Source organism: Aythya fuligula, chromosome 1 (genome assembly GCF_009819795.1).
Source record: "Aythya fuligula isolate bAytFul2 chromosome 1, bAytFul2.pri, whole genome shotgun sequence".
Classification (NCBI taxonomy): Eukaryota; Metazoa; Chordata; class Aves; order Anseriformes; family Anatidae; genus Aythya; species Aythya fuligula.
This window is the reverse complement of record NC_045559.1, coordinates 71,428,910-71,500,998: the sequence shown is the minus strand read 5'-3', so window position 1 is coordinate 71,500,998 and position 72,089 is coordinate 71,428,910. Positions and strand designations below refer to the sequence as shown.

The 72,089-nt window shown below is 36.9% G+C and overlaps 1 protein-coding gene across 3 annotated transcripts; it reads left to right on the top strand.

The window, feature by feature from the left end:
- Positions 1 to 27,569: 27,569 nt before the first annotated feature.
- PPARA (peroxisome proliferator activated receptor alpha) lies at positions 27,570 to 62,789 on the top strand. Of its 3 annotated transcripts, XM_032182630.1 has the most exons (8): positions 27,570 to 27,618; positions 30,829 to 30,952; positions 50,580 to 50,824; positions 53,421 to 53,581; positions 55,001 to 55,139; positions 57,866 to 58,068; positions 61,113 to 61,560; positions 62,153 to 62,789. In XM_032182630.1, the coding sequence occupies exons 3-8, from the start codon at positions 50,617 to 50,619 to the stop codon at positions 62,398 to 62,400; spliced, it is 1,407 nt and encodes a 468-aa protein (XP_032038521.1). In that variant the 5' UTR covers positions 27,570 to 27,618; positions 30,829 to 30,952; positions 50,580 to 50,616; the 3' UTR covers positions 62,401 to 62,789. The 3 variants fall into 3 exon arrangements, with proteins under 3 accessions (XP_032038521.1, XP_032038529.1, XP_032038539.1); XM_032182638.1 differs by lacking the exons at positions 27,570 to 27,618; positions 30,829 to 30,952 and adding an exon at positions 43,894 to 44,104; XM_032182648.1 differs by lacking the exons at positions 27,570 to 27,618; positions 30,829 to 30,952; positions 53,421 to 53,581 and having other exon boundaries at positions 50,765 to 50,824; positions 55,001 to 55,143.
- The last annotated feature ends 9,300 nt before the right edge of the window (positions 62,790 to 72,089 follow it).

The following is a 72,089-nucleotide window of genomic DNA, read 5'->3' as shown; positions in this document are numbered from 1 at the left end:
GGGAATGCCAGGTTCAAAATGATCAAAAAGAGATGATTCTTCCCAGCCTGTTGAGGTTAAGCAGTGGAGATCTTTTCTATTAAGTGTACCATGGTGCCCTTGGCAGGCCTACAGCAGCAGCTCAAAGAACAGTATGAGTGAGAGAAGTATGTGGATGACCACAGCAGATGTAGCACTCCTGTCTCAGCTTGGGATAGATCCTTGGAGGGGCAGAGCCTAATTTTGTGAAATGGCTTTTTCACTTTAGTTAAAAGTTGTCAAAGGTGTCTCTCATGGTAGGAGCAGTAGCTCAAATGAGCTTCCTCAAGAAGCAGTATTGAACTTGCTTTTGTTTAGATGGCTTTCCCTTTGACATGCTTGCTTTGCAATAGAGAGTTGGCTTGAAAAGAAGATTCTAAAGATGAACATGGTGAAGATAAATCTTAAAGCTACTGCAACTGTGGGGGCATTCCCACTTTGGACAGGAAGTAGACTTACAGTTCAAAACCATCTCAACTTCATAGCAGATTTTGTGAGGGGTGAAAGTTAGTTACTTTTGCATTAAGCTTCAGTACTTTAAAAAATAAGATGCTCAGTTTATGCAAGAGTCATGAGGCAGTTCCTCTGATTCTGTTCTTTCTGTCAGGAGCCTCTTGTCCTTGCACTTGATTTGTGTGCTCAATTATAGCTGTTCCAGTGGGATACATAACTTAGATTTTATAATAGACTGGAAGTACAAAGCCATAGCTTAAACTATATTGCAGTAGCACTTCTTGCTGGCCTGTTATGCATATTTCAATAAAGAAAGGTCAAAATACTGCACCACCACAGAAAGGGGCTGATGATGTCTTTATATGTAGTATAGGGAAAATATTCTTTGCTTATGTGCCAAAACTTGCTGTAAATTTAGAGACACAAAACCTGAAGTTTTTTTAGTATGGCTAAAATACATTGTGACAACTGCCAGATACAGGTTAATTACCAGTGATTAGGGGAGTGGTGGAAGATGAGGGGGAGTGTGTGAACCTCTTATTCCTGGTATTGCTGATCACTTAAAAGTTTCAAATGAATGCAGCGTTTTGTTTGCTGGGGGGGGGGGGGGGGGGTAGATTATAATATAGACCATGCTGCTGCTGAAGTAATGAAATAAATTACTGGTTAGTTCTGAACTTTGAAAATGATCATTTTTCTTTTGGTGGCAGTTCTAGATCAGGCTTCTATATGTGGAAAACAACAACAACAACAAAAACCCATCTCCTAAATATAGCTTTAGTTTTCTACTTCAGAGCTACAAGCAGAAAATACCCATGAATCAATAATGGAGGCCTGTAAACACTCTTCTGGCTCTATAGTGTACTTAATGTCAACCAGGGGCTGTAGTAAACCACAATTTCCCAGCTGCAATAAATGCTGCAAGCTCCAGAGCTGAGCACAAAGTTTAATTAAAAGCAAACAGATATATATAAATCTGCTGACGCAATCTCTCACTCTTGCATCTGAAATATATAGAGGCCTCATCCTGGAGACATTGGATGATTTAGAATTCAATTTCACTTAAGAAGCCTCTCAAATATACTATCCAGCGAGTCTCTGCACATTACATAAAGACATCCTGTTATCTAAGTGCATTGATCTCCCATTGGTTTACATGCCTAGTGTATCAGCTGTTGAGTTATTTGGCTTAAATTAGCCAAATGGCTTAAATTAGACAAACAGAGACTCAGCAACATTTTCCTGTGCTCTAAATAGCCAGACATCCTTGAACTTTCAGGAGGAACTACGTTTGGCAATTAATGGGTATGACAGCACTAGTGCAGTATATTATATTTTAGCTATAAGTAAGCTTAGCAGTTTTGAGGAAATGTCCCACTGATGCTTAGCTCCAAACAAGCTCTGCTTGTATTAGCCATGTTTGACAAGCTATAAATGTTCTATAAATGTTTAATGACATGCAGTTTCTTGTTGATTCGTGTCCTAAGTCCTTCCTAGCTCTGCACACACTTTGGCCTGAGCTTACCCCTTCTCCTCCTCCCCGTGTGCTCTGGTTGTTTGCTGGATGTGGCACTGCAGATCCCATGTCTGCTTTGCAGATTGATGGGGAAATCTGAGTTACATGGGACCTCTGGACCTGTTACAAACTGCTGTTGAAAACAGAGACTTAGATTAGGTTATCCAGGGCACTGTCAAGCAGTCTTGAATATTTTCAGTGAGAAAGGACCCACAGCCTCTCTGGGAAGCATGTTATGATGTTCAGTTGTTCTCAGGCTGAAAAGTTACTATTTTTCTTATATTGAATGAGTTTCCCCTAAAGCAAGTTGTGCCCACTACGTCTTATCCTGCCACTCACCATCCTTTTGAAGAGAGCATCTCCATCTTTTCTACCACTACCTTCTGTGGGTATTGCAAGGCACTGATTAGATCCATCCTGAGCCTTTTCTTCTGAAGACCGAACAAATCCAAATCCTTTAACTTTTCTTTGTATCTTATTTTTCTTAACTTTTTCTTAACCTTTCTTAACTTACTAACTTTTCTTTGTAGTTCTCCAACCCTCTGATCGTCTTGGTGACCCTCAGCTGGACCTTCTCCATTTTTCTAATGTCTCTCTTGAGCTAAGGGCCCAAACTGGACGTTAAATTCCAGGTATAGCCTAAAAAATCCTGGGTAGAACTATAAATACATCTGTCTGACTTTGAGCCAACTTTGATGCTAATTTTTCCGAACACAGAAAAGGTGGAGGATGACAACTGTTATGGGACTTGGGAATAAAATGAGACTTAGTTGGCTTTGCTTTCTCAGCACTTGTTCCTCCTAAATTAAAAGTATCTAAAAGTATATGTGACACTAGAGTTCTGGAATAAAGTGTATTAAAGCAATATTCCAGAGGCAAAACAGCTTCTCACACAATATGAAACACGCAGTTAGTTCTCAAATAACTAGCTCTCAAAGAGTTAGAGTTCATTTATACTGGGGACCAAACCACAAAACCTTTGAACAAAAATTAATCTCTTCCTCTTGTTTTATTTATAGTGGTCTTTGTATATTTATATCCATATGGTGTTTTGGCTGGCATGCAATCTATTGTTGCATTGCTAAATAAAAGTGAACCATGAAGTCTTCAAAGCCAAAACTTTTCTTGCATTCTTGAGGAGATACAGTGATGCATTTGTTGCCAATGTGCACCTGGCTGGATCCGTAAAGACAGATCTCTCATTCATGGATGTTTTAAGAGGCCTCCAGAAGCTTACTGAGTTAAGGATATCCCAATCAGCTACTGCTAGACTGAAAGAGACTACCACATTTTGCACTAAAGGAAGGCTTTTAAAAAATTAAAACAACACCAACAAAAAACACTAAAATTTGTATGCATTAACTGAAGCTCTGTCTTCAGCAGTAAAGATACACAAATCAAAACAACAGGAGATACTGCCTGCAGTTGCAGAATTTTGCTTTAGATGTGCTTCAAATTTGCTTTCATATGGAATAGCAAAACCAAGAATTTATGGAAAAAGAGATTAAGAGACCACCTTGCAGTTCTTAAAACATCTAAAACTTAGCTTGGAAATATGGAATTAAGTTGTTTGTGTACAAAGACAAGTTCAGAACCACAGCTCAATTCATGCAATTTTGCAAGAAACTAGAACAAAGGTGAGACATCAAAACAAACAAACAACAATAAAACACACCACTGAACAGTAGTTATTTCATCAAAACATAGACCTTAAACCAAATTTTGTCTTTTTTGTCTTACTTACTTTGCCTGTTTCATCTTAGTCATGGCAGTTGTCTTGCCATGGTTAGAGTGACATGGGGGGTAAAGCAGAGGAAAATGAGTTCAAACTGCATCATGATACAATCCAAATATTCAAAGCACAGTAATATGTTTAAAATACAAAAATTAATTAATTTTGGGGGGGAAAAAATCTACCTGTCTTTCTAACATTTTTTACTTTTTTGATTGAACAATAAAGTCAATGTATTAAAGTTGCACTGGCCTTTATTTTTATGTCTGCATTAACTAACTACAGTAGTTACTGAAAACCAGAATAAAGTCTGGATATGCACTAATGGACTAGTATTTGTAATTAATACCCTGAAATTTGTCCATCCTGATGTTAAAATCAAATGTTTAGTGGGCTAGAAGTACTGCAAGCCAAGATAAGTTTGAAAGCCGATATAATGATGTTTGTCCATTTTCTCCTAAATGAGGGGGGAATCCTGAAAATGGAAAATAAAAGAAGGAGGAAGCAAGGACATAGGGAGTGACTCAAGAGGCGATGAAAATGTAAGTGAGATTGCATATATGCAACATGATCAAGTTGGAAAAATAATTTGGTAGGAGGACTGCAAGATGAACTAGTCGTGGAAGAAGTCACTTTAGTCAGGAGGTAGAAATCTGATGCTGGAGGGAGTCTGAAGATGAGTCTGATCAATCCGTTTTTATTTTTTCAAAACATGAATTATTCTTAGTCAACAGGACATGATCTAGTGAACAGAGTATACATTAGCTTAAAACAACTCCATTTGAAATGGTCTTGAAACTAAAAGTTTGTCTAGAACAGTATTTGAACTCTCAAGTGTGTGAGATTCTGCAAGCCAACTGAGAGCCAGAAGGATCTCCTGAAATTCAATGTTCAACAGCTATTAAAGCTTTTATTTTCCTAGTGTGCAAGAGTGAGTCACAGAAAAAAAGAGTCAAGGGAAAAGAAATTTTAGAACTGTTCCTGACTTACAGGTGTAAATATCCAATGAAGACTGAAGTAAATATGGGGGAAATGGCAAATAGGACTAGGAAAGAAACATGGAAGCTGAAAAAGATAATGTTTCAGTGCTGTCAAAATTGTCAGTGAGTGTATGAAGACGGCAAGTATGGAAAATGAAATACTGGTTTAATACATCACATTGAAATAAAGTGGATCTGAAGAAAGGCTAGAGAAAAATCTGATAAGGTCATCAGCAGTCACAGCAAGGATGGGGATGTATGACACCTACAACTGCATCAGAAATGTAAAATGAGGGCTTCAACTTCCAAACACTAGGAAACTGTTTTTGAGAGTCATCTGCTAGTCTTACCTGAGATTCTGGGATATGCACGTGAAGCTTCCTAGCAAAGACAGAAACTGAGATGCCTGAAATTTTAGGGAATATTATCTACAAAAATCAGTAAAGAAGCAATAGGAACTGTAAAGATAAGCATTGAAACTTGGTTATCGTGTCTTGCAATCCCAAAATACGAATGTCTTAACATCTTCCTTCCTCACTTCATATAAATTTAATGTATTTTCCATGTACAATAGTGCCTTTATACAAAGTTTCTCAACTCTTTTGCAGCAAGTGTTACTGCTTAAATAGAAAGCTGCTCTTTGAAAGAAGAGTTACTTTCCCTTTTGGCACCTTTGAATATTTCTGTTTCAATTTTCTGTTCTTTTCCCCCTAAGATCTGAGTTGCAGAGCTGCTTACTTCAGTCTCCAGTGTAGGCCTATTTGTATTGGCTTTGATGTAAGCAGTAAGCTTCTTGGTTTAATTTTAATGTTTCAGGGGAAGAGTTTATTCACATATGAATTACACAGCATGAAATCTTAAACGCTTCGGTTAGATGCTCATAGAAAAAATGCATAATGAGTTTGGTGGGGAAAAATATTACAGAACTGATGTTCTCCTAGTCTAAAAAGACAATGTGCTTTTGGGAAGAGAAAAAAGAGTGAGCAAGATGGGAAAGAGAGACTTCAGCACAAAGAAGGCGCTGCAGATTGGCATGTAGTATGCCTGTTAGGTCAAATATACATGTGCAGACTGGAATGAGAAATGCTACATGGGGAGAACAAAAATCCCAGATTTCCAAGCAACAAGTCCAGTGTCTAGTCCGTTGAAATAGCCACCTTGCTGTGACCTTTAGCAATGCTGTGTGCAGGAGCAGGATCTTGAATACCTTGTAGGCATTACAGTTATTTTTTGTCATGTCATGAACCTCTGGTCATTTGTTTAGTACCAGCAATGTGTATCATACTTTTTATTGCCAAGAGTGGCAATAAATTTTTCTGCTTGAGGCTGGGTAGCTCCCACAAGCATGGTATCTTTGATCCTTAGGAAGTCACAGAATGAGCTTCTTGAAAGTGTCTTACTGCAGTGCACAGTTAAAAACCACAAAAGAAATCTTGTCAGCAGTGCAACTGCCCCAAATACAGGAAAAAAAAATACAATCTATTTTGATCTGGTCGATTATTTAAGAATTGTTCTATAAAGTCACTGTAATCAAACTCATCAGTACCCTAAAGGCCTGGGATGAGCAGAGGATGAGAGATAATATCCGACAAAAAGGACGGAGACATGCTCATGTGTTTGCAAAATCCATCCCGAGCCACTGGATGGCGGCAGGAGCAGCTGCAGTGGCTGCTCACAATGAACGCAAAATCCAGTGCAGAGCAACAGGCGGTGATGGATTAGCTTCAGTTAGAAGCATTTATGAAGGGAAATCACTTGGGCCTGAATCTAACGATGAAAAATAGCATAATATATCCATGGGTCCCAAGAAAACATGGAAGAAAGTAAAAGTTGCATGAACAGCAATAATGTGTTAGCTTTTTCGAGTAAATTTGGGTAATGCAAATAGGAAGAAGAGTATAATTAATTTGCTTAATAGACACCACAAAGTAATGCAGGACAAGCAAACAAAATAGTTTGATGTGGTGCAAGGAGGGAGACATGACAGCCTGTGATGCAAGAATGAGACTCTCAACGTAAATTGTTGTTTTTTGGGGGGGGGCAAAAGCTACATGTATACTTTGAGTAGGTTCCCAGAAGTGTCTAAATCAAAGCATTAGGAAATAAGCCTGTAAAAAAAAAAAAAAAAAAAAAAAAGCTGTCTTCTGTTGCAAGGAGGTAGAAGGGGAAAAAGCAGCGTATGCTGCTTCCTGGTGCGTGGGCTGAAAGGACGGGTGGGTTTGCCAGAAGATCCTCAGCCGTGGTCCAACTGTGGTATGAGGGCCCAGCTGTTGTGCCAGGCTGCAAGGGGTGTGCAGTCGACTTCTGGCAGAACAGTCCCTTGTAAGGTTTTGAGGACTTCAGTGAGACATAGCTACGATGCCAACCACGGGTTGTCCAAAAGCACATAAACACGCTTTACCCACCATGCAGGTGTTAGGGTCTGGCAGTGACACCAGAGCTTGAAGCCCTCCAGGCTCTTGGCTCTCAGCTGAAGCCATTGCCTCTCTTTGCTGTGTCTCCTCTTTTTACATCCCCTCAAATAAAACAGACACACCTGCATCTGCAAAGGTTTCTCAATATTATCCTGCCAGTAACACACAAGGAACATCTCCATCTGGCATAAATCACACTCAAACTAATATAAATATTTGTTAATCTAGGTCCCTTTCAAAGCTCTGTTACAGCTCTACCTGTAATTCTCATTAGACAACACTGCAGCTTATATCTGCAATAACATCTAAACTAGTTGTTTTCTGGAACATCTGTGTTCAGCTGGGGAGGTGGGAAGGAGGGAGAGAAAAACACAGTCTTACTGATGTAACTACACCAGCTAAAGCAAGTTTTCTGCCTCCAAAAGCTGAAGTTGTGGCAGTTATCTGTAGCTGTGTGACCTCTGGATTGGTGAATATGGACTTTATCCTGTGGAACAGTCAGCTACAAGTTAATAGAGGAAAAATTATTCTTTGTCCTTTGAATCATGTTATCCACAGAGTTATGGCACTATTTATTTCTCCAACTACTTTTCTGTAGTTCCTAAATTCCAGTTCAGTTCAACATCAGAATAATTCCATCCAGACTGAATATGAATTTCAATTTCGGCTCAGTCAAAATCCTTGTTGGTCCAATGCCCTTTTCTTGTTGTGATAAACATGTTGTCTAGGATTCAAAAGACAATCAAGGTAGTTGAGTACTAACATTATGTTCTGACTTTTTAGGACTCACGTGGTTGTATCTGTTCCAGCTTTTAGGCTTTCATGACTATTGGAGCAAGAATGAAGCATCATCAGAGTGTGTATTCTATGTAAGCCAGATATGATATCAGAAAAACACTAAATAACTCCTACAATACTACTTAGAAATAAAGGAGTTATATATTGCCAATATGAGAAACAAAACAAGATTAAAAACTACTAGCTTTGGGTATTCTGACTCTTAAATGTTCCAATCTAGACTGAAATTCTGTCACCCAAACTTCCCCCTTCCAAAGCCCGAATTTATTTTGAAATTCCAAGATGAAAAGAGCCCAAATGTAAACTTCCAACATGAAAGTTTTTCAACCATTTTTTCTATCAGGTCAACAAAACTGTGAACCAATTACCAATTACTAAAAAATGTAATTAAGTGTTTCACCAGAAGAGGCCAACTTGTGTGTGCCCAAGGATCATTATACTACTTCAGACCACTAGACTGATTTAAACATCTTATTTCTAAATTAAATAGTTGCAAAGTGCTCACTTTTCATACACATTTTGCTGCAAGATAAAATGAACTGAAATGTTGATTGTCTCATTTGTCTCTCAATTTCCCATATATATATATGTGTACATAAGCATGTATATTCCTTCACAGGAATAGTTCATGCTAGAGCATAAATTCTCAATACATTCTCCTTTTACCCCCTGTTCTTTGGACCTTGAAACCTTTTTGCATGTAATAATATTAACAAAGACTTTGATTTTGTACTGTCTGACTTCTATATAGGCAATTACATGTATAGGGTTGTGTAAATTTTTCAGTGTAAATCATTACATGGAGCATCACTGTTACTTTGGGAGGATGGCAAAGTATTTTGGACTTAGGTAACTTACAACTGTGAACTTTTTGAGTGCCAAATAAAACAGAACAAAAATATATTCCCTCTGTGCCTAGCAGTTGCAAGGCCTTCACAAGAGAAAACACAGCAATCTAACTATAAATAGCAACTTAACTAAAATTAGATAGAACTGGCAGGCTGTAATATATGAATGGGAGCACTGTTACTATGCTCATCGGGTATTGGAAGGGCTCCAAATCTGACAAGGAATGCTACAGTGCAAACTGGCTGTGCCTGGAAAAATGAACAGAAATGGCTGAATGAATAGGGCCAGGGATGTTTTCATAACTGGATAATAATTCCAGAGACTGCCTGACTAGGTGATTAAATTTAAATAGAGTACTGCAAGTAGGAATATTTCTCCATATTCCTTATTGCATTGGTTTTGCTTATGCTAACAGAAAAAAATACCATTAAATCTAATGAATAAAGAAATGTGGGAATCATTTAGGGGAAAATTAATGCCAAAATACTCAGTAAAGTTAAACCAAGCTAGCTAATGGTGTAAATTTAAAGCGTGTAACTGCTTTTGTATGTTTTCATTCAAAAATGGTTAAGTCCTCTCTACACTCCTAAACAAAGATATGAATTTATGGTACCCCAGATACATGTACTCATCTGCTGCTTGACCCCCTGCTATAGAAACACCAAAAATGCTTTTGCCTCAAGTAGCTTTTTCTAGTTCACACTGTACCCTGCAGCATAGAAAGTGCCATTATGGTCCCTGAATGGTAGAGAGACTTCAATTAAACAGATGATAGATGACGACCTTCCTTCTACATGTAAAACCACTGAAATACAATCACTTCTGCACCTGCTATCAATCAGCCTACACTTCCATATATAGCTTCCATTTTATTTTACTTTTTTCCTAAAAATAATTGTTACCTCATACAAAGGCACCTTGAGGGCATGCTATATTTCCACAAGGGAAGTCAGAGCAAAGTAGCTGATGAATTGTGAATTTACACTGAGCTTATTGTACAATGTCTCTCCCATGTTGATATACCATCAGTTTATTTCAGTGTAATTCATTCTGAGCGTGAATTAAGTTAAGGTAATCATGTCCAGCTGACTCCTAAATGAGTGTCCATAGAGGAACTATATGTGTGCTAGGTATATTCACATCTTTTCTGTTAATTCACTTTGACATCTTGTGTAGGACAAGCCATTGGATATCTTGGGCTTCTGCCAAAGTACCTTGAAGATAAGAAGGAGATTTTGAACTAGTCTCAACAGACAGAACAAAATCTGTTTCTCAGAGGCTTCTAAATTAAAAATGTTACACAAGTTTTTCTATTAAATAGAAAATATATAAGAGGATCAAGCATAAAAATATGTTTAAACACAACAATGATAATTTAACTTTTTTATTATTATTATTGAGAAACATTAAAATTAAAAAATTTAGTCTTAGTCTACACCTTTTTCAAAATCAGTGTTTGTCAACCATAAGAAAAACATAAACTCACCTCTATTATGTCATAACTAATCATTTAAATGGGCTACAATATTTTCTACCATGGCTGTTTATACAGAAATCATATCTTCATATAGCTGTACTAACTTGTTTTTAATGTACAAAATTATTTGAGTCTTACGTAACTCAGTTTTCATTCTGGCTTCAGGAAATAAGCATAAGTTATTCTAACTTGAACTCTAAAAATAATGAACCTTGAATCTGACAATGCTCCAGCCGGTGTGCAGATTTGTCACCATCACATTAACAAGACTGTTTCACTGGCCTGAAGCCTTCGTGAAGCTGTAAGGAAAAGTATATTTAGATTGTAGCTAATGTTTTTGGCTTAGGAGAAAGTTTGTATTGTAGTGATGCAAACTAGTGCTTTGAAATTTAATCCTGCAGGGGTTAAAACAACATTGTTGGCTCTCGTTGAGGGGATTAATATTTAGATTAGCCACACAATTAGGAAGGCTATGACCTTTGTTTATGGAATAGCTACTGTATTTTTAGTCCAACAGGAATCCAAATTTGATGTACAGAGTGCTGATAGTAAAGCATGTATTTTCACTGGGAAATGTTACGTGTCTAGTTGAGGAGAAGGAATGAAGTCTAGTGAGGATCCAAATGCACTTGTTGAATAATTGTGTGTGCATGGAAGGGAGAATTATCCTGCTCAAGAAACTTACTAAAAACTTTCTATGTGAAGTTATAAAACTTACTAGAATGTTGCTATATTTCTTTTGGAAACCTCTTTTTGGAAATTGTTTGCACATTAATTAAATGAGGTAATAAACACAAAAGATTAAAGAATATAAGCTTCAGAAGCAATACTATCCTGGATTCTGAACTGTGATCTTGATGGCAAAGATATTTAGACAAAAACTAGTAAAGCAATTTATGAAAGTTCAGGCTACCTTTCACAATTCCAGCTTATTTTTTAACCATTTTCCCCTTTTCAACTCCTTCACTTCTTTCTCAATATTTAAAGCATATTCTGAGAAAGCTGCCACTAGAGGTCAGATGTTTTATCATTATCTTTATTGTCTTTAATAAGTATTAGCCACTATATATTTGGAAAATAAAATTACTGCAAACTGGTTAAAATTGTTCTTTTTCTTATATGTTAATGATGAAAATATAAAGGCAACAGCGAATCACACCATTTAGAAAGCAGAACACTTACAACTGTTTAGTTAGAATTTTTTATAAAAAATTATAGTTTGATTTCCATTGAAAGCCAGTGTTCCTGTGTAATTCATGCCTCAGGTTGATGTCCTAAAACCAAAAACCAACCAAACAAAAACCACCACCACCAAAAAACAAACAAACAAGCAAACAAATAAAAAGCCAATCTGGACTATTAAGTATTTTAGCAGTCTCCGTGGAAATGCCACTTGATAAAATTTTGTGAGGGGTGTTGTAATTTGCTATGTATGAAGAGGGAATTTCCAAACAGGTGAAGAATATAAGTGCATTAATGTGAGTTATTGATATACTAGACATAATAGAGAAATTATAGCTTTCACATTAGTAATGGTAATGAAAATAATTGTTAGATGCAGTATTTCTACTTTTTTAATTGTGTATGGCAGTTATGGCAGTATTTTTATTTGGAAGTTTTTTTATTTATGGCAGTTATTTGTGCTAGCCCAAAGTAGATGAATGTGCTTCTCTTTTGGTGGCAGATACTCATGTTCCTTGCATTTAGACAAGGTTCTGGTGGGATTATGTGGACCTAGCAATGTAGACCTCATAGTCAAATGTCAACCAAAGTTGCCAGGGGAATATTAAATTCAAATCAAGTCCCCACAAAAATGCATTAAAGAATGGCAACTGAATAGTTAAAAGCAATACAAAGTATTGCTTACCCAAAGACTGGCACATATATTAATACAAAGGAGAGTTGCACACTGCGCAGGCAGCATGAGCATAGGAACAAACCAGCATCTCCAAAATGAGGGATATTAGAGAATTACCATTCAGTGTAGGGGAAAGAATAATACAGAAAAGAAAGGAAAGAGCTAAAGGGGGAAAAGAGGTGGCTAGTTGATGTATAGAAACAGTTCAAATAAAGTAAGCCCTTAAATTTTCCAGCTTGTTCCCAAACACTTTATTAACTAGACAATCACTAAAGCTACTTTGTATAAAAATACAAAGAACATAGAAAGTTTATTGATTTTGCTCTTTCCCAGACTGCAGTAGATGCACATATGTTTTTATACAGGACAATAATATAATTTTTAGGCTCAGAAGTGCCAAAGAAAAATCAAAAAGTTAATTTATTAAAATAACACGTTAACTAAAACAGCAAGAGGGGTGACCACCACAATTGCAGTCTAGCCCTGGAGAATTCCACTTGTGCCATTTCTCTCTCAACATCACACGTTTCCCCATGAATATCATTAAATAATCTTATGACAATGCCATCTACAGACCAATGACATACGATAGCCTGTGCAACAGGGATTTAGTAAACACACTTGCAGTCACTTGCAAACACAGGCGGAGGACATCCAACTGATTAATGGTGTTTCTTAAAGGACCACATCAGCTCACCAAAAGGATACTTCTCACTTAACTAACTCTTCCATGAAACTATTTCCATGATATGTCCTTATTATATAGGTCTAAGCAAGAGCATTGCTTTTTTGCTTTCTATAGAGAGACAAAAATCATCTCTGCTATCCTTTCCTTAAGTAAAATGTTGGGTTCCACATTTTTGTCAGAAAAACATCCAGTAGTAAAATGAGATCTGTAGGCCATCTTGACACAGCCTTTTGGATGTGTTCTGAGCAGTTCCAGGTATCGCAGCACTTCAAATTTCTGGTTTTACTAGCTTTTCATTGGGGACACTTTTCATTTTCATAAATTTTCTCAGGAGTCTTTGGAGAGAATTCAGATTCACTTTAAAATGTATCCCACCCAATATGAAGATTACCTCATGTAGACTGCACAAACAGAGACAATTTTCTAAGCTTACTCTTTCCTTCACTCTCTTTCAGCATGCAGTAAATTCTCTCACAGAGGTTTCTGCCAGGAACAGCTAACATTAGCCATGTCCCTGAATGCAGTCATTCATTCATTGTCATCACGGCATTTTAAAATTATTTTTCAGGTGTGCTTGAAACACATCATGTTAATTTGCAACCCAGCCTTATACCTCCACCCAAAGCTCTAGAGGATCTTTGGTGCAATGTTTTGGCCTTCCCACCAGGGTGAAGGATATATAAATTTTACCACTGAAGAACTCAAAGTGTGCTGATTCCAAATTTGAAAGAGATATGACTTTGTTATCATTGGATAAATGCAGTAATGCAATAGAGACCTAGCAATCAACTTGCAGAGGACCTTGCTGTCTTCTCCAAGGAGTTACCCTTTTCTCTTTCCTAGCATTTATCCTGATTTGTGTTCTTTTTGATTAATAGAGAATTGAGCTCCAGAACAATAAGACTCTAGACATTACGGTGTAAAGCCATAGGCCAGCAATTAAACCAAACCTTTATCATTTTTATTAATATATATTAATCAGTAATTAATATATATCAACTTATTTTTTATATATATATATATATATATATATATATATATATATATTTTTTTTTTTTTTTTTTTTTTTTTCTTATAAGAAATGCAGGCCACTTCAGAATCTCTTTGTAAAGCTGGTACCATCATGTAGTTTTGAAAATCTTCATCAGAGGATCACTCTGACCCCAGGGCTGATCTGGAGTTCAGGGGGAGCTGTAACAGATCAGGTTGCCAGTAGTTAAGTTACCTGATTGTATTTTAAACTTTTTTTTTTTTTTTTTTTTTCATTTGGTAAAAGAATTCCTGTGCTTTTGCTAGTATTTTACAGTGGGGAAAAAAGTAGTACTTCATTTTATTGCAGAAAGGTTCACTATGATTATTTCATTCTGCATTGAGTGTATAAGAAAGCCTGTTTTTTTCTTTTTTAGCTTTACATAGAACTATGCTTTTAAATGGAACAATACAGTGAACATTTAGAGAGCTTCATTATTTCCCAGTTCTCTGAAATCAGTAAGCCTCAGAGCCAGCTGTAAAATTGATCACATCCACAGGTGAATTATGACTTTTGTTAGAGATTTTTTTAAACCTTTTTCATTGAGGAAAAAAGAAAAAGCCACCTGGAGATGGTTGTTTCCTGGAGTTACGGTTTCCAAGTGAGCAGAGGGAAAAAAAGAAATGTAAGGATGTTTTTTAAATTGCAGAAGATGAATCAAAACATCAAATTCATGTGGCTCCAAGTTCAGGATCTGCACATGGGGAGACTGTACCCCAAGGTTGTGTGTGTTATGTTACCCCAAGGTTATGGTGTGTGTCAGTCTCCCCTATCCTCAACATGGAGAGATGCTTAATTTTTTGCTAAGGCTTACAACTCGGAGTGCACCATAGGTTCAGAATGTCTTTTAGAATCTGGCCCAATATGAAAAACCTCAAACAATATCCAAGACGGACTGCTGCTCTTTCTGCTACAGAACTCTCTGCTAGATGATTTCTGGTGAAGTAATAAAAATTGCAAAGCTCTGAGTATCAGTCCAATGGACTAGAAATAATGAAAGTTCACAGTTATGAAATGTCCATTTACTTCATGCAAATATTTTTATTATGATAGGATCATTATTTTCGAGGATGGCACAATTGTCCCGTTACTATTTTAAGCCAGCTGTTGGTAATGTGAAACTATTCACAGAGTACTGTAGAATAGTACCTTATGGTATACTGGGGGTTCTAGGGTTTACTTGAGTGGTTTTGATGACTGATTTGCTCAGATCCTGCCTCGTCTGCATCTGAGAACATCCTCAGAAGAGGGAATGCAATGTTTTATTTCTACCAGAGAGTAATTTAAACAGAAAATATCTCTTTTTAGATTTAAATCATTTCTGGGGCAGGTATACTTTTTTATTTGTAGAGACAATATATTCTTATTAGAAAAAAAAATAAATACAAGTTTAAGGGAAATCTCCTATTGTATTCTTGTCATCCTGTAACACAAATAGAAGGAGAAATATTTTAAATGATAGGAAGCTGGTTCTATTAAATCTAAAATTGATGGTTTACTTTTCAGTTAGTCTGAATATAATTTAGGTACTGCACTGATCTTCATTTGGTGCAGACAGTGCTTGCTAAATGGTCATGTAATTCTGTCAAATGTTTGAAAGTCATTCTAAAATATCACTCATTATATCAAATTCCCCCTGATTTGTCACTGGCCCTGGAATCCCTGCAATGTGTACTGTGTGTGTTTTTTACTACTTTTTTAAATAGTAATTTTTTGTTGTTGTTGTTCAGAAGCACGTCGGTATATGCTGAACTATTATAGTGAGAAAATGCTTATCCTGGCAATTACGTTTCTTGACACCACCACCATCTCTGCATTCAATCACAAGAGCAGTGAGGAAGAGAAAGCCAGTTTTATTTCTGTACTATGACCTTGCAAAAAGTTCTGTGTTGCAATTAACAGAGCATTCAAAGCTCCTGTTTAGGGCATTTGCTAGATATTGTAGAGAGTGTATCAATGTGCTTACAGCATGATACTACAAAGCAATTTCTTTTGCTGTGCTTTAGATGTAGCTTCCATTTGTGCTGAAGGACCAAAAACACATGCCAATTGATCCCTTAAGATCAGCACCATCTCATGTGAGATCTGAGGCTATGTTCTGCCTGATGTGAACAAAAAGGTGTTTTTGTTAGTTAGGTATTATCTTTTTTTTTTCCTGAAAAGCAAGGTGTTTTTTTTTACATTTAATGCTACCTTCTCAGGTTAGTATAAGGTGATGTGTTATGTATTCTCTGCTTCTGTCTTAATCTCTCTAAATTCTGACACAGATTTTGGAGGCATATCGATAAAAGGTGGATATATACAAGAAATATATGCATCCATACATGTTACTCCTGAGACAGGGGATTATAACTTTGTTACACAATCTGCATGAAAACTGACCTCTTATTAGCTCTCTTACAGGCTATATTTTTACCATGTTGACCACTGATACTTTTGGTAATGATATTGGAGAAAGATGAGAATATATTTTTCCTGTTATTTTTGGGGGGTTTTCTTTTTTCTCTCTCTCTTTTTATTTTTATTTTTTCTCTCAATAATTTTCTGGGTTTGTATCTCTTCTACAACCCCCCCCCAAAAAAAACAAACAAACAAACAAACAACAACAAAAAAAAAAAAACACAGAGAGATAAAACCCTGTCATTTTGCACAAGTCCCCGTGGGGCATGAGGTGGACAGGTTGTGGAGACTAAAGGGCTAAAATGTCTACAGTGTCCTTCTGTCTCCTGGCTCCACTCAAAATTCTTCACTGCCAACAACATACAGTATGAAGGTCTCTGTTTCTTCCACAATGTCTCTGCATCTGGTACACCTCAGCAGTACATTCCCCTTCCTTATGCCAGCTGCCCACTGCTGAGCACCCATAAAAATTGATGGAGCATGTGAAGTTCAAAGCAGTATTAGCCAAATATACATGCCATGTCAAGCTTTCATCATGACCTTTAATTTGACCCTCATGTTCCCCCACTCCTCCTGGGTGTTATCTCCTGCTATAGCATAAGCTCCTAGGGGAGGAGATATCCCTTTACTTGCTGTAGAGCATTCTGCTCTCCTGCTGTGAATAAAAAATAACAATGGTGGGTTGCAGCATGCATGGCATGAATTACTTGCCTGCCAAGAAACTGAGGCTTGATCCTCACAATCCCCCAAAGAACAGCTCAGTGTATTTAGCCCATTGCTCTGAGTGAGTAATCCAATGAGAAGAAAAAGAAAAAAAAAAAAAAAAAAAAAAAAAAAAAAAGAGCATTTTGTTGTTGTTGTTAAGGTACATGAATATTTTAAAAGTAAGTTTTAATTTTGCTGAAGCACCACAAAGCCTTGGAATTGAATTATCAATTTTTTTCTAGCCCTATGATGACTTGTGACCAGGAATGGAAAAAACAATATAATATAGTACACTGCTGTATGAAACATATTTGTCCAATAATCTTTGGTATCCAGGAGCTTATCAGAAACCTGGTATCCGGTACAGGCTGCTCTGGGTACAGCCTGGTGTTTCACATTGGAGCTGTATAGAGTCCAGCCACACGTGTCCAGAGAGCTGCAAACAGACACAGCAAACATTCAGGGTGGATTTTCATACATATGTATTATCAAACTTCTCTTTTAATGTATGTTTTGTCCTTTCACCATGGAGTAGCTATAACTGGAGGCTGTTTAGAGAATAGAATTGATAGGCTTGGGCCCATTTGACATTAATAGTTTTTTACAGAAGAAAAAAGCAGAGCCACCAGATTAGCAACTAAATTAAAAATAGATGTTGAAGTACATCCTCAGGTAGATAATATACATTTTTCAAACATATGGACATGAGCGGATGTCTGAGAAAAACATGAAATCAACCATAATTTATGCAGAGACAGACAGACTTTCATGAACCACAGAGCCAAAAAAAAATGTGAATGCCTTCCAAAAGAAAACACTGTAGTTAAGTCTCAAAGGTAAATAAAATCTGTCTAGATTAATTTAACATCTGTAGGTATATTTTTAAATCAAAGCATCATTAGTGTAATATATATACCAGCTGTAAAGTTTCTATTTCTGGAGTGAAAAAAAATAATAATAAAAAAAAAGTGAACATAAGAGGTAGAAACAGAAAAAAGAAAAATGAAAAGAGGTTGGTTGTTCCAACTGTTCCTTGAGGAACTGCACAGATTTTTAAAATTCACTGTTGTATTAATCTTTTATTTTTAATCAGAATTTAATTGCTTTTGGATTAAGGATACTTTGATTCCAGTGCTTGACTCAGACATTTTTTAAACATATAGTTCAGCTTTATTACTTAATGACATAAATTTTCCTGTATATGGTTCAGGGGACTGATCATGGGATAACAACCAATTCAGATCATTGTCTTTTCTCCAGCTAGGTGCAAATGGAAGCTATTAAGGTGTCTTGGACTCTTTTGCTTTGGCAAAACTAAAGACAGACAGATGACACGCTACAAAACTGGGTTAAGTGTAACATTTTTGCCCCCCAAAACTGGTATGGTTGCTTAGGCTAACAGGAGCAAGAACTTTGGTATAATTATGTAAATGGTAGTCAATGGAAAACACTAATAAAAAAGAAAACAAAAATTACAAAAGAAATAGGGCTTTAAAAAGGGCATCTAAAGAGGACAGGAAAGGACACTGTGTGTTTGCTAAGGGGGTTCTGCCCCAGTGAATGGGTTTGGAGACAAGGGGGAAGAAAAGAGGAATAAAACTGATCTTGGTTGTATCAGAAACCAAGCCACCCAACAGTGATTTCAACCACTCCTTGATCTACTTTTAAACATCCCCAGTGAGTGGCCTTTGCCACCTTCCTCCAAGGTGTGGTTTAACAAACATCTGAACTGATGTAATGTCTTACAGCTGTGACAGGGAGCATCTTGCTTCCTCTTGCCTGGTCCTGAGGACCTCTCCTCTTCTGTGGGCCTGCTCTGTTGTTAGTTGCCTCCTGGATGAGTCAGCCCAACCCACTAACCTACAGAAAACTACTTTTTGCCAGTATAGTGAAGCAAATTTTGATTCACTAAGGGGGCTGAAAAACACCAAAGCCCAAAGAAGGTAAATGGCAGGGCTATAGGCCTGAAGGAAGAGTAAGAGGAGGGAATGGGATTTTCTATTTTCAGTAATGCTGAGTGGCAACATTGGCATTATTCCAAAGGATTGCTCTGGTGCCCTAATACCAATAAAGTACAGTTATGAAGCCTGAGACACCTTGGTTTGAGGAATTGTTTTGGGGCCTCCCTCATTGGAGATAATTAAAAATCTGCCTGGACAGAGTCCTGGGCAGCCTGCTCGAGGTGGCCCTGCAGGAGACTGGGCCAGATGACCTCCAGAGGTCCCGTCCCACCTTGGCTGTTCTGTGATTCTGTGACTCAGTTTCCCCTCTTAAAATTAAGCTATGGCATGGCCCTTTAAAAGAAAAAGATGAATTTTAACTCTGTGTTGAAATGAGAATTTTCTTGGATCAAAAAAAAAAAAAAAAAAAAAAAAAAAAAAAAAAGGTTCTTGTTTTTATTTACACCAAAGCACTTGTCTTAGAGCACAGTAATATGTAATAGCTAATCTAACTGTAAAATCTTAAGTGGAGAGACAGCACTGCCAGGCAATTAGGTGAAGTCAGCACACTCACACCCTTGGTTAATCTTAGCCTCATTTACCCTATGATAACATAACAGTGCCTCGTCTTCACCCCATTTTCTCAGTGGTGCAGGGAGCTCACTGCAAGTACACTGGTATATTGCATTAAAGGCTTTTTTTTTTAAAGATGACAGACCTGTTGACATGTGTGAGACTGACAGGGCACATTTTCTTTTGCATATCTTCAATGGGTAAACTCCTAGAATGTAAACATTTCGAAAAGAGACATACAGGGTAGGAATACAGAAGATAGATTTTTTTTTCTTTCTAGATTAATTGGAAATAAATTAAAGATATATTGAGAGAGCTGATACATTTGAAAATCCTAGTCAGGACATTAAACAAATATTTGTAGTACTGCTCCCCAGGATAAACAGCAAATATTTTGAGTTCTTTAGCAAATATTTGCAGGCATACATGCAGATGGATTAGGTAATCAAAGAAACTGCAATTGGGTAGCATGATTTAAAAAGATGTGAAATCTATGCAAAGTCTCTAATTAAATGTTCTTGTATTCTGCTTCTTGTACTTAGTTTCTTGTAGAATGGCACTTACTAGTTTTTCATGTCCCATTCTTGCTGCTTCCCAGTGGCTTGGGAACCTCTGGGGTCTCCAGCTATGGCTGTCAAAATATGGAACCCAAATAAAAACTGCATATAAACTCCGTGAGCAGCAAGTAGCTGATAGGAGAACATCTTCTGAATATTTGTTCCTTTGCATACTAACAGGATGAATTTGGTCTGCCAGTTCCTATAAAGTGTAGCAGCAGACTGAGTGTTACCTCAAGGCATGAACAGAAGGTGAAAGGGAGAAAATTATATTAATATAGGAAAGAATTAATAACAATTAAAAAAAAATAGGAGAGGACCCATAAATCAATTCAGTGAAAAACTGAATACCTGATGACACTACTATACAGAAAAGCAGATTAGAAAGGCCTGCAACACACAGAATGCTTTGCTGTTGCCTTTTTTAAACTATATATCCAGATTTTTATCCTGGCACTCACTGCATTTGGAGCTAAGTGATCTGAGAAAATGAGGTTTCTTTGTGTATTTTTTCTTTAACAGGCAAGATATTACCTTAGGGATTATTACCAAAAAACAAATGATCAAACAAACAAACAAAAAAAAACCTGCACTAGATTTGGATCCAACTCTGAATGCAACAGGTTTTATTTCTCTCAGGTTCAGTATCAGATTATTTCCACAAGGTTTCCAGAAGCAAAGGAAGCGTTTCAGACACAGTTTCACTAAAGAGAGACAGGTCTAGCTGCACAAGGATCTGTCATGTGCAATACTGTTTACTTCTGTCTGTTTGTTAACCTCAGACTTCAGTGAGTCATGGTATTTTTACTGCAATACTATCCATTCCATAGGCTTTAGCACACTCCTCCACTTAATTATTAACAAAGTCCAAAGGTATCCACCCCTCTCCCACACAGATCTTCCAGCTAAACACAGCTCCATAAGCTCTTCTTATTTAAAGTTGTTCATTACAGTTTAGATAAATACAGTGTTAGCAGTGGATGCTTTGGTGTTGCTGAAATACTTCCTCTCCAGGTTTCTAAATTCAGAGAGTTTTGAACATCACAGCTCCTGCTGCTGTTTACATTCTTCACATCCAAGTAAAGAGGGCAACCCCATGTGCTGGTTCTAGACATCTACTGGTTTTGTTCTTCATCCATTTGAGAATCACCTTCTTTTTCAGGATTCCCTGTAGACACCTTCTAACAAAACAAGCTCTTCTCTCTCTTTCCTGATTCCTCAGCTCACCTGCTGCTGTCTTCTCCTCTGTTTCTCTGGTCAGGCCTGACCATGGTTTGGGGCCAGGCAGGTTTCAGAGGTACCACAGATGGAAGGAATCAGTCAGCATTCCTTCATTGCAGCATGACACCTCTCCGGTACATGGGGGATGTGCCAGGAATTAGGTCAGGAAATGATTCCTATTTCCTGCAGCTTTTAAAAATTATTTTTCAGCTGACCAGGCCTCCTGATCTGGTTCACAGCATGGCCCTGCAAAGAGCTGGTGGTGGGAAAATGGAAGGGTGATGCAGCATTGCATGAGGATAAGAAAAGGTAGGCCACAATATCAGAAAACTATGGTCTTTCTGCTGCTGGCCTCAGATGAGCCTGCCCTGAATGTTTGCAAATTATTTTGTCAAACATGTTAAGCCATTTTTGAAGTACTGTCTTGCTTTCAAAATGTATTTGGTAATTAATTATGATATTCACATGACAGAGCTGACTAATTTAAAGAATGGTGAGAAATATCTGAATGAGGACGTGAACAACTGAAGCGTGAAGCAAGAAGTGGCACCTGAAAAGCATCAGCCCAACTGCATGTATGCTTCTTTTGCTTAAAAATCTACCTAGTAGGCATGTAATAATTGTGAAGTGTGAAGCAAGAAGTGGCACCTGAAAAGCATCAGCCCAACTGCATGTATGCTTCTTTTGCTTAAAAATCTACCTAGTAGGCATGTAATAATTGAGCAAAGGGTCCCAAAATGAAATATATGTTTGTTCTTCATAAAGTGTTCTTCTAGCATATGCTCAAAATATCAGTCATGAATGCTGGAAAAGATGGGTGTAGCACAGTGGGAGTTAGTCATGGCCTGAAAACATGGTAGGAAAACAATTTAAGATGAATAGTTACTCAGCTAATTGCTTTGAGTAAGTCTCAGATTTCACACACCCTAGCACCCAACTCAAATTTTTTACTTGATACGATACACTTAAAATGACTAGGAAGAGAAACCCCTTGCATTAAGGATCTTGGAGCTGTGTAAAAGTGTGGTTTAGATGGGCTCTGGAAAATGCACTGCAGTGGATAAAAAGTCCTAGTAATGCCTGGTGTGTTTTCAACCTGCTTGCCACGTGCTGCCAATCTCAAAGCAGCATGCAACCTGTACTTTAATTGCCTCAGTTAAAAAACAAAATAAAAAAATCTGGGAGCTTAGCTTTAAACTCACCTTCAAAAGGAGCTTAAGCCAAGTCACTGGACTTTGCACCTAAACAAACATAAGTGCACATGATTCACGCTGAGTCTCCTTAGGTGCTCTGGCAATAACACAGCTTTTAAAATCACAGCATCTGCTTGCTAAATACATGTATTTATACCTTTGGTGCATGAAGAATGAAGTGTATGTGGTTAGTATGGAGGCAAACATAACTTCCAAGTTCAGTTCTAATTTCTGTGTCTGGACTGAATTACTTGCAAAGAGCTGAGATCATGGGAAGCACGACATTTACATTCACTTCCTGAACTCTGCATAATACATGAGCAAAGGCATAGAAACTATTGAACCTTAGATTAAGGCTACAACTAAAGCCAGACGAGAATAAATAAGTATTGACTGAAGTATGCTGGGAGAATTTACCACTTGGGGTGTACGCTAATCTAGGCATACGCACATGCTGCAGAGGTATATAAATGAATGCAGTATACTTTCTAAAGAAAACTAGGTATAACTTGGTAGTAATTGTATTGAGAAGCAAATTCCACCATGCATTCTTTTCTGCTTCTGTGTTTTGTCTTGCTCTTCGGGAAAAGTGTAGATTTTAGCATGATTATTAAGGGACAGCAGGCAGTGCACATGGTCTTATGGGAAAGAAGGGTTGAGAATTGGATGCAGCCATCAGAAAGAGGTACAGAGCTGGTGCAAATGCTGAAGAGGCTTGAGAGGGACAGTAAAGAATAGCTTTGACTGGAGAGTGGGAAGAATGGAGGCCAAAAAAAGGTGTTGCAACAATCAAGTAATGAATAAGATATGAAGCACAGTTATGGTGGTGATGACAGAGATTTTAAAGATGTCACCCAAGAAGAGAATCACGGCATGATAGATAAAACACTGAATGTGAAACAGAGACTGGAGAAAAAGAGGCAGCAAAGACTTCACTGAAAGAACAGAGCAAAAGCTGTAAGGAGTGAGAAGCCTGGAGAGGAAAAGAAACACTGTCTTTGAAATAGGAAACCTTCAAATAGTATTCAATCTGCTTAGTGAAACCGAAATGCATAGAAAAGGAGTCTTACACTGGATGAAGAAGGGATTCTGATGACATTGTAGGGTGCATTTCAGAAGCTGAATAACATAACAGCTGAGGGTTAGGAGTAATTGTTTTTTCCCATACACTGTTTTTAAGCTGATACTTTCCCCTACGGTTCCCCTGCAGTTGGGTCAAGTGTGAGCTTTCCCTCAGGAAGACCATGGTGGGGGCTGTTCATCTCCTCTCTTTCCATTTACCCTTAATGTGTGCATCCTTTGTTACTGTAAGAGAGGTGCTTGCGTACCACTAACAGCTTTTCTTCAAAAAAAAAACAACTTTTTTTCATTAAAATGGAGAAATGAAATGGTTACAGTTATAATGATGGGAGAACTATCATGTTAAAAAACAAACAAACAAAAATAACAAATCAACAAACGTAATTCCACAATTTTCTCATCAGAAGAGATGTACTGACATCTGGAATGTCTGATCTTGAGACTCTGACAAATAATGAAATATTTCACCAGCAAATAAGAGGTAATGGTAAAGTCACTTTCAAATATGGATAGAGATGATTTGAATGGCTGGGTCCACACTTTACATTGATGATATGTCATGGTAAACATCCATAATGAAAATTAAATATAAATAAAAACTTTAATCCCTTATTTTGTTGAAAAATTAAGCCTTGGTTTAGGCTAAAAATAATCCAATATATAGAGAGTTTTGTGGAAAATTAGACTTGTGTAAACCTGTAACCTGTACCCTGGTTCTCTTCAGAACCTGTCAAATTAAAATGAGGCACATGAGCCTGAGATGATTTATCTTAAACCTGTTAATTTACCTGACATAGAACTTTGTTCTAATCCAGCCCAGAGACCTGCATCTAAAACCAACCAGCGTGCTCTAAAACAGCAACAAAACCCAGCAGCACAGACCTTTCAGTAAAACAACTGCTATGCTGGGACAGGGCTTCAGCAAAAAAAAGATCAGGATGGGCATGTCACAGCTCTCCTCTGTTTCAACAGCTCCTTTGCTTGTTTAAGTGGGTTGATTTGGAGAGAGAACTGCTCTTTTAACAGTAATCTCCCTACCATATATGCATATAAGCTATGTATTTAACTGAAAGAAATCACGGCATCATCTTCCATTCATTATCACTTGGGACTTTTGTCTTTGAGCTATTCCGACCAATCACAAAGGGGCAGGATTCAGCCTGAACAAAAATATGCATAGAAAGTCTTAAATTACACTCAAAAGTTTTTATATACTTGGTAGGGACTTCTGTTCATGAAGCTTGCTCTTGTGAGAGCCTGGCCACTTACTTTAATAATTCAGTAATATTAAAATAATTTCAATTGAATAAACAGTAGTTCAGTAAAACTTTTGTAGTCACATAAAGAGAAACTGAACCACGTATGTGCTATTCCACCTTATGAAACGCCGGATATGCTGTTTTTCTGTTCAGATAAATACCTAAATGGGAAGCCCCCATTTTACTTCTTATCCTGACCTTGTTAGGTAAGCCTTTCGTGATGACACAGCAAAACTGAGGCTCATCGTCTGTTAAAATTCCTATCACTGGATCAGCAAGAGAAACCACAGCAAATATTTGAGCGCAGGGGCAGCCCACTTCCTGCATGTCACTGGGAGCTGGAGGAGGTGGTAAAGGCACAACGAGCTTTTGCTGTTCTCGTCCGTTTCCCAAAATTCTGATCCACAGTCTGGCTGAATCTGCTCATCTCCTTCCACATAGCTGTTACAAAACTTCCTGCCTGTTGTTTAACAACCAAACAGGCATTTTTGTTTTACAAATGAAAACATTTTATTACAGAAATGCTGTGTGTGACCTCTGACAAAACCAGCTGGATGCTGAAAAGATGGAAAATCAGCTACTGCACAAGTCTGACTGCTTGTTTCACAACTGTCAATCTGTTCGGCAACACCAATATGGTTATTGCATATTAATAGAATATAACAGTAATTAAAGCTTATTCCATCTAAAAGCCTGGTAAATAATCTAATTTCAGATTTCTAAAAGCTTGCACATTTAAGTAGCTAATGGGTGTTTACAACATTTAGTATGTTATTAAGATTCAAACTGCGATACAGATTTATGCAAGGTACACACAAAAATCACTTTCAGCACCAAAGGAATCAATCTGGTCTCCTGGATAATACTTGAAATGTGGGATACATTTTCCTTCTTTACTGCAGATACGGTCTGCAACACCAGCCACTTACATGGACAAAACATACACAACCTATTGAAAGGAAAACATTTCCAGTGTAGGGCTGAGTAGAGTTCTCCTCCATGTCTTGGATATTGTGGTCCTCTTCACTGACTGTGCTGCAGATGGAGGCTGCTGTGATCTTGATTGTCAGTAAGCATGCGGTGGGGAACCTGTAGTTTGTCAACAGGAAACAGCCCACAGATCATTTTAAATTTCAATAAATATTTTCATGGTTTTACTGAATTGGGGATCACATTATGTGTGACCCAGTACGAGATGAAGATTTCTTTCTTTCTTTCTGAGAATTTCACCGTAGTGCTTGTCATCTCCAAGACCAGTAGTAGTCGCATGCATGTGGACAGACCACCTAAAGCTAGTTCACTGTAGACACTTAGTGCCCTCACTCTCCACAGCTTCCTTAACACAACAAGAGGGGAAAGAGTTCTGTTTTTAAGAGCTGATCAAGTACCCAATCTAAACAATATGTATTTGTAATTGTACAGAAACTCATTATGTTTGGATATATTGGGGGGAGGAGGGAAGGTAGGGACAGGGAGAACAAACAGAAACAAAAGCATACAATACAAAGCTCATCTGCTCAGATAAGATCTTTTATAGTCCCTGATCCTCGTTATCAGCTGAGCTCTCTTACACACACACTGTGAGGAAATATGTAGGTGTTAAAATTAGGAATTAACTTTCTAAACCGGCTGATTCTTGCAGCATTGGGTGTTGGCCTGGTTTAGGATGGAACTTGGAGCAGCACGACTGGTTGTGAAGTCAGGCTGTGACCAAAACCACTTTGAAGAAGCCTTAACTTACTATAAATGTGTCAGCATTCCTTAGCTTCAGTTTTCTGCTGTTAATAGTGCCTTTTGCTACTTTTCACTGAGACATGCCTTCTGGGTGTTTTCCACCCTCTTTTCATTGCTGTTTCTGTAGTGAATGCTCCAGCATCCAGGTCCAAGTGCTTAACCTAGCGGCTAAGAAATGTACAGAACCGAAGATGGCCCAGATAATCTCGGAGGTCTCTTCCAACCTTAATGATCTATGGTGTTTGCTGCAGTAGGGTGTCTTCAGTGCAGAGCTCTTTCCTTCCATTCTGGTCCCATTTCTGTTTTCTGAGCTATCATAAAGTGTGATTCTATGCAGTAAAAATAAGCAGAAGCCCCGTGTGCATGTGCGATACAAGTAAATGAACTTCCTGTTGTAAATGCATGAAACAGGCTGTGTTCTCTCCTCCTGACATCCCTGTCTTTAGCTACTACAGCCAGTAATGAGTGAGAACATGAAAATAAAAATGTAGTTTACTATTTAAAAAGTAATCTAGTGATTTTTTTTTCTGTAGTGATAACCACAACAATTACGAGGATAATCGAGAAACACGGTATGCATGGAGCAGTGAACAAGCAGAAGGGGGATAAGCCAAACCACAGCGCTTGCGGCTTGTGCTACCTTTTGAGGATTTACGAGAGTCAAGAAATCAAAGGCCTTCACACAGCTTTCCTTGGGCTTTTATTCAAGGGGTGTGTGTGTGTGTACCAAGTGCTGCCTGGGATTAATTCCCAGTACACCAAGCCCCTCGGGGCCCTCCTCGCCCTCCCTGGCCCCCACACGGCCGCCGGGAGCGGGGGGTGGGCACACCGAGCCGCCCGCGCTGCGCCCGCCCGCGCCGCTCTCCCCTCCCCGCGCCCAGCCAATGGCGCGCGCCCGCGGCGGGAGGTGTGTGCCGCGACCTCACTTCCGGTACCTGTCACCCCGCCGCCGCCGCCGCTGTTCGGGCTCAGGACGCGGCGCCGCCGCCCCCCCGCCCTCAGCCCCCCGCCCCCCCCACGGGCAGCGGCCGTTGGGAGGCGCCGCCATCGCGGCCGGGCCCCGCCCCCCGCGCCCATGGGCGCCCGGCGGCCGCGGGCGGTGGCAGCGCCTCCACGGGCGGCTGCGGGCAGGGCCTGAGCACGGTACGGGGCGGCGGGGGGCGCCCGGCCGGGGCCGGAGGGTGGGATTGGGCTGGTCTGAGTTGGGCTAGTTTGGGTTGGTCGGGTTTAAGTTGGCTTGGTTCAGTTCGATGGGGTTGGTTTAACTTGTGTTGGATTAGTTTGGGATGGGTTGGGATGGTTTGGGTTAGTTTGGGATAGTTTGGGTTGGTTGGGTTGGTTTGCTTTAGTTTGGGATGGTGTGTTTGGTTTAGTTTGGGTTGGTTTGGTTCAATTTGTTGGTTTTTTTTTTGGGGGGGGGGGGATTTGGGTTGGTTTGGTTTATTTTGGCTTGTTTTGGGGGGAGTTGGCTTGGGTTGGTTTGATCAGTTTGGTTTAGTTTGGATTGGTTTAGTGTGGAGATGAGGGGACACTTCTTCACAGTGAGGGTGATAGAGCACGGGCACAGGCTGCCCAAGGAGGCTGTGCAGTCACCTTCTCTGGAGACATTCAAAACTCACCTGGATGCCATCCTGAACAGTGTGCTCCAGGTGATCCTGCTCAGTGGGGGGTTGGAGTGAGTGATCTCCAGAGGTCCCTTCCAACCCCAGCCATTCTGGGACACAGTGATTTTGTGGATGGGTTGGGTTTGAATTGGTTGGGTTTGATTTAGTTTGGTTTTACTTCATGTTACTGCCATGTTCTGCTGCTGGGCTGTATCCTGGGGGTCCAAGGGCAAGCAGGGGCATCCCTGGTGTTTGAGGCTTGTGTTTCTAGACCAAAAACCAATTCTGGAAACTTCAGGGAGGCATCAGGGTGCTGGGACTCAGGGAATAGAGAGATAGGAGGTGATGTCCTGGCACACAAGGTGCCAGCTTGGTGCTGTCCTGTCGCCTCGATGTGGCCCATTTGAATTGCCTGTCCCGTTTGGGAACCAGATGGAGGATTTGTACTTGGAGGTTGCCATGGCTTGGCTGGTCAAGGTGTGCTTTTTTCATGATCAGAGCAGGATACCTGTGGAGCAAGGAGTGGGTCTGTGGGAGCTCCCCCTGTATCAACTATTGTTGGTTTGACAAGCAAATTGTGTTTCCTGATGGTCCCTCCCAGGCTGTCCACTTGCCGTCTGAAAGGCAGGTGGAAAAGATAACGTTCAAACAGAAATGGAAAGAAGTGTTACAAGGTCTCGCCTTGTGTATTCATATTAAGATTAGCACAGTCTCACTGGCATGAGTAGCTGCTCCTAAGCTCTCAGATAAAAGCCATATGAGTACAGGCATTGTCAGCCAGGATTATCTGGACTAACAATGTTTGGCACTACAGTGGCATTGGATGCCTTAGTAGTACTTCACAAATAAAGACGTTGCATAAGTTTTGCTGGGACAGAAAGGTTTAATCAAACTGTGCTTGTGTTACAGAACGTGCACTGACTTCCCTAATAGCATTGAACACAGATTGTAGGGTTGTGATTCACGTGGTCTTTGCAGGTAGCAAAACTGAAAAGTGTTTCACTTAAAAGCTCTGAAGTGCTGCCCTAACACTGAGTATACCTGGTCTCATGCTGAAACTGACGGCAGCGGTGCTTCATGTGATGTGGTCACAAGCCTACGCTAAGCTAAACCAGTATCATAACCTTTGTTAGTTGGCATTAGCTGTCCATCCAGCAGCCCTTGGCTCTCAGATACCTTTCGTGGCAACTTGTTGGATTTTAAGTAGTGCAAGGTATTGTTTCAGAAGGATGAGTGTGTGCCCAGACCTTATCAGAGGTTTGTACAACTGTGTGGCCAGCATGCTCTCTTGCTTTTCCCATGTTTGGAAGGAGCACTTGACATAGTCCAAAAAAAAGTTCTTATCAATCTGCTGATGCCTTGTATTGACTCTCATCCTGTACATTCACGCGGCATAGAGAGTCTTGCTTGCCTGTGATAATCTTGTACATCTTGAAAGCCTTTTTCTCTTTTGCAGTTCAGTTTTGCTGTTGTTGCTTTTTTAATGTCTTCATTTTCTGTTCATGCCATTCAAAATAGTCCTCTCACAGGGAATTATGAAATCTAAAGTAAAGAATAGGGGTTGCACTTCTGTTGAGATTTTTGTGTCATTATGTTTTTAATATTTTGTGTTCAGTGTTACAAAAGCATTAGAGAAGATAGTGTCCTACAGCACAGTAGGATAAGTGGCCTAGGATATTCATCTTGTTCTAGAAATTGGATTACAGTGTTCACTGTTTACCTGAAGTGATCAAGGAGGGCAAAGAATTGTGTGTTTTTTTTTTTTGTTGTTGTTTTTTTTAATTCTCGGCTTTTAGAAGAAGTGCTTTCTTCAAAATTGTAAACAGGGCTTTTTTCTTGTTTACGTTGCCTTGGCTTACATGCTGTGATTTCAGTTCCTAGTTGTCTCTCTTGCAACTGGAATATTTATTATGAGACGAGGAAGAGAATGCCTTACTTGTCTGGGAAAATAAACAACGTTGAATTTATATCTATTATAAATATGAACATGTTCTTACAGCATTCATGAATTTTAACATTTTTAATTTAATCTGTCTGCTCTTGCAAAATCTCCCTAAATTTGTTTTGTTTTTTTTTTTTGAGTTGAGTGGACAGGGGAGTCAACTTAATCAAAACAGTATTTATTTTTATATAGCTATGTATGTGCCTTTTTTTTTCTTTTTTCTTTTTTTTTTTTTTCAATATGGGCCTTGTAAAGTATGTAACAATAAAATCTCTCCCTTTGCAATTGGCCTTTCAAGTACCAACCACACCCCAAAGACATCTTGTGGGACATATGTGTGTACCTCAGGATCCATAACAGTCTGTCTGCATAAAGACTTAGACTTCTGTGAGAACGCTTCTTAGGAGTAAAAGTATTTTGTTTTATAACAGATAATTAAAATACCACAGGGCTTTGACTGAGGTGGTCTTAACTGAGGGATTTTTATTTTGTTTTGTTTTATTTTATTTTATTATTTTATTTTATTTTTAGCATGAAGAAAAAAGCTTGGAATGATATTGGCATGTACCAGTCACGGAGCCTAGTTAGCTGAATGTCATTGTAGTCCTTCTGTAAAACTTAGTGTTGTATTTACAACCTCAGCCATTTAAAAAAACGAAACAAAACAGGTTTAGCTCAAGTGAAGTGACAGTGTTGTTTTTTCTGAAGAGATGTGAATACAAAAAAACAGTACATTATATGATATCAGTATAAAGTTAGATTAGTAAGCTATGGGAAATCTTGTTGACTTTTTTTTTTATTTTAAAGAAAGAATGTTGGCACTTTTTTATTAATGAAGAGACCCTTGTTATCGCCAATGTGCACGTGAAATGGAAGGGTAACATATGGAAAATGGCTTCTGTTTCAACCTTGCAAGATGCTGCGTGAAGTGGTGAGTAAATACATGGACTGAGAATTACCTTGGCAATATTTTTGTACAACTAGAGAAGAAAAAAATCAGCAGTACAGTTTCTGTAAAGAGTGATTAATGTGTAGCCAACTGACAAGGAAAGAAATCTGAGCAAGATGTACAAACAAATAGTTGACAAACGAAAGGTGGCACAATCAGGAGAACAGTGTAAGTAATATTTCCTTATGTTGTAGCGTCTGTTGCTGTGTTGGACTTTTACATAGAAGGAAGTTGTGTATAGGCGCTACCCAGTAGAATTCTTAATTAGATGAATTCTTAATATTTTATAAGTTTTTAAAAGTGTTTAAGAGTGTTCAGCATCTCACAGGACCAGGTCTGTAAAATGCTGAATAGACACTGAGTGAAAAAGTAGTTATCCTGTAAGATAAAGCTCTAAATCATCTCTATGCTCAAAATAAAAGTGATTGTTAGAAACTAAAATCTCTCTCTTAAAAGCATAATATCTGGCATGTTTTGAAAACACTAAATAGATATTTAGCAGATTGTTGTGTGACCAGATTGTATGTTGCATTGAGATGTTGCCAAATGTGATTCTGCTTCCTCATACCAGTTCTAATGGTTTCTGCTTATGAAACAGTATTTATTTATAAGTGCATTGCATGTGTCTTTTAAATATCTAGGAAGTATAATTTCTGTGTCCAGCAAAGGGCTTCTTTTGCACAGATTAATACAAATTGTAAAATACAATTCACTGGTAATTCTAATCCTGATACAGGCTTAAGTTGTTACGTCACTGGTTTATGTGGTTGCTTGCTGTGTTTTAAAGTGCTGTAAGCATGATTTATTTATTTTTGTACATTGCAGATTGAAAGATGAGAACAAGCAAACAGGATAGTTTGTTGCAGTATTACATTCATTAAATTTATTGTTTTAGTTCAAGTTCAATGATACATATGGAAACACTAACAATATGAAAAATATTTGCAAGCATTTGGAAAATTACCTATCCCTCTCTAGAAATGTTGATATACAATCATATGGTTTTATTTATTTATGTATTTATAAACTAAAAAAAATATTCACTTAAAGTTCCCAAATGGTGAAAGAAACATGGTTAAAGATGCATCTGCCCTGAGTAGCAACTCAGTGTTGCTACTTGGCACTTAGCAGCTACTGAAGTTGTAAGGTTTTTTTGGCATTTGGTTCCAGCCAGCTGACATGCATGTGAAAGCAAGTTAGTCCACTGTTTTCAGATTTCAGTAGTCCAGTTTGTTGGTAAGTAGGTAAAAGGAAACCAGAGCTGATGTTCAGTGTGCAACTAAATTGCTGGCTGGGTAAATTGTTGTTCATCCAAATATGTATGAAATCCTGGAGCTGAGAGCATTTACTGTTGTGAGTAGCTTGGAGTATGATGTATTTTGCATGGAAAAACGTTATCACAGTCTGTCCTAATGTTATTTAGATTTAACCAAAAAAAAAAAAAAAAAAAATCAAACTATTCTGTCAAGGTTTTGATGCAGGTCTTACTGTCTTAATGGTTATATCTACACATCCAGCACAGCTCTACTGTCTGAAAAATTTCTAATATCTGCATGTAGACTTGTATTGCAGTTTTGGTTTTGTTACATAAATAAGACTGTACATGCCTGTTTCATTTTAATTATTTACTAGAAATTACTGATACAGCAATTCACAGAAGAAACTGTTGAATTTAAACTATAATGAGAGTGTTCACATGGTAAGAACTTTTGTCTATTAGCAAAATCTCTTTGAAAGTGAAGACTTCAATTACTGTTGATGCTTCCTATTTGCCTGTTAGTGTTGCTGCTTCAGCAAGAATGTTATTAAGTGCATGACATTAGAGTCATAGTGCAGGCTCATATAAAAGATAACATAGCATCCTCGTGTATTTATTCAACATGTATGGAAAATATTCCCTGGAGTAGTTAAATTGAAAAATATAGTATGAAACAACTTAGATTTGAGGGTGGAAAGAGGGAGAAGATGAGAGTTTTGTCAAGAAGGGCTGGTTTAAAGACTCCTGTTTTTATTGCCAGGCAGTGCTTGCTGGCATTCTTTGCAATGGGGCCAAGGAATGCTCCATTACAGCAGTCCACAAATCCACCCACTCTTATGTGTTGCAGTGCACGGGTCATAGTGAATATTGTGGGCTTGTGGGCAGTTTTCAGGGGAAGACAACAGGAGCTACACATTGCCAGCTTAAAAATGTTTCTCATGGAGGCTAGAATTATATTCATGATGAATGTTAGTAGTCCTACAAAAAAATGGAAAAAATAACCAGCATAGGTATGCACAGAATACCGGACAGTGATGTTTAGTCGGCAAAGTTGGAAATGGTTAAATGTGACTTTTCAAATCTTTTTCTTAGCCAGTAGGTAAACATCCAGTTTGGAGTATGTTTGCTGTATTACTGGGTTTTCCCAGGCAAATTTGTTTTAAATGGAAGATGCTGTATGAATGCAGTTTCACTAGAAAAGAGCGATGTAAACGGGAGAACATTCTGTCTGTGGTAGTTTCTGACATGGTGGTTATTGAAAATTTTGCTCAGTGGCATAAAGTGTAGTTATACTGTTAAGCTGTATATACCTGAAACTTAAAAATGGTGCAGTGTGTGTACTCGTATTGCACGTAGCTGCCCACAGAGAAGAGCATGTAAGAATTTTGAACTGTTTATTACCTCTGAAAATATTTTTTAATATTTTATTTATTATTATTCTTATCCACTGTGGAACAAAAGACTGCTGTGTGGAGTTACACAGGCCAGACTGACTAGAAACAAGTCAGGTAGCAGCTTTAGAAAACATATAGGTAAGGGACAAGAATAGTTTGCAGCTCAGAATACTGCTTTTGAAAAAAAGCAGCAGCTGTACTTTTTGTGTACTGTGCTTCCATAGAGATGTGGCTGTACATAAACAGGCCAATGTTTTCAAGCAGCTGCCAAATTCTCAGCTTTTAAATGTATGTTTTGGGCACCTGATTTTCAGTGTACTGAGCTGCCATAATTCTAACTGTTACAGGGAATTGCATTTTCTCAATATTATAAATTCTGTTGAAGTTCAATAGTGATTATCCTTGAAGAAGATAGAAGAGTTTAGTTTGCAGCTATCAGTCATTTTATTTCTCTTCTACCTGATATGTGGGTATGAAAAAAGCAGAATCAGCTGTCCCCTCGCTGTGTTGTTGCTGACAGCCCTGCAAATACGAAATTTGTAGTGAGAGGTGTGGTTGCACATCACGGCCTGATCTGATCCAGCAACTGTTGTTAAAGATCAGACATGCTCTCTCTTCATGCTTCTTTCCTTTGCTGCCAGCCACGTGGATGCCAACCTTCCTTCCTTTCTGCTGCCCTTCAGTGAGTCCGTTCAGCTATCTCAACCTATTTACATTTTTCCTGCATTATGTTTCTACCAGTTTAATGAGCCAGATTTTTTCACTGAGGCTGTGTCTATACTAGGTAATAAAATATGCTGGGGATTGTTCTCTGGACCCAGAGCGAAGTGGCAATACCTCACACACCTAACAGCCTTCTTCCCAGAACAGATAGCTGTTTCCTTAACCAGGCCTGGGCATTTGGTTGGGAGAATGCCAAGCTGCTGTGGGCCCAAATGGTGTCAGAGAGAATGCTAACATGTATGGCTCAAGCCTGAGCTCTGACCCTGGTTTATTTACTCTTATAGATGTGGCCAGAGAGGTCAGACAGTGCGGGAGCCAGCCCAAAGGTAGGCTGGAGTTACGTGGCTGGAAATGAAGAGGGGAGAGTAAAGGCACAAGACTGACAATGTCAGAGCTACGGCAGGGATATCCTTTTGATGTCATGGAGCTATTAGTTACTTAAGCTGGCTGTACTCTTAATGCAACTTTATTTTGCAACCCGAAACTTCTGTGTGGCTCTGCAGAGGGCTGTGAGTGCTGTCCCCCTTGTAACTGCTTTCTCAAAGTTCTATTCTGTCAGCTAAAATGTCTTACAAATTAAATTCAAACTAATATATGAAAGTATATGTGGGATTCTGTAAACAAAATTTCTTGTCCTGACTGTTTCGTTGGTCTGTTGGTTGTTTCTGTCTTTTTTTTTTTTTTTTTTTTTTTTCCCCACCTTGCTGTAATTCAGTTTCTTCCTTGTTTTTTTTAAAAAAAAAAAAAAAAAGGTGGGGAAGTGAGGTGGAGTAGCAGGCAGGCAGCAGTGGTGATACTATTGTTAATATGGTGCTGTTAAACCAGTAAGTAGATACCCTTTACATCATGTGAAGGATGAGCAGAGAACTTAGATGTCAGGAAAATAATTGGTTATATTTTGATGTTTTTGATCATGCAGGAGTGTGAGCTTGTGATCTCTATACTGTAGCAAGTGACCTGATTTAGAACTGTGAAGTCATGTGAACCAAGTATATCCTCTGACATGTCAGTAGCTTGGAAGCACAAGTACTTGATGTCCATTTGCCAAAAGATGTAGATTCATTGCATTCATACCTGTTGCTAGGACTTCAGTCCGCAATGTTAATTCAATGGAAACTTTGTTTCTGGGTGATATATTTGTCATGCAGAAAAGCTTCTTATGGTAGGAATTTGTAAATTATTGGAACAAAACCGAAGACTTCTTTCACTCTTTTTTGTTGTTGTCAAAAAAAAAAAAAAAAAATTTGATTCACATTCCACTCTGGGTACTCTGAGTTGTGGCACGCCATTAAATCAAACTTAGTTTATTTTTAGTAGGGTTTTTTATTATTTAAATGTAATCACTGAGCAATGGGAGCGTGTAAAAATACTCTGAAGGAATGAGCAAAATTGTAATACACTGAAGAATAAGTAAACCAAGCAACTCCAGGTGCTGTTTATAGAAGGCATTAGTCTACTGGTAGAAGCGTACAAAAGCTAGCTCCTTGGGATTACTCAATTAATTTCCAGAAGAAAGGGCCTTAATCTGTAATATCTTTTCTGAAGGTCAGTCTCTTTTATTGGATGTAAATTTTACTAAGCTGAATTTAGGTTATCAAATATACTTTGCTAGTATGTCTGGGCAGGGAATGAAGTTAATCAGTGGAAATAAAACCACAGAAAATACACAGTGGTGTTCTTCTCCACTAAGAAGGCGAATTCAGGCTTCTTGAATCTCTTCCAGACACAGATGTAAATTCCACTGTAGCTTTTCAAATAGTGAATAATCATGGTCTGTTACATTTGATGATGAATCACGCAAGGGGTTGCAGATGGTGAGAAGAGTGCAGCTGTGCAGATACTAGAGGAGCTGAGATGGAAGACTAGAGGACCCGAGGGAATGAAGGAGGTGATTCGAGGGTGGGATGATAGAGCTTATGAAAGAGAAGGGTAAGACAGCTGAAAGACTATTGAAGCTGAGCATGCTGGGGTAAAGCCAGAAACTGAAACCTGAGATTTGGGGATGGGGAGAGTGCTGGAAACTGAAAAGGATGTATACTTGAGGTAAAAAAGATTTTTCTTGTTGCTGATCTCTGAATCAGAAGTTGCAGCATTAGATATCAAAGTAACTTTGCTTTTGTCCCAGGCCAAAGTAAGGAGACAACCCTAGATGGAAGTTTAAGCAGTAGATGAAAAGAGGAAACTGAAGGGCTTCATGTACCTTGTAAAGGAATGATGGTCCTAAGTAGGAGAGCTACTGTAGTTACACATACAGATGCAAAGTTGTGGGTTTTTTTGTTTTGATTGTTGAGGATGGGGCTTGTGCAATGAAATCAGAATTGCAAAATTTGGGAATTCACCAGGTAGAGAAGTTTTATCTGACTAGGTGCTCCTAAATAAGGGGGATTGCATGTCCCAGGTTGTGGTTGAAGGGCTGTGAAGATTCAAGTGAAGCTTTGCATAATCTCAGTGATAAAAGGAATGATCTTAAACCAACATCCTAGAAAATCCAAACCATCTTTCACCTGTTTGCATTGGGTAATTTTAATTGAATCCATCTTTCTCCCTTGATTAAAAAGTATTGTTCCAAGACAACAGCTCTTTTCTTTATTCAGGAAAGATGTTGCCGTTAGAATCTCTGTAAGAACTACTATTTTTGCCTACAGGTCAGAAGTCCACAGCCAAAGTGAATATTTAACCACTATTTCAAGGACAGCCAATTGTCTTTTTCTTAATAAAGTAAGCAATTAGGAGTCAAAGTGAGGGATCGTGGAAAACTAGAAGAATACTTCAAGTACTAACGTAGCTTCAGGCATCCATTTTGTGTATTCTACAAACCTTAGTAAGTGCAAAAGAAGAGTTATGCTCATAAACTGCTGTGCTGATAACTGTCTTCAGAATTACTTTCTTAACTCTTTTAGTCTTACTACTTCAAAAAGTCAGGTATATGCAATATGGTCTGCCTTCCTCTTCCATTAACTTTGAACCTACAAGTCTTGCCAAATTTGACAGAGGAGTGGTGGTTGCAAAGGTATTGGAGTCGCATAATTTTTTGGGGAGTTGTAACTGGACAGAAGGAGGGAAAACACATTATTGACCCAGCTGAGGAAATGACGCAATAAGAATTCAACAATTCTCTGTTCTATTTGGCCAGTTAATTGCCAATCAGCACAGGAGCACTGGTTGCAACATGCAGCTCTGAGCCAGCTTACAGCGTGTGCTCACTGTTTGCCCAGTCAGTTCAGGGACATTGCGTGGGGAGAGGGAAGTATTGTGAAGAAGGGAAAGATCAGGGAGTCACGATAGGATGACGTAGGGTTACAATGGTATGAAAATGTTATGTCTTGGGAAGCAAATCGATAGAAATTGAAGTATTTTATTTCTTCTAACAGCAGTTACCCCTTTTCCAGTGTTTTAATGTTACTAGCAGTGAATACCAATATGAATTCTACCTTCCACATTTAGTTACTGTCACAACATAATGCTGTCATGTTTTTATCACGTTGCTTAAACTCAGTTATATACAACTTCAAAAATGTCTTTATGAGGTAACAAAACTACTTGGTATCCTTAAAGTATTGTAGATTGTGTTGCAGAATTTGAAGCCTAGTGTTTGTGTTCAGTTGAAGTTGTAGGAACATTGCTTTGCTTTGTTGAAGAATAAACAAGGATTAAATGGTACAGGAATAATAAGTATGCTCACAAAACAAATGATAAGTTAACTATTTCTCAGCCTTCGTTTTACTATGAATTTATACTTACGGCAGGTATTTCTATTTACAAGACACCAAGAATTCATAGTTTTAAGAGTATGTTATTACCAGTCCTGTCAGGAAGAAATTATTGACAATATATACCAATTGCTACCACACATAAGGGTCTGAGGAGATAAAACAAATGCGATTCTTTTATCCTAGTTAATAAGGACACATTTTAAGACATCCATGCATATACGTGAACCCTAAAGATTGTTGCAATGTTATTGGAGTTTTAGAAATTGCTTCTCACTAAATCATCTAAGTCTTTGCTTGATTCCATAAGTTAATGGCAACTGATTTTTTTATTTCTTTATCTAAATAAATATAGTCAGTCTAAAGTCTCACATTTGTTAGTAAGAGCTGCTAGACATCTTTGCTTGTAAAAGTTATGATGTCCTTTTGAATAGGACAGTGTTTTTTAATTTTTTTATTTTTTTTTTTTAATCTAGCAAAGGAACAAGTAAAGTTTCTGAGTTAAAGGTTTATGTAACAGCATCATCAATATGTTTAATGGAAAATGACCAAAAAACCTGCCTGGCACTTCTTCTATATGTATCAGATTTAATTTTAATGGACAATTTTATTTGCACAGATGTCTTTAATGTTTCACCCTCTGAAGTTTATTTTTACCATATGTAGTAAAAACATACTCTGCAGGAAACTTAGTAATAGACTTATTTTATTTACTCAAAATTTGATTATATTGGAGATAATCATTTAGTCACCACATTAAAATGCAATTTGTATTTGCCTTTTACCCTCAGATATCTTTATCCTTCAACAAAGGAAATCTCTGTGGAATGTCAGGGCATGGTTAGAAAATTGTTGAGAAGTCACTTTGCATAATCTGAGATGCATTACTCACACATGTAAGGGAACAATTGCAACATTTCAATTTAGTCTCAATGATGTTTCTCAGTGAGCAGCATGTTAAGACAGATATGTAGGCAGTTTGTAAATGCTGTACACATAGGAACCAACTTTAACTTAACCACTAAAACTTCCTTTTACATACTATTTTTAGAAAAGAGCATTGGTAATGGTTTTATGAAGTCTAATATGTTCATGCGGTTCGTAAGACTTTTTCTTTTTTTTTTTTTTTTTTTAACTTCTCTTAATTTTGCACATACTAGGCAAGTAGGTTTATCCTCAGTTTGAGCACACTGACTTGGAAAGTCCAGGTGTTCCTAGCTGTTAATTGATTCAACATACTGGCTTAGGTAGTTTGCTTGTCAGATGTTTGGACAGTAACGGAAAACTTAAAAAGCCAGATGACTTCCAAAAATGAATAAGGAGTTTGGGGACAGATGGGGAAGGTAAAAGAACTTTGAGTTCATTAACGTGGTAATAAAAATATAGTAAGTACTCAGATGACACGTTTGTATGAACGTGACCTTGGTCTTGGATCAAATAGCAAATACATAAATGTCATGTTTGTCTGAATGTGACCTTGCATTGGTTCAGATATCAATCATAAATCTAATCCTAGATTTTAATGTACATGTACAAAAAATGGCCTCTTAAATGATGCATCGGATCTTTGGTTCTCAGGAGTCACGGTCTTCACATGTAAGTGTTCAGCAAACACAAAAAGCACGTTTGTGCAAAACATTAAATTATTTTAGCTGCATTGCCTACAAGATGCTGTCAATGAATGATTTAGAATCTGTTAAAGCTTGAAGCGCAAATTGCTATGACTGCTATGATTAACATGTATAATCATTTGAATCTCGTTCAAGTATGGAATAATTTGAGTAGAATATAACAGGGACCTGAAGAGCCATGGACACTGAAACAGCATTGAATAAAGAGCAAAGCCGGTGATTGTCTGGAGAGAGGAAAAGAAAAAAAGGTAGAGTGTGCTGCAAGCATAGATGTATATACATGTACATGTATAACAGTGAATTGGGGGTTTTATTAGAAACTGTGATGAGCTGTAAGTAGTTGTGGGGACTTGAAAGAGAGCATGTATCAGAGAATGCCATGTCCTCTGTAACATAATGATTACTAAGATGTTGCAGTGGGTTTCTTGAAGCACATTCCTATTGTTTTTTTTGATTCTTGTATTAATAAAATATACTTAGATCTGTATTGATGCCTTAAAAATATGTGATGTTATTAATTCCAATCTGAATAATTACTTTCATGGTAAATTGAATGAACTTCCCACATACTGTTGTCTAGGCTGTTTTTTTCTTTAATGTCATATTAATTATAGTATGCCTATTCTATAATTTTAAGCATGTAGTCAATTCTCAACTACATGTCAGTGCTCGTTATTTTATGTAAAAGTTGAACCAGAACCAGGATTATTGGAGAAAGGCAAAAAAATCACAAATTGCCATTTTTTCAGGATTTCTGTGCATCCCAACAGCAAAAGTCAAAGGAAAACAAAAGATTTTTCCACAAAGATTTTTCCCCCTTATGACTTTGCTGGTACTTACCTGTTTTAGAGTCAGGAATAATCTATAGATCAGACTGGATTGTACTGTAATTAAAAACTAAAGCAAAGACCCCATCGAAGCACTTTTTGAAGAAAATAGTAAAGTGAAGGTTAACAGTCTTGCTTACCAATAGTCCTAATATAATATTCTGTAGTTTGTTGGCTTGTACTGAATTCCTGACTAGTCAAGTCTTAGAAGAATTTAAAGGATTCAGCAGACATAGACTTAAAAGAGAGATTTAAATGCTTTACTTTGGCATATAGCTACTTCTGATACAAGTTTCTGCTTAGCCTTCACTAGAGATGAAAAGTAAAGTCTGATCTTTCTATTTCTATATGTATCTTTCAGTTACAGAAATGAGTGAGGTATTCACCTTTTGGATATGAAAATTCTCATTTAGAGGAGGAAAAAACAAAGCAAAATCTGTGAATGTCATATTGGTATTCTGTATAGAAATACAGATGTAAATCTGTTTGAGCTTTGTGTCAGTTCAAGCAACGCCATCTCCATTCTTTAAAGAAATGAACTAAGAAAAATGGACTTTTGTTTTATCAGAAGGACCTTGGTGCAAATTTGAGTACTATCATATTTGATATATCTGATGTCCATTTATGTGGAAAAAAAGCAAGTATGGCTTCAGATAAATGTAAACTTGAGGTGATAGACCTGTAAATCTTGTCTCTGGTGCCTGAAGACAAGGTTGCAAAACCTTTATGTCCTGTAGCTGACAAAGTCAAATCTGGTTCCAGTTGGGTTAGCAGTGGCTAATTTAAAGACAGGCTTCAGTTCTCATCATACTGATAACTTGGAGCTGTGGTATTTCTGTACATTAAGTCAAGATGTGTCTGCTAGAGGTTGACTAGGCTAATGTTGTGGATCAAATACAAAATTCAGATGAAATGTATTTCCTGGTCTAATATTTGGGCAACGTAGATGTCATATGTAAAAGTAAAGTGTTCTCAACTGAGTTCCTATTTCCCTTGTTCTGGAGGGGCTTGCTGAATTTAAAATTTCCCACTAGGAAGCCATTTGATAAGGTGTTGTCTTATCTGTTCTTTGAGCTAGATTACATCTTTCAGAGTTTCTAGCATTGGAACTATTCTTTTTTTTTTTTTTTTTTTTTCTTCAGGAGTGTTGTTGTTTCAGCTGAGAGTAAATGCCTGTATCTTCCATTTACTGGATTTCTAAGAGATTTTTACTGTTGGAAGAATGATGAATAACTGGGAGGTGCAAGAGCTTCCCAGCCTATAGGGAAGTCCTGTGGCCATATCAAAAGATGATACTGCTTAGTCCAATACAGAGGCTGCCTGATTTATAGAGCAATTTTATGCTCTCAACAGCCACTGAAGTGGCAGGGCTGCTTTACTTCAGGCAATGCAAAAGCCTAATTTAGAAGCCTAGACTGTTGATACAGTCACTGGATTCTTCCGAGAGGATTCAGTCTGCACATCCACAAATACATTTGTTGGCTGTGCAGCACATCTGTCCCTCTCCCCAACTGCTTTTTCTGTTCCCCGTGTTGAGCCAGCAAAAATATTTGTAAGGCTTTGCAGTGAACTGGATTGGAGAAGTGATCTGGTTGAAAAATCCTGCTTTGTAATTGTCATTGTGGTCTCAAAGACCAGTTACAGTCTGGAAAGTCCATTGAGTTCTGCATTACTCAGATGTGTAAGTGAGGTGAGATGCCTGTTTGCTGAAAATTAATTCCTGCTTTGTATTTTTTCTTTGCCCTTAGTAATTGTTTCTGTCCTGTGAGAAGGAATTCAATTTGGAAGAAATAGTTTGTTTACCTCCTGGACAGTGCTGTTGCTGTTCTGTTACTAGTCACTTCTTGAACAGCAATCTTGACAAAACCAAAAAATTGTTACAACTACTTTATATAAAATGAATGTGTTACATAATTTAAAAAATCTGAGGAAATAATATATAAACATGAAGTTATAGAAAGCTGCTAAATGGTTTTAAAGCAGAAATGTTGCTTTTAAAAGGGGGATGAATTGCCCTGTTCAGACATTTATCCTTCTCTAGTATATTCTAGGCAATGAGATTCCACTTCAGAGAGGCAGGACCCATGAAGTAGCTTCTGTACTCTGCCACTAAATGTTGGAAAGAAGCTACAGGGAGATGCCAACAGGGATTGAAGCTGGCTCAGTAAATGCAAAGTAGTTATATAGGGACTACTAGCAATGATGTCATTGGCCATTGGCCTCTGCATTTTTTTTTCAATCTGCCTTCCCTCCCTCCCCCCCGCTGATTAGTCACTTTTTTCCACTCTTTCTGTGTAGAGTATGCCCAAATTTTAATAGCTGAGCAGTGTTAAGGAATTATTTCCATAGGTATTTCAGGCTTTTTGGTCTTCAAAGGTTATGATATTGCTGCAAATGCTAAATTTTGTACAGTGCCTCTGTATATACTGCAGTTATAAGTGATTCAAAGTTCTCTTTTATAAGGAGATATGATAGTATTTTATTTAGTGGTGCAGGAGGACTTTGAATGTTTTGCCTTTTACTGAGTGTTTTTATAATCATACAGATTGAGGTTTTATTTTTTTTTCTTGGGAGGGACATAAATGTTAATCAGAGGGACATAAATATTAAACAGATGGTCCTAGAGCCTTGAACTTCTATTAATATTCTGCATTGTGGCTCCTATGCACTTGAATATTAGGTAAGGAATCTTTCATGTTTAGTATGGCTACCTGTTTGACAACCCTTGTTAGTTTTCTTTACAGAGTTTGTATCCTGTTATGTTTTACTCTTGGTAATACTCTTTTTGCCAAATAATAGGTGTTGCTTGTTTTAATATCTCCTTAAATATATTCTTATTTTTAAAATTGTTTGTACCAGGAAAAGTGTGGATTTGTAGCACTGTTATGTAAATGATGTTTTATAGTTTTATTAAGACATTTCCTTACTTTTTCAAAGTAAAAATAACTGAATAACAATATGGTTACATGTTAAGAACTGAGGATTTTTATTTATTTTTAACTGGTGGGAACCTTCATCTGCATGCGAAATACCATGTATGTTGCATGATAAGAGTTTCTGGCAACATTGTTGTACCTTGCTACAGAGCTGGAAAACTTCTGCTCTGCATATGTCACAAAACAGATTTAATTTTAAAATCTCATCGCTTTGCCTAAATGTCATGTTAGCTTTATCAGTAAATTTCTGCTAGTTGTGGTGGGCTAATAGCTGGTGCTGCACCATGGAAGTATTGTGTATTTCCCTGCCAGTCTGATAGAGTACATCTAGTTGAAGAATGCTCCTGCTTAATGCGATGTGCAGTCAGTTGCTCATGTGGTTTTGTTCACACCTAACCTGTCATTAATCAGCACTGCTCGTGTGCATCTTCTTACTGTTGACTTGCTTGTGCAGCATGTTAATTCATCTGTTTTTGTCCTGTCTTTACAAGTGTTTGCTTTTGGTGTTGGCAAATTACATGTATGGAAAAGTTGATAAAGATTGTTAATTTTCAATAAGAAAATCTTGCCTTTCCTCTCTCTTTTTGGATCACGTCTTTTAAAATTCAGCAGGACAGAAAATCCTGGGACCAAAGAAACGCTGCTGCCTGGCTCAGTAAGTTCTGCTCGGGTTTGGCTGAGTAATATAAAAACAAACAAATACTCCCATATTGTTTTTACTACTTTTAGTATCAATCAACAAAATATTTGAAGTGTGTCAGAGCTTTAACAACACTTCCCATGTAGTTTTAGAAGTGTTATCTCTGCATCTCCTGATGCAATTACAGAAGTGTTTTCAAGGGAGAAAAGTACATGTAAAACTCATCATGCTCCCCACTTCTGTAAGTCAGTAGGCTTGTCTCCATGGCCTCTGCTCCTCCTTCAAGAACTCTCTACTGTTTCTTCAATTCTACAGGTATACTTACAGATCAGAGATATTAAAATCAGATAAGAGAAAGAGGATTTTCTTTTCTCCCACTTTTCCTAAGCAAACAATATTTTTCCCTTTTGATTGACCAATAAATTAACAGCTTTTCTTTTTTTAACACTGCAGACTAGTATAGACTGCGTTGTCCTATGAGCTGTGTAGTTACATTTCTGTTTAATACATTTCCACTTGTAAAGGGAATAATTTGGGGAAAGAACACTGCAGTATATAAGTACATTCTGTTATTGTGCCTAAAAAAAAAATGTGGTTGCATAGACGTTTTTAATTTGTAACTTTTAATAGTTTAACTTTGCAATTTTAGTATTACTTTTGAAAGTTAAATATGTGAATTTTGGTTTAATTTAAAGGCAAGGATGCTTACAAGTTGTGTATGATATCTTGGAGTACAACTGTATAAAAGGGAAAAAGCATAGTTTCTGTGTACACATGCGTGTGTGCAACTGGCAGCCATGATGAAGAGGTGGCACATGAAAAAGATTCATTTGTAAATTGTTTTATGTTCTTAATGCTACGGAAAATACAAAATATTACTGGTGTGGATGGTTACAAAGTATCAAAACTATTAAATGTCAGAGGACAAAGGAGAAAACATGCACCCTTTCCCAGATAGGAGGTAGGACTTCATACTTTCAGGTGCCAAATTTTATTTTCTCTTGATGATTTTTATGTGTTGAAGCAGGATATTGGAAATATCCTTCAGCTTATTTATTTGTTGAGGGTCTTCCTATTCACCTAAGTTTTCTAAAAGTATCTACTGTACTTGCTATTTCTAAATGTTCTGTATTCAGCTACAATATTCTCAGTGACCTGAAGGTAATGATTGTTTCAACTTTAACCTTGATATTTGCAAGCAAGCCCTTTAAACGATCAATTTGTTTATGCAGTAAATCCAGACTTTGTTACTGTTTCTCAGAGACCTTTCAAAGAGATCTCTCTCAGAGATCTCTCAAAGATCTGTCTCCTTACTGGGATTATCCTTAGTGTGGCAAGTATTAAATGTGGAACAGCCAGGGGTTTAGTCTTCCACCAACCCTTTCCAAAATGTAGCAAATTACTGATTGCTACATGAATAGGCATTTTTCTTTGATTATCTGTCTGTGATTTCTTTAAAACCTGCCTCAAGTTTATAGGTAAGTTACTCATTGGTTATTTGCAATGTGGTGGTGGGAGAGGGGGACTTACTCAAAAAGCAGGCATATTGCGGAGATAATAGACTGTGAGAGAGCTCCAGTAAAATCTGTTTATCTTTAAAACAATAATTATATGAAACTGTGTTCTCATTTTTCTATATCAGTCTTTCTTGTTATCAGTTTCCTTTGTGTGTTTGCATGCGGGTGTAGGAAAGGTGGTACGGAGACTAGAATATTGTGTGGGACACTGAGAAAATCCTCTGACAATGTCCCAAGCACAGGATTTTCCTAAAGTCTTCAGAATAAGAAGAAATGTTGATTTATACAGACATGTGAGTGGATACTGCAGCTACCTCCAACTACTCTTGCAACATGTAAAGCTTTTCTTGTAAAGCAAATTACTCTCTGAGAATGTTATTTAAATAAACTTTGTACTGGTTACTCTTTTTACGGCGGAGGTTTTATTTTCATATGACCTGTATCGATGCATATTAAGTGAAAGCTGCCAATGAAAGCATGTGCATGTATAAACATGCACAATTACAGAGAAGACAAAATGCAAGGAGTTCATTGTATGAATACTAGGTGGTTTACATTAATGTTTTGTTTCTGTGCGTCTGAAAAAAAGATAAAAATATATTTTTTTCAGCAATGGAAAGGTTAGTATGTTTTGTCTTCAGAGATGGTTATGTAAGAGCTGTGCTCACTAAAGTAGCTAGTTAACCATTGACATGATCCATAATGATTAAGCAGCTGTAATTTACTGGCAGTGTTTGAAAGTACAAAAGGGTATGTCATTTAATAGTTAAAAACAAAAACTACTTCATTTATATTTCACTAGCTGTTGAGCTGTTATATAAATTTAGCTAAACAGTCTGGTGAATTTTAAATATTTACTGCAAATGTGGAGAAGTATGACTCAATTTGGACAAAACTGTGCTGTTGAAAAAGCTGTTGCCATGTTTAGAGTTCAGCTATCAAGTCTTTTCATTGCTTTCTTGTCAAATAAGGCCTACTTTATTGAAAGTTAAACTTTGGTGTTCACTTAGTCCAGCACAAGTATTTTTAAAAGATTAAGGGGTTGCTGTTACAGAGGCGGGTGTGATTCAGCAGGTAGCTTCAAGTAACACTGGGCTGGCTACCCAGAGCCTGGTGCTTCCTGAAACTTCCCCAGCGATAATGGGATATTCTTGCTACACGTCCACAGAGGAACGTCATGTTTCTGTGCCATGAGCAATGCTGTTACAATCAGCACGCTGGAGGAGCAGTTCTGATCATAATCTCTGCCATTCGTTTCTTCCTTTTTCTGTTGATGGCTCCTTAGGGAGACAAATTTGGTAGTCCACTTGGATTGCCAGAGAACAGTTGATATTATTCTCAGCTTCCATTATCAAAATGATATACATCAAGGTTTTTTTTTTACTCCTTTCCCTCAAAACAATTTACAGCAATAGTAATTTAACTTTGGTTTCACAAATAAATGCATAAGTGATTTCTTGTTTCTCCACTGAAGTCTGACATCTTCCAGTTAAATCTGGGGAGAGTAAGATGTGTAATAAATGCTGGTGGCACCAGATTTGGACAGGGCTAGATAACTAACAGCAAACTGCAGAGTTAGTTCCAGGTTTTATGGAGATGGTTCATGCTGCCTTAAGAGAGAAATTGTACAAATATATTCCCAGTTAAAGGTACTAGCAGAGAATAACAAACAGTGTTAACCAGAAATGTTTGCTGTTGCTTCTTTTTCTTACTTTTTCAAAGTAGTGCTTTGTAACAGCCTTTGCAGCAATCTCTGAGATTGGGAGCATTGGTCTGAATCCATGCAGATGGCTTAACAATAAAATCTGTCAAATAGCACACAATCTGTGGCATTTTCTTTTGATGTGTGACTATATGCTCCTAAAACATTAGGCTAATTTGTGTTTTTGTTTTGTTTTAGGTGGAGTGTTTTATTTAGTGCTGTCATTCATACAATTTCTGAGCCTTTTTTTTTTTTTTTTTCCAGAAGTAACTATGGCCATGTATGTTGGAGTGATGTTAATTTTAAGTCTTCTGTCATCCTTATGAGTATCAAATGTAGATATTTGTTAATATTTTGTCATGTCACAAGCCAGTAAGATTTATAAGAGAAACAAAGGTAGTTCTTGGAGACAGGACAACTGTTGAGCTTTAAAAGAAAGTGATATTTTAAACTGATTTTACTAAGTAGTCTCAAATTGTGGAATTTATGTAGTGACTATAATAGATATCAATTACAGTTCAGTACTTTATGTGAAAGGAATTATTCTGATTCAGTTTTCCAATATAATGTTCTGTTCCAAAATAATCGATTATCATAATCACAGTTTCTTGGATGCTCTTGAGGTTGAGATACAGATGAAAATCCTTGCATTGCTGATAAATATTCTAGTACAGTGCTGGCAATGTCCTACTGAGTACTTAATATATCAAATAGGATAGTTAATTTACCTGTTATTTCTAGATACACTGAGCTGTGTATAGTGATAGAATAACAATGTGGCACATCCGAGTAAAATAAATAGTGACATACAGTGTTGTAACTGGTGTTACAAATCATGGATAAATTCTTATTCTTAGTCTCCTAGATATTCTTGTTTGCTACCTCGTAATACAAAACACATTTGTATTTGCTACTGCTTCTTTGCTCATTGTTTGAATGTTTAAATTAATGTAACTACCAGACACTGATTTAAAAGGGATGTTTTGTCATTATTTCAGTATTCCTCTGTAGTTCATCATGCAACCTGATAACACTTTAAATAAAGTGGATTTTGCCAAAAACAGTAATTTAAAGAGACAGTTACTGCCAAGAAAATCCTCTTTATAGTCAAATTATTTATTCATTTTTAGTTAAAGCTATCATGTTTCAAATAATGTTTTTCTTCAGGGAGCCTGAGTATAGTTTACAAATAGGAATTTATATTGCTATAGGTAATATTGGTGACTGGGGGGTGGTTGGACCAGATGATCTTGGAGGTCTTTTCTAACTTTAAGAATTCTATGAAAAACAGGTAAAATGGTGCATAGAGCTGTAAGAAGGAATATATTGAACATATTGCTTTGTTTTAATCGCCAGAGATTATGATTACAATACAATTTCAATTTCTTCCTGTACCTGAGGGGTTAACATTCACTTGGCTAAAATGAGTGGTGCATAATGGTACATCGGCTGTACTAGTATGACGTTGGGTATAAATATTAAAAAAAAAAAAAAAAAAAGAGTAGTCTTAAAATCAGAGGAAAATTTAGAGAAGACTAGTGTATATATTTTAAATAACATCAATTGGCTGGTCAATGCTTTGAAGGATGCAGACTGTGGGATAAAAAGCCTTATGCTATACAGATATATATATGTATATTTTTTGTTTTGCTTTAACATCATATAATGAACACATTGGAAAACACTGCAGCAATGATACATATATGAACCATTGGTTTTCCATGAAATAGTGGAAAGAGCATGTTGCTAAGTGCACTTGGAAAATAAATCTCTTAAAAACTGTGTGTACCTTGCAGGTTGTTGCAAGCGTGACTCTTAATCTTCCGCAGAGCAGATCATTCTGCCCTCCGTTACGTCTGTGCAAATATAATTGAAGGCAGACTTTTGCCATCAGTCTAGGGAGAAAAAGCTTGATGGCAGGTAACTTGCTAGTCTAAATCTTTTTAAGTTTTTATATAACCAAATACAAGTGACAGCTGTCTTTTGTCATTAGTATGTAAAGCAGTAGTTCTTTGTAGCACTCATAGATGTCATCTTTTGGGCAATTATATAGCAAACAAAACAAAACTGTTTAACTAGAACTAATACCCAATTTTCATAGGATTAATCTGTCATTTACAAATTATCAAATACATGGATTGATTTCTTAATATAAAGCATGTAGTGTCGTAGAAGCCAAACTAGTTCTATATAAAACTTTAAATAACATCAAGGAAGGTTGGGTTTTCTGTTTGTTCACTTGTTTTTATCATGACCTAGCACTTTTTATTGAAAAACCAGTATTGGCATATCCCCATATAGCCAGTAATTGGCAAATTCAAGCTCCACGATAAACTGCAGTATACACGTGGCTCTTTGTGAAGCTCAGCATTGAGTAGTAACCACAGTAACAGTCAAAGCTTCCCTGCAAGCCAGCGTGCGTTCATTGAATGGTCAATACTGAATTGAGATGTGTCTGTACATGTGAGGAGTACAACACAGCAATTAGTGCAAAAAATTAGTTTCTTTTAGCAGTATGTCCTGGCAGCAGCAGCAGCAACATTCTACAGCACATTTATTAGTTGAAATAACTACTTCATTTTTTTAAGAATCTGTACTGTTACTCAAAATTGATAATGCTGGTGGCAAGTTTGGAAGGCAGCTTTGAAAACATATTTCACTGTGGGAAATAAATCTAACTGTAGGAATTACAGGTATGTTGGATTGCATATGCTGGAGCACTCTTGATGAAGGTGTTAAGTTCATTGACCTAAGCAGGTCAAAACCCATTAGTTTTACCTGCTTCTATAAAGATTATAGTATAAGGCAGTATTTTGTTCTCTGCAGTGTCATAAGACCTATCAAATAAATCTAAGAGATGAGAACAGAGGACCAAATCAACATATCTAAACTTGTTAGATGAAGTGAGAAAAGACTGCTCTCACACAATATGTAATCATATTGATACTTATTTTTCTGTGAAATTTGGTGTGAAGTGATTAATGCGTGCTATAGAAACATAACTTGTAACCTTCAACAGCAAAGGAAAAAAACAACAACCTATCCATTGATCTCGTCATATCTTTTCATCATATTGAAATATTTTTTGGACTTTTTTTCCCTGTCCTGTCAATGATTCATGTTGCATAAAGCTTCTGGAGAAACAGAATATTGTATAATATTTCATTATCAGATTAAAGTTCATGTATTCAATATTCTGAGTGTAATAGAATTGAATATAAATATATGTATTCTGAATTTGTAAGCACAGGACTTTTTTTTTTCCCACCAGCGTAAAGAAGTTTAAGTGACAGCTCTACTTGACCAAAATGGTGGACACTGAAAACCAGCTCTATCCACTTACTCCCTTGGAGGAGGATGATATAGGTAGTCCTTTATCTGGAGAGTTTCTACAAGAGATGGAGAATATTCAAGACATTTCTCAGTCTCTAGGTGATGATAGCTCTGGAGCTTTAAGTTTAACAGAGTTTCAGTCACTGGGGAATGGTCCAGGATCTGACGGATCAGTCATAACAGGTAAGAGAGTTTTTGGTTACCATGAAACTTGCTTTTATAAATACATAATAGTAGGAATGAGGAACTTTTTAATGTAATAATTGTTGTTTATGACTAAATGACACTAAAAATATATAAATTGATAATAGCTTCATCTTAATATATTTAGGGCTAAAATTGCTTAACATAAACTTGCTGCTTTTTAAGTTATCATTACTATCAAAGTTTTCTTTTTCAAAATAACTCTTAATATCACTATTTCTAGAAAAGATGTTATATATTTTAGTCATATAGGATGTAATGATATTGCACTAAAACAAATACCATTTCTTTAGTTTCTTTAAATCACAAGTGTTTGAAATGTACCATGAAATATCAGTCAAAAATATATTTACAATCAAGCTCCTACAAGTGCACCCAGAATTCCAGTATATTTTAATGTATTGGTGTTTTTAACTTGCTGTTTTCTCCCCCTTCTCATGAGTAGCATTATTCAACTAATGGTTTCTACCCTGATAAAATTAACTAATCTGAGAGTGCTATATACTACGTAGTCATTAGTCAAAAGATCTTTCTTTGTATGAGATTTGTTTTGAGGGTTCACAATGGAAATTGTTGAAATGTTGTGGGACACTGCAATAACATCAATAACATATTCTTTCTGAAATTGTGGCTTTACAAACCTTTTAGCAGTACAACCATTTTAAGATTAAGTTTATGATTAACCTTCTAGTTGTTTTGCTTTCTGTTTTGTTTTTGCTTTTGTGTGTTTTTATTTTTTTACTGTAAATTAATTCTTAGGCTGAGATCACCAGATCACAATTTTACTTCACAAAAATTGTGCCAATAAAACTGAGGTGTGCCTCCGTGCTACAAGTGGTTGAAATTAATAGTGTAAATTTTGGAAGAAAGAAGAGCTGTCCCTTGGCACTCTTGCCCAAAGAAATGCTTGTTAGAATACAGTTTGGGTCCATTTTGGTTGCAGACTTCCACAGCTAGAGATATGCCTCATACAGGAAAAGTTTATATGTACTGGCTTTATAATACAGTTCATCTGTAGTATGATTTTTTTTAATTATTTGTGTGTGTATATGTGTACAAGTCCTATAATCCTATAATAATTTGGATCAGTTTCTAGTATCAGCTTATTTTCAGTATTCAGTGTTCATTGCGAAAACTCCAAGTTTTGCTGTTACTGAAGATGGAAAACGTAAATGTTTAAGGCTCAAATTCCATAAGACACATAAAAAGAAATGAAAATCATACTTTAAAAAAAAATCCTGGGTTTTAGGCTGTTGTTGATGACTCTACCTGTGGGCTTGGCAGTGCTGGCAATGAAGACTGAATTCTATGCCAAGTTTTTTTTTCCAATGTAATACTTGCTGACCTACATTTGTAAGTGTTTCTTAATCTTTCTGTTAAAATAACACACCCATTAATTTGCTGAAGTCTTGTGGTGCAAGTTGCAAGATGGAAGATAAAAGAAATTCTGGCCTCAGAAAATATTTTCTTCAAACAAGGTGGAAATATTAATTGAAATAATTGAAGTTGGAAGGTGTTGGTTCTGTAACGTGTTACCTAGTAGTAAAATTGAGAGTTTGTTTCATTCATTGTATAGCAATCCAGAAATTATTTTCCCATTATACTCAAAAGGTAAAATATTTGAGCAAGACTTTTATTGCCTCGTTATCTTAGAAGTAGACACTCTTCTTACCTTCCTTTTAATATTTGTTTAGCCTTTTTACTGATGTGAAGGAGTATGTTTTCACTTTGATAAAAATCTTTTCTTTAGAAAAATGATGTGTTTAACTGCCTTTTAGTTCTCAGTTTAGATGACCATTTAAAACTATGATAGCTTTTCACTCAGTGGGACTTCTAAGTGTGTCTTCAAGTGCTGGACTAATTCAGCTTGAGCTACAAATATATCTCTTGTCATGCTATAGTAATAGACCTCATTCTGAGCGCTGGCAGAAGAGATGGTAACAGTGAGATGAGCTCTTAATAACCTTTCTGGAAAGAGTGACAGGTTCAATGGATATTGTGATACAGACTTGAAGCCATGGGGGAGGTCTCTGTTGATGTAGATTTTTTTTTTCTTTTTTGTATCTTTTACTATTTGTCTTGAGTAGTAGATACATGTTGAATATTGTTTCTTGGTTTCAAATTAGTTATTCGTGAAGACAGTTGCATGTGTATTTTTATATTTATGAAATTTTCCTTGGTTGAAATGAAAAATTCTTTGAATACTTAGTTACTTATTTTAAGTATTGGGATTAAACAAGTTCATATTCACATCAAACTGAGAACAAATTGAAAAATACAAAGTAAAAAATTAGATGTGGGAAAATCCAAAAAAAACCCTTGATTTTTCTCTTTCTTTCTCAGTAAGGCTTTTTGTTTGTTGACATTGTATCGCATCAAAATTAGCAGGATATGCCTTGTATTTTGTATGTTTGTATGTTAATATAAATATGAAATACTTCCAAACTCTTAATGCCAAGTTCACTTAATGGCTATGATTATTCAATTCTGACTCAAGATTATTTTTTAAAATAATCTCTTTTGTTGTTGTTGTGGGTTTAGTATAGTATTTATGAAGTGTTCCTTTTTCTTTTAGACACCCTTTCACCAGCATCCAGTCCTTCATCCATTAATTTTGCCACAGCTCCAAGTAGCATAGATGAATCACCCAGTGGAGCATTAAACATTGAATGTAGAATTTGTGGGGATAAAGCCTCAGGCTACCATTACGGAGTACATGCTTGTGAAGGTTGTAAGGTACAGTCGTAATTTTCTTTTTAAGAGCCTAAATCATGTTGCTTTATTTGCAGGGTTAAACGGAGATAAGCATTTGTTTCATAAATGTTTAATATAATTCTAGCCATTAAAATTATTTCTATGATAAACATATCTGTGATCTTTTTTGAGAAATAATTTGATCAGATACTGTAACTGGCTACCGTAACTCAATACCAGACCTTCATCAAGCAGAGGCAATGCACAATGACAATTTTAATGCCGCTTTTGTGGAACTAGTTAGTTAAACACTAAAACAACTTAAAACACTAAACTGTGACCAAAAATAAAAGCCTACTTGCTCCACTAGTGTTTTATTTGTGTTGGGAGTATAGCTGTGAGAAGCATGGGAGCCTGCTACATTTCCATTGTAACACTAACAAATCCCAAATATTTCATCTCCACCACATTCTGCTTAAATCACTTAGTATTGTACCTCTTGTAGTTTTGGACCCAGTGCATATCTGTGGGGCAAAGTAATGTTATCATTAATGTATAATTTTGGGGATGATATGGCCAAGGAATTAAAAGATTCTTTTATTTTACTTCCAATGTGTTGTTTTCTTTCTCCTCTTTTTCTTTCTCCTCTTTTTCTTTCTTTATTATGTCTGATAAAAGAATTAATTTTATACATGTATATTTTTCTCTCACGCTCCATGTCAGAAGGTGATAATTCAAATATAAATCTTATAAATTAATCCCAGAAACTGTACTTGCCTTTGAAGAGGTGGAGAGCTAGTTCATAATCAAATGTGGCCAGAAAGCCCCAGAGCCTAGATGACATCTGTTACTATGTCATGTGAAGCAAAGTGTTGCAATGACTTTAAAAAGCTTTGCTAACCCTTTAATTACTTCTTAGCTTGAGACTAGTATTACATTGCAGTATCAAGACATCACGGTAAGGTCTGCTGAGGTATAGCCTTTTCTGTAATGCCTATTTTTGTGTCCTTGGCTCTTTCTACACACTGTGCTGCATTGTAATAGCCCTCACGTTTGCTGAATAGAGAAGAGATGTGTTAAATCTCTGCATTTGTGTAATTTACACATATGAAAGATTAAAGTTGTTTCTGTCAGAGGACACAGAAAATGTATGCAAAAGCAGGATGTGACTGTGTTACTTAGTCCTTAAAAGAAAATTTATTCTGGTACTCTGGGGTCTTGGTTCTCTTCCAAGAATAAGAGCTGAAAGCTGCTTCCTCCTTTCTTGTTTTCCATTCTGTATATGCCTTCATACACACCACTTCACCATGTAGAGTGGGAGATTCTTACCTTCGGACAGATTGTGCTTTGCATATTGTTTTTCTACTGATACCACTAAACAATTAAAAAATCACATGTATCATAAAGTTCAGTAGTCACGACTATTTAACATTACATATTGTCTTCTCAAATTTCTTGTAGGGTTTTTTTAGGAGAACAATCCGATTAAAACTCATCTATGATAAATGTGATCGCAACTGCAAAATTCAGAAAAAAAATCGTAATAAGTGCCAATACTGTCGTTTTCAAAAGTGCCTTTCAGTTGGAATGTCACATAATGGTAGGTAAGAGTGCCATTAATAATTTGCTTGTTCCTACCCAGGGTCTGCTTCTGGAAGCAGACACTTGGATAACTTTTATGCTTATTTGTATGAGTTGAATCTCAGATTTTTACGGTATAGATCGGAGGGGGTAGGGGGACAACACCAATTTCCCTAATGTCTAGTAGAAGTAATTGATAAACAGCTGCTAAATCTACTCTTCTGAATTTTACACAGTTGTGTTGAATGTTCATTTGTCCATAGTATTGTATATTTAGTTGCTTGTTTTTTTTTTTTGTTGTTTTTTTTTTCACCCAGAACTTTGACACCATTGGTGCCATTGAAACAAGTTCCAGTACTGGAAGAATTTTGGCCGGGGGAGTTTTAGAGGAGCAGGAGGAGAGCTAGCTTATTGTGGGAGGGCATGACACAGGGAGGAAATCTGTAGGAAACCAGACTTAATTATTTTGCAGATTACAGTGCAACAGCTCTTGGGCAGGTGGTTCAGGGAGTGTTGGGGGGAGGGCTGACTGTGGGGCAAGAGTTAGAAGTACGTTGCTTGTTAAATGGAATGGTAAAAATTCAGAGTGTTTAGATACACAGTTTAAGAATTATATTATTGTTTGTGTTAATGGCTTAACTCTGACTTACACACCAATATTACCCCCACAAGGCAGTTCTATGCACTGTATGTAGCTTGTTAAGCAACTTTGGTAAAGAGGGGAGAAGAAAGAAGATAAAGCAGGGAGAGGCCAATCCACGAGAAAGCATATTGTAGTTGGCCAGATGACAGCAGTTTGCTTTCCCTACGTTAAGTCTTATGGTGTCAAGGCTGTACTTGAGAGCAGGTGCAATTTGGGAGTAGGTTGCTGGGCTACATGAAAAGCTGTGGGCTGAGAGATGAACTTCCTGAGGAAACAATGCAGTCGAGATAGTTGGGGTGGGGACCCAGTTGGGAAAGCCACCTCTGGCAGCATAGTCTAGAGTCCGAGCAACAGACATTGGGAAAGCTGACTTTCTGGTTCTGGGGGAAGCCTGGTTCCTGTGTGTAACGCCTTGACTGAGATTAAAGTGCATTTGGAGAGTCGCATTTAGGACTGGTAATAAACTTATTGAAACAACAGACTTAGGAAGAGTGTGCCAGCTAACAAAGTAACATCTCAGGGACAGGAACTGAGTAGGGAGCTGTGTTGGATGGCAGGGATTAGTGCTCAGTTGAAGCTGTTTCATGCTATTAAAGCACTGTGGGCACCTGTGCTGAAGGAAGCAGCAGTTTCACTGGAGAAAATGTGTAGGAGGCTGAAGGGGATGAGAAGACTGCTAACTTGCAGACAGTGCTTCTCAGGAAAATAACCTTAACTAGATTTACAGCTATGACCTCTATCCTGTAAGTTTCAGCTTAGGGAAGATACTCTTACACTCTTCTGATAGACCCATGGCCAGATTCAGAGCAGGACATCCATGGAAGGACTTGCATTGAAGTCCAAAACTGCATTGCAGATCATGCCTCAAATCACCTTCTTGTGTCATAAGAAGATTCCTCAGGCATGTTGAAGCACTAATTCTGCACGGGCTTGGTGTTGCTCAGTTAAAGCAGTGAGGTTTTGTCCTCCCAGTGGTTAGCTGCTGAAATAGGCAAGAAAGAGCAACCAGCTTTATTAGCCTTCTCAAAACCTTGCTTACTATCAGAGGGTAGGCCCCTGTATAAAATTGAGTTATTTTAGTTTTAAGATGAAACTGAAGAAGCATGTGGACATGCCTATTTTAGTGCTAAATGGCAAGAGCACTGGCCCAAGAAATGGGAAGACCACCATGTCCAATGGTGTTTCAGACTCACATCTCCTGCCTTTCAAAAGGATGTACTAATGACTGGATTGCATATTCAAACTCTATTCTCATCCTCTCTAGTTTTGAAGGGTTAATCTATTGATTCTGGGCCTGGGAGGAGATTGTGTTGACTATAACCTTTGTGCATTAATGAGAGTTTCTGGTCTGTTTTGTTCTCACCAGTCAGTACAGATACATTGAACTGAACATCCAGTGCCTAAAGAAATGAATACCCTAGCCATTTCAAAATCAGCACTGGAATTTGGGGCTACCTCCCTGCAGAGTTCCCCCAGGCATCTTTTGACAGAGCACTGGAACAGGCTGCCCAGGGAGGTTGTGGAGTCTCCTTCTCTGGAGATACTCAAGGCCTGTCTGGGCGCCTACCTGGGTAGCCTGCTCTAGGGAATTTGCTTTGGCAGGTAGGTGAGTTGGACCCGATGATCTTTCAAGGTCCCTTCCAGCCCCTACAATTCTGTGATTCTGTGATCTCTCCAGTCGGTGTGTGTTTCCTCTGCCAAGTTCCTGACATGACTTTCCTCACTTAGCTTTTTAGAATTCCCATGGTGGACCTTTGAGTTCCATGTTGGGCACTGCAGGACACAAAGAGGAGAGAAAAAGATAAAACTACTTAGGTAGTGTAGAAGGAAAAAGGCATGTATTCTGCATCATCGCAGATGCCAGATTGTGTTTTGAAAGGTCCGATTACTTTCAGTGTAGTACACTAACCTGATGTGCCAGGTGTTGTTAGTTGGGTCTCAGTCACTGTCTGTGGAAAGAATAAGACTACTTCACTCATAGTAAGTCTGATACTTCTACCTCAGTTTTTCTAGATGAAAAATCTTACTGCTCTAATCAGCAATTGAAAAAGGGGTAGGTTTTTGTATAACATGTTTGTTTTACAATTATATCTTCCTATCAGCAATACGTTTTGGACGAATGCCAAGGTCTGAGAAGGCCAAGTTGAAGGCAGAAATTCTAACAGGTGAAAGTTATATTGAAGATTCAGAAATGGCAGATCTTAAATCACTTGCTAAAAGAATTCATGATGCTTACCTGAAAAACTTCAATATGAACAAGGTTAAAGCCAGAGTCATCCTTGCAGGGAAAACTAATAACAATCCAGTAAGTACTTTTGCTATAACTTTAAAGTAAAGCTGGAAAGCACGTAAGGTGGTACAATGATTTGTTAAACTCATAAGCAAATCTTTCAGAAAATAAATAACATGCTAATATGGAAATGAAATACACACACACAAAAAAGAATACCTATAGTAAATGTAATTGCTTTTAGCCACTATAAGAACAATAAAAAGTTTTAGGAACCTTAAATTATAGAGGAGAGATAAGGGAAATAAAATTAGTTCTTAATCAAGAAACAGAATGTGAATACCTCTTGGTATGGGTGGGGGAAAATGGTTCAGATTTAATTTCCTAGTGTGAAAGTCGGGGAAAAAAATAATTCAAATGCTTTTCAGCCACAGATACCAGGATAAATACTGTTATGTTTTAGGGTGTACAGAAGCTCTGAATGACTCTTGTTCTAATCACAGAAGTATAAATGGTAGGAAAGAGAACATGAGTTTGTAATTCTTTGTTAACAGTTCTTTCTACTTCCTTATGCAGCCTTCCTGGTTTTAAATGTATGGTTATTTTGAAAAGGAGAAGCATACAAGTTTCTGATGACATGTATGCTATACTGTTTATTTTTCTTACAGGATAAGTTATCCACGATTTTATAATGAACTGTTATATGTTACATGTTCTCTATGCATTTTTACTTATAGTACTTTGGTCATTACTAATTAGTATGTATTGTGCAATATTTACTCACCAGTTGCACAACATATTTGATATTTAACTGTGAGCCATACTGTTTTGATAATGTGCATAACTTTTCTAGAAATGGTTGAATACGGCAAGGAAATCAACATTGGACAATGAAGAGCTTGGTCTAGGTTCTGCTATTGACTGCTTTTTGTTCTGTAGCACACAAGATTGTAAGGACTGACTTGTTTCACTTTAGCTACAATTTCTATAATTCTATTGTAATTTATCATATAGAAAAGATAAAATCAGTAGTAAAATAGGAGTCTTATTTTCAGGATGAATCGGGGCGGGGGGGGAGATGGGGAGATATTTCCCCCAGTAGTGTAGTCTAGCCAAGCATACAAGCTTCTATATTAAAAGAGAAATGTATGAATAATGCCAGTCTCTTTCTCTGGGTTGATGAGGTGCTTAAAAATTAAGAACAACCATAAGCCATAAACCTTTTTGGGATACAAGCTGACACGAGCCTACAGTAAATACCATGCTTTAACACCTTACCAAGTAACTATCTCCGTATAGTCCTTTTCAAGCTTGCTACCACATCAGAATCATAAGTTGCAATATGTAATGTACATGCAGGGATCCTAGATCTCTACATCTTATTTTTTGTTTTTATATTTATGGGATGAAGTTGATGTAATGGCTCTCAGATTACAGTCATCTGTAATAATATCACCAAGTAATAGAGGCTCGCATGTATCCTAGTGAATTTACAAATAAAAATTGGTGAGGAATCAGAGCTAATATATTGCAAACAGGCTGTTCCTTTATTCTTCAATATTCAGGAAAAAGGAGAGTTTTTCAGCTATTTCATCATGTCTGCTTAGGAAAAAAATCTTTTAACAAAAACTTTTTTTTTTTTTTTGGGGGGGGGGGGGTGTTGTTGGTAATTAATAATCCACCTGTTTCTGAACTATGCAATAAGATTTCACTTCAGAGAATCCTAATTCTTGGCATCACTATAACTCATTCCAGAACAAACTGGCATTTTTCGTGATGGTAAGATGTCCTTTTTAAATTTGGATCCTAAGACCTTGGCATTACCTGTTTTCTGCATAGTGAAATGATGATAAATTCCAGAAGAATTTACATGACAGATTACATCTAACAAAGTTCAAAAAGTGGTGTTTGATTTTTCTGCTGCTTTTCTCTCATATCCACCTGCACATAAAAATTTCTGTACTAAGTACAGAAATCCGATGGAATTGTTCTAAGCACTGGAAAAAGTGTACAACATTCAAAGTGATTCAGTGGACTGTAGGGAAAAATTAATGTTTTACAGTTTCCTAAGTAAAATAGATGAATTCTATTTATAAAGAAATACAAAAAATTATCTGTGATGTTTAATCTGAGACAAGCAAAACAGCACGGGGATGGTACTCTGCTTAGCATTTAAGGAAATAATGTTTATGTTCAAGGCCAATTGCTATGACTTTGATAGACTGGGAAGCACTGTTGTTGTTGTTTTTTTGTTTGTTTTTCTTTCATAAATAGTCCTTTGTTTTGTTTTGATTACTGCTCTTCAAATATATAACAAAATATTTTAGAGTTCTGTTTGATTGTTAAGAAAGTGGGAACGCTTTTTTATGTGATGTTTTTAAGAGACCAGCTCATCAGATTGTAATGCATGGACCTTTTTAAATAGAGGGGTTTTTATTTATGGAAAAGACGGTGATCAAGACTGAAATTTAGTGTTGTCTGACATTCTAGTGGGATCTGGGTTTAGAGATGACTTAGCACTAAAAGGAGCTAGAAAGGTGAGCTAAATTTATGTGGAAGAACAGCTGAGACCTAGTTTATGAAAATCTGATAATAAACGCAAGAGTAATAGATGAGTCACATTCTTGTGTAAACATGCTGTCCTGTATTTGAATGATTGTCTGTATTCCCCTTAGGATACTTCAGGAAAGCATCACGATGTGCATCAAGTGTAGTTAGTTAGGAATTGATAGGAAAGTAGGAAGAATAACCTGGACTTCTGGAGAAGGTAATACATGTCTTTTAAGAACCTTCTGGGTCTAACTCTGAGATGGATATATATATATGTATATATACTACACACAGTACTTCTGGATATTCACTGTGAATATGTCATGCATATTTACATTTTGGTTTTTGCTGAGTCGTTTGCAGGACAGACTTGCTCTAAGACATTGCATTTTGTAGTTCAGTAATGTGTGGTTTCTCTTTATGCAGAAATATGAAAGAACTCAAGGTTTATTGATAGATGAAAACTGATTAGTATGAAACTTAAAAGGTTCATCAAAATTCGTTTGTTTAGGAAACCAATGATTAATAGCTTTGATTTTGTCAATGAATTAATACTGTTTTCTCTGTAGCCATTTGTTATACACGATATGGATACCTTGTGCATGGCAGAGAAGACCCTTGTGGCAAAACTGGTAGCCAATGGAATTCAGAATAAGGAAGCAGAAGTTCGAATCTTCCACTGCTGCCAGTGTACTTCTGTAGAGACTGTCACAGAACTTACTGAATTTGCCAAATCTATCCCTGGCTTCTCCAATCTTGACTTGAATGATCAAGTGACACTGTTGAAATACGGAGTTTATGAAGCCATCTTTGCTATGTTAGCATCAGTAATGAACAAGGATGGGATGCTGGTAGCCTATGGAAATGGTTTTATAACACGGGAGTTCCTGAAAAGTCTAAGAAAGCCATTCTGTGATATAATGGAGCCAAAATTTGATTTTGCAATGAAATTCAATGCACTGGAATTGGATGATAGCGATATATCCCTTTTTGTCGCTGCCATCATTTGCTGTGGAGGTAAGCACTACGTATTTGTTCTTCAAGGCAGCAAATTTTCAAGGTAGAGAGGGGTCTATTTACTCTGCATTTTTTAAAATGGAACGTGAAGTGTGATGGTGTGTTTTTGTTTGGGGCTTGGCAGATTTTTTATGAGTTTAGGACTGGGTAGAAAACTTTTTATCTACCAAATGGGCAGAAGAGCAATTTGTAAAGAGATTGGAGGCAGATGCAGGTTATAGCTTTGCTCATCTTTTGACTCTTGCTGATTGTTCATTTTCAGGGTGGGAGGGTGTTTTATGTTTCTTTTCCTTGCTTTTGTAGCATGGGTTGTATTTAGTACTATGAACTCTCTCCTCAAGTAACTGTGGGCGTTGAAAACAATCCGTCCTGAGGGGTAACAGAAATATTATCTATTACTATTATTACTGTAATAAAGATTTACTTTGAGCCTGTTTCAAACCTGTTGAAATTGATGAGAATATTTTCATTGCCTTCAGTGTATAATGTAAATTTACACTGTAGCCTACAACATCGAATCTTTGAAGTAATATACGATAAAGAATATTTTTTTAAATTATGACATGTATTTTTCTGTTTGTTTTGAGAATAGATCGTCCTGGTCTTGTAAATGTAGGACACATTGAAAAAATGCAAGAGAGCATTGTGCACGTACTGAAACTTCACTTGCAAACGAACCATCCTGATGATACCTTCCTCTTCCCAAAACTTCTTCAAAAAATGGCTGACCTCCGACAACTTGTCACAGAACATGCTCAACTTGTTCAGATAATCAAGAAGACTGAATCTGATGCACATTTACACCCTTTACTACAGGAAATCTACAGGGATATGTATTAAGGATTTTTAGTATTTTTTTCCACAATATTTAAAGACAACAGCAATATTAATAATAGATGGGAGCAAAACAACTCAGTTATCAGCTGATCACTCAGTTCAGTACATGAACAGTTTAAAAGCTAGGTAACTGGAGTGCTACACTTCTTTTGGTTTGGGTTCTTTTCTCTTTTGAAAGAGTTCTGCAGAAAAACACTGATTATAATGCTCATGAAGTGTCTTACAGCTGTTCTTTTATTTGGAAATCTGAAGATTGGTAAGGAATTCATATTTGTATAATAAATCAGAATGCTAAGTAACAGAAATGAAAAAAAAACAAACAAACAAAAAACAACATATATTTCCTCTTGGCTTAGTCATTTAAAGTTAAAATAACAAATTTAGCAAATTCTTCCCAGAGATTTTATATATATATATATATATATATATATATATATATATATGAAGATTACACATTCTTGGCTAACGGTAATTACTGAGAACCAACTAATGATTTTTCTTAAAGACAGTCAGTCTAGGTGTATCAAATGGTTTGATATTATTGCATATACACTACTAAAAAATTTGAAAGACTTTGATGTGCCACTGCTTGAATTTCATGAAGTGCAGTACAGATTCATATAGTATGACATTGGTGTACTTTAGGATTAGAATGTTGAAAAGAAGTACTTTTGAGAAATTAAGTAAAATCCTAAGTGGTATCTAAAGTACAACAGACATGCTTCATTCAGATGTTTCTTGAAGAGTAGATGTGATAAGCAAAGAAGCCCTTGTCTGGAAAGGGTTTTAAGGAAATACAAAAATGTCCTTGGGGAAAAATATGTTATACTATGTGTATTTTGGAGAACTTGTAGTAGCTCAAGATACAGTTTTGGTGTAAAGTTGCAATTTTGAATTCATCTGAGTTTTGGAGAGACTGAAAAATCTGATCCTAGTACAGAAATAATTTTAACTGCACAGTATTCCAGTGCAGTGATAGCTTTTCAGTGATCATTTCTAAAGAAAAGATTATATAAGAAAAGCACTTTCTTGTCCTGTATTTTGGCAGTATAGAATCTTTGGAACTTGTTTACTTTTCTGATGAGTACACTATTATGTTTTTTTCTTTTTTTCAGTTATCCACTCAGATATATTTCTATTCTTCCGTAGGCCTTGTCCAGACAGGTAACAGCTAGATTATTTCACCAAGTTTTGTTCTTGTCCTTACAACCATAGTGGATAAGGTGACAGTATTACCAAGAGTGGAGTTTAATTGTGTAACATGAAAGAGAGTACAGTCAAGAGTATCTGAAGGCATATGGTGGTTTTACAAGAGTACTTATTCTTGATGCAAAATAAGCCAAAATGAAAGTGCTTGACTTCGGTATTTTACAGGGTTCTTTATCAGAGATTAATGCACAAAATGTGGAAGCAAATGCTAGTTGCATGCAAAGCACTGTACTATTTCTTTTTCTTGAATTTTTTAAATTTCCTTTTTATTGGTAGTTTCCTGGTATTTCTACATAAATTCCTACATAATACTGTTAATTTCCTTTTATTATTCCCTTATTTTATTATCAGTTTCATAACACAAAGAAATCAGAAGCCAATCCTAGTATTTTCAGAATAGTTAAGCTTTCAGTTGCACAGGAGAACACATTGTGCTTGTTTTATTGTAGTATGTTCAAAGACTTCAGAATCTTAAATCTTTACTGAAAAATTTAAGTTAGTTGCATAAAGTGAGAGCATCATAAAATGAGGCTTTTTTTTTGTCACAACATTTGTTTTTTAAAGGCCCACTGGCATGGCTAAACATTGACTGGTCACATTACAGATTTGAAAATAATTTGGTCTTTATCTAGGTGATGGCCATTCATACAGGTCCTAGTGTGAAATACTAAAGCATCGGCCTTAAATTTGGTGATGATCTAAGGCAGGATAGGAGCAATAGATGCATATGCACAAAACTCTCTCACCTTCCCTGTCAACTACCTTCTCTTCTCCCCAGCTGGGTCTTAGAAGCATTATGTTACAACTACTTCTAACACTTAATTAAGAGAAGTTTGTTTGTCTTCCCAGGAAACAGTGGATGAGAAATGTGTTGTTGTCTGTGTCTTGCAGCAATATACAGTATGCCCTCAGAAATATGAGGATTTTAGCAATGATGCTGCTTGATTCTTCAATTCAGCCTTGCCTTACTATGGGCTGTGGGCTTTAGGCAATGGATATGCTCTACTGCTTACTCCAATTTTAAAAAGTGTCAAAATGTCATGATGACATACTAAGGATCTGTACATGTGGCATGGCATCCATACACAGGAATTGTGTAGTGCAGTGCTTACCACACTCAGTGCAGCTGATGACAGTCTAAATTCTAAGTTTGGAGACTCTAATAGCAAACTATCTTAAGCTGAGTCTTAAATGCAAGCTGCATTTTTCTTTTTCCCAAAGCTCGTATGTGTGCAAAATGCAAATTTGAAAGTGCTGTTCCATTGTTTGCATGTAGTGAAGTTTCTCATTAAAAACAAACAGACAGACATAATCACTGCAGACAAAATGCATTTTCCCTGTTCTTATTTTCAAAATTGACTAAAACACTTTACTGAAACTTTTCAAAAACATGGAAAATTTAATATTGAATACTTAACTTTGGCAAAATTATGAAGAATTGAAAACAGCATTGTTCAGTGGAAAGCGTAATGCAGCTACTTTGTAAAAGGATCCCACTATACGCATTAGGAAAGTAATTTGCGTTTTTTCTATTCTGGATGCATTTTCTTTTTTTATTTAAAAAAGCATGCATTTTTTGATAATTGTTTGGACAATGGCATATGATTTCTGTTTTAAATTAAATCATGGACCTTTGAACATATGGAAAGAACACATTGTGAATTACAGAAATATGAATGAGATGTTAACGTAGCTTAAAATTCTGGATAAATTCCAATGTCTGCAGGGCTGCAGGATGCACATATCCACAATATCTTCAAAGAATGACACAGAGCAGACAATTCACTTCCCAAGTGTTAATGTACAAAAGAAGTTCTTAATTTCAGCATTACACATCTAATAAAGTGTGCTAACAAAGTACACGTTGGCTACTTCTGTAGATGACTGCAGTAGGCATTTGCCAACCAGATGTCAACAAATGACTCCATTTGTGTTCATTTTCTGGAATTTTGGAGTCTGCCAAACTTTAGATGTATTATTGAGGAGCCTTCAGCATCTCCACCTTTTAGAGATTGTCTAATATTTTAATCTTTGGAGGGAAAATGATCAGATTTTAGGATAAAGATTTGTTAAAGGCTTACTGGCTCGTTATGTATAGTTTTGATCTGATTCATACCTACGCTAAGTTATTTTAATATCGTAGCACTGAAGAGCCCTGGTTAGGCACCAGGTACCCACAAGCAGCTTAGAACAAGAGACCACAAGTGGTTAGAGAAAAATCCTAGGGAGCAATAGTACAACTTAATGTTTTCAACAAACCTACAGCCTATTCAATTTTTAGGGTTGTTTGTTTTTTTGCTTTAGTGGGATCCAAGAGGTACTTTGATAGAGCGGAAAACAAACAAAAAGTCAAGCAAGCAAAAAAAAAAACAAAATGGTTCAAACATTAGGGAAATCTGATATTCGTTTTTACCTCTCTAATACTTTGTTTAAAGGTGTACTATTCTGTGTGCACAGCTTTCCTTTAAAAAAAAAAAAAAGTTACATTGTACCTGTTAAATTTCAGATGTCCACTTTAATTTTAAAAAACAAATTGTATTGCAATAGACAGGAATGCTTTCCACTTACAGAAATTGAATCTTTCTTGGCATTTATAGATTTTTTTATTTTTTTTTTTTTTAATTTAATTGCCATTTCCATGTGCCTTTGTGCTTTGGTTCTAGCCAGCTGCTAGAAAGCTGAAGTGTTGCCAAAGAGCATATTTTAGCTTTATTTCTGGCCTGCACAGATTTAGGAAATACCAGCAGTTGCACTAAGTCCGTTCTCATGAGAGAGCTAGCACAAGTTTGCAAATCAAAGAGCTTATAATAAGCATCTAAACATTTGTTTGTTTATTCAAACTGCTAAAGCTTTGGAGATTTACTCATCACGAGAGCTGGGTCACATAATATTAAATTTGAATTTCCTCCTTATTTCTAATGGAAAGCATGGACAAGTTAGCATCTCAGACAGAGAAACTGGAGGTTACACCATAGCTGCCTGTACTCTGTCTGAAGAGGAACAATTTCAGCTCTGTCTCTCCTTAAAAGCAACCATGTTACTTAGTTGAAAATCTGCAACTGTATTTAACAAATGCATTTGCAGCTGTTGGGATATTACTTAAGCATAAGTTCTTATAAATAATGGTCCTTCACTGAAAACCCCAATCCTTTAGTAAGTGTTGAAATGTAAGGTGTAGTATGGTATCTGGTACTTGCTTATATCTCAAGTGCTTTCTTGATAATAAGTTGCCTTTTTTTTTTTTTTTTAATCTAGATTGAATCAGCTTTGCTATCCTCTTACTAGAGATTTAAATTATATGTGGGATTGATCTAAGAGTATTGATAATATTATGTACTGTGGGATATTTTAATTTAATGTAATACCGTTTATTCATGTTTCAATTTGTAAAATACCAGAATATAATTGCAAGGTATAAACTTTCACTAAATTATATTACAGAGGTGCTTTAAGAAAAATATGTAAATTATTTAATTTAAATATGTTTCATACTTTATCTTGTGAACCCTTTTGTACAGTGAGGAAAGATTTACTTTATGGGTAAGGATGGTGGGCCTGAAGTCAAAGACAAACAGCTATTTATTCCCATGTAGCCTTTATTCCTCTGTCATTTGTGAAGTATCAGAAATTCTGCAACTTATCAAATATTGGTATTGATAATTGTAACCAAATTTCAAAATGTAATTTCACATAGAACATAGACTTCCTTTTATTTCATCTTAATAGAAGTAAGTCTAGGTTAGGAAGAGCTGTAATTTCAAAACAGAGTTAATATTATCAATGTTTTAACTCAAGTTCACCAACAGGAAAGATAAATAAATTCATCTTTGCTTTACAGCACAGTAGTAGTTCATTTTTCTCAAAAGACTGAAAAGAACTAAAAAGAGGTAGATCTCTAAGTACTGCATTATTGTTATTTTCTGAGAAACTGATGCATGGTTTACTAGAAATAACAATGTACGTTGATAATTATTTCCTTTTATCTGCATGGAGATTGATCTGCAGTTCTTCTAGATGTGTTTTTAAACAGTAATTTGGCAGTGCAAAACAAAACACAGAAAAGCCAATAACAGTATTTCAATAGGAGTGTTCCCTTTACAGTTTTAAGTAGAGATGAATTCAGAGCCTTTTCATAGGTATTCTGTGTCCTGCGATTCCGGTGTGACAATCTGTGCCTCCAGTGCTCCTGCTAATGAATCCTGGTGTAGGAGCAAAATGTACCAGGAATGTCCCTGCAATGATTTATACTTACTGTATCTTATTTGTAATAGATAAAATTGTATTTCCCAAATTGCTGCAGCTTGTAATTTTTACTTGGTCAGTGTCATCATGCAGGTATGTTGTCTATTACGATATTTTTGTCAAATTTTTTAAAGCTCTACTGAACTTTCTTGTAACCTACAGCTACTTTTCTGAATTTCTTAAGCAGCAATGAAAAAAACACAACCTGTAAAAGGTACCATCAGATATATCACTTTACATTGCAAATATGTGATCTAAATTCATGGTTAACTAAGCCCATCCTGGGCAAGGGTATTCCTCTTCTGTTTTCCGTAAAGTGCTTACAGGTTTTTAAAGCTTTTTCAGCTTCTGAAGCTGTTTTTTTTTTGTTGTTGTTTTTGTTTGTTTGTTTGTTTTCCTTTCCATCTTTCCCTTGATCTTCTTGATTGTATTAGTGCTATCTTGTCAGATTCCACTGCAAGGATATTTGAAAACAGAATTTCTACTGCAGGGACCTCAATTTCAGATGAGCTGAAATTTGGGGGATAGGCTACATGCACAAAAGAGATTAAGCTCATTACAGGCTTGGCTTTAAATAAGGACTGGACTGCAAGATCAAGAGTAAGGTACTTAAAGCCATTTTTAAATATTTTGGTGTATTTTCTCAGGTTGGGTATGCATGTACAGTAATTCCCGTTACGGAAGAAAAGAGCATAATCAATGCAAAAAGTTTTATGGCATTCTTTACCCCTGGAAGAAAAAAAAATGGTGGTGGAAAATATTAACCAACCAAAATATTGGCAACATGTAAATAGTATATTCTCCTCCCACTGTGGAGGAGTGTAAACATTCAACATTGATGTGCAGCAGGAATGGTAAGATTAGCAAAACTGCTCGATGATTCATATGCAAATAACCATGCCAAGTGCTGTTCACATCCAGTCTTATTACCTCTGGCACATTCGCATACTACAGGTATGTTTTGCCACATGGTAGCCAGCTAGCGTAGGGATTGCCTTCATGAAAACACAGTGCCTTTGCCCTTGTTCTCTGATTCCAGGCCCTCCTTCTAGTTAGTACTGCTGCACCACTGAGGGCTGTTACCGATGCTGTGTGCAGGTGCTCACCGCTAGCTCCCTTGGGCAGCTCCTCACTAAGCAGACTGGTGATGTTCATCTGCTTCTGTCCTGTGGTGCAGAGAAGAGGAGGAAGCTGCTTCTGAGTCATTCACTCTGCTCCCTTGACAAATGAATCCCGTGGGATGGCGGGATGTGTGAAGCCATGTATCCACAAATATTTTCCTCTGGTTTCAGAAGTGGACAAACATTTATGGCTTTAGTTATTTCTTTAGTAATAACACTAAAACTTTGATTAGCTTTGTTACAGCTTTTAACAAGAACACCCCTTTTTTACTGTTCGATGTCTGGTATATCAGCTTCTCAGATGAGCTGCATTTCATATTGCTCCTGCTATTTCACAATTTTTACAATTGCTCTTTCTTTAGGAATATAACAACAGTTTAATTACATCATGATGTTAAAACACTTCATGATGTCTTAAATCGTCTGTTATCTGATATGACACAAAAAAGCACATTTTGGTTAGTGTTGTCAAACTCTGATAAGTAAAGCTAACAAGTGTTTAATTATATCAATCAAAATATCAATATTAAAGGAAAAAAAATCATTGTTTCCAGCCACCTTTTTTATTTTTATAGGAGTTTTTGGGTGTGTTTTGTTTTAAAGAGCAGACAGTTCTTGCAGGGAGTAGTCAAACCTAATTCTCATGGAATGCATGTTTCCAGTAAAATACCACTAATTCAAGCCGAGTTCCCAAGTTTCTTTATGTCAGAGCAATGCAAATGACATTTTCAAGAAAGAATGGAAACACTGGTCCCACAGGGATTTGTAGGAAAGACAGTCACTCACACTTGTGTATGTAAAAATTACGTATAGCTAAATATGATAATGGATTCTCAAATGTTACCAGCCTACTGATTGAGAATGAAAAAACTTGAACTAAACATTTTTCTTTTTTTACATTCTGATTTTTTCACTTCTCCGTAAAAAATAAGAGGTTGGATTCAGTGTTTGTATAGAGACTGGTAGGAACCTATGTGCTTTAAAAAGAAAAACGTCATTCTGTAAGACTGAATGTAAACATAGTTAATTTGAAATATGTTTTTGCCTTAATGGTTTAAAAAAATAAAGTATTTTTAAAATGAAATTAATGACCCATGCCAATGTTTTATTTCCAGGAAAATAACTCATGGTGGTGGTGTGGTTTTGAGACAAACGTTGTTACCCTCTGCTGACTGCCTCTTGTACTTTATCCAAAGCTGTGGCAATGTCTTAACTGAATCTCTCTTTTGATGAACGTGCATACATGAATAGCTTTTATGAACAAGAATGTAGCTCTGTCTGAACTCATGTACAACCACTTAGGTTCTCAACTGATAGCTTGTATAAATATTTGCAGAATCAGAACCTGGGGAGTGCAGGGTGGTGGCACACCTGGAGAATCCTCCCAGGTTCTCTATTCCCGCCCATCATTCTTGTGAGAATACCAGTGGCATGAATGGGTGTTTTGTATGCTTCCAGTGTAATTAAGAATTCTAATGATTTTGCCTTAATTTGATATACAAGGCCCTCCTTCAGAAAACACTTAGCTGCTTAACTTTATACCAGGGAGTAATTTTGCAATTTTAGTAGTGAGCAAGAGCGGATAAATCAAGCTTTGATGGGCACAGTGCCAAATTCTGGGGGGTTAGCATCAAGTGTTTAAAAAATAAAAAAAAAGTATTATATACATTTGCTATAAAATAAGATGTGGGTATTACAGGGGTCTTTAAAGATGTTTCAAATATCATTCTGTTTTTAAAGCGTTGATGTTGGCAAATTAACTGTTAAACATTCCATTAATTTAGGAACATGTATGTAATATATATGCATTGTTTCCTTCAAGGGGATTTACCCCTTTCTGGGGATTTACTGAATTGGTAAGAAAAATTACAGTAGTGTGAAGAATCACTTTTTTTTTTTCTTCTATCAGCTGTGTATTGGAGCATTGAGGGTCTGGTTTTCAGCAGCAGAAAGTACCTGGGGAACCCAATAAAACCAAGTTATAAAGGCTCTGTATATCTTGAAAAGAGGGCCTCATAGCTGATAAGTGAATGCCTGCGTTCAGTAGGGATATTAGAATGCAGAATACACAAATTTTAATAGTTGGGCACAGATAATAACCCTTTACCAAATTACATGTAGGTCAGCCTTCTTTCCCTAACGCATGGACTACAGATGACAATGTATCTGACAAATCTGGGCTACTGCACCACTTTGTGGTACTTGCTTCGAAGTAAGTTTTTCTTCACCTAAAAGATGCGTGTAACCAGATAACTGTGAAGCAGAGGTATCCTTAACTTAGCATTTTCTGTTGTACTGTACTTAAACTAGGTGTGCAGGGCCAAATCAAAGATTGTGTAGTTTCAGATTTTGCCCCCGTGTAATACTGATTCCACTCCCCCCTCCAGCTGAACTTAAGTACTGAAAGGTAGAGTCATTTCTGAGGGGTTTAAATGATTCTTAGATTGTGATTGCAAAGGTAATAATTATGAATAAATGAGTTAACTGTGCTTTTCTTAGAAGGCACAGAAAAAGTTGAATGGGAGGGAATACAGCTCAGAGACCAGAGAGAGCCTTCCCAGCACACAGTGGGTACACCTTCCATGGCTGTGGCATGCCTACATGTCATGCTACCCAAAGGCACATTCTTACTGAGGTGTGAACTGCTCTAGCCAAGCTTTTAAAACCTACTTTCAGGCTAAGAGTTTAAATACAACCTGCTGCAAATGTTATGAAATAAAGGAAATAAACACTTAGATAATGTTTGAGAAAGACATTTGCCGGTATAAACACATGATATGATTTCACATAAGTATGTTGGTTTTTGTCAGCTTATGCCTACAGTTTTAAGATGGAAAGGCAATATGATTCCATTTATAGCACCTCACTCTTCAGAATTCTGATTTGAGAATGAAACTGAACTGAAACAAACTAAACTGAAATTTAATGCTATTCATTTTAAGTAAGTTTTATATCACTTTCATTGAAAGAATAATACAGAAGGATGCTAAAATATTAAGTTCTCACATGTAACTTTTTTAGGCAATTAATGATGCGCATGTTTTTTATGTTTTAAAGCAACCAGAGCTTGAAAAATATACTAATAGGTCCATCGTTGCTACTCTTAGTAACTGCAAGAAA

What these genes read in the sequence shown, in the direction of transcription:
- PPARA (XM_032182630.1), top strand. Translation starts at nt 50,617, where the DNA reads ATGGTGGACACTGAAAACCAGCTCTATCCACTTACTCCCTTGGAGGAG. An exon ending in ATGCTTGTGAAGGTTGTAAG is followed by an intron (nt 53,582 to 55,000) that starts GTACAGTCGTAA and finishes AATTTCTTGTAG; the next exon opens with GGTTTTTTTAGGAGAACAAT. An exon ending in AGTTGGAATGTCACATAATG is followed by an intron (nt 55,140 to 57,865) that starts GTAGGTAAGAGT and finishes TCTTCCTATCAG; the next exon opens with CAATACGTTTTGGACGAATG.